The 71,420-nt window shown below is 44.4% G+C and overlaps 2 protein-coding genes across 2 annotated transcripts; one reads left to right on the forward strand and one right to left on the reverse strand.

Moving 5' to 3' along the window:
* Window positions 1–10,289: 10,289 nt before the first annotated feature.
* On the reverse strand, window positions 10,290–37,402 carry CUNH14orf39 (chromosome unknown C14orf39 homolog). Its single transcript, XM_050336261.1, has 17 exons — window positions 37,354–37,402; window positions 36,956–37,012; window positions 34,027–34,153; window positions 29,530–29,619; window positions 25,600–25,787; window positions 25,093–25,135; window positions 24,564–24,684; window positions 23,271–23,365; window positions 18,355–18,494; window positions 17,821–17,900; window positions 16,122–16,207; window positions 15,969–16,033; window positions 14,851–14,918; window positions 13,612–13,751; window positions 12,975–13,110; window positions 11,560–11,617; window positions 10,290–10,492 (listed from the first exon to the last, which is right to left on the reverse strand). The coding sequence occupies exons 1-17, from the start codon at window positions 37,400–37,402 to the stop codon at window positions 10,290–10,292; spliced, it is 1,746 nt and encodes a 581-aa protein (XP_050192218.1).
* A 10,774-nt stretch (window positions 37,403–48,176) lies between these two features.
* Window positions 48,177–50,630, forward strand: SIX6 (SIX homeobox 6). Its single transcript, XM_050336276.1, has 2 exons — window positions 48,177–48,915; window positions 50,004–50,630. Exons 1-2 carry the CDS (start codon window positions 48,344–48,346, stop codon window positions 50,170–50,172), a joined length of 741 nt encoding a protein of 246 aa, XP_050192233.1. The 5' UTR covers window positions 48,177–48,343; the 3' UTR covers window positions 50,173–50,630.
* The last annotated feature ends 20,790 nt before the right edge of the window (window positions 50,631–71,420 follow it).

Below are 71,420 nucleotides of genomic sequence, written 5' to 3' on the forward strand. Positions count from 1 at the left end.
TCCAAGAAGCTGGCCAGACACAAGTCCTGCTCTAGCAGCGTGCAAGCAGCTCGGCTGCAGCCATCCACTTTCCCGGAGCCTGCGGGGCTGGAGCGGTGCCTGGATTTAGTGCAGCCCACTTCACAAACGAGGAGCTTTGGCATGCCCAGGTCAGCCCTGCAGAACAAGGGGGCACGTTGTGAGCAAGCGCCCCGTGAGCAGATGCTTTATGCCGTGGTGAGGCCAGGCCAGCGTGGCAGCGCCCGGTGCCAGGGCTGGCGCTTTGCACGGCGGGGCAGTTACGTAAGTGGGAGCACACAGACACTCGGGCATCTCTGCACCAGGAGCCCCAAATTTCTTTGCTGCTGGCCGCCTCAGCAATGGTTTTACTAGCTGTGCCTTTACCTCAGCGTCTCCTCAGATCACTGCCCGTCTAAGCTGATGTAATCAGCCATTGAGGTCCTCACAATGAGCTGTAAAAGTGGGAAGAAAGCAGAGGTCCCTGCCTGGCAGGAGCTGGCCACGTCCTCAGAGCAGAGCCCAGCGCTCGCTGGAGCCAGCGCACAGCAGGGAGGAGACACTGAGGAGATAAAGCATTTGGGTCAAAGAACAGTGACTCAGCTGGAATTAACAGGACCCATTTGGGCATCTATTTTCCCAGACAGTATTCCTTCTTTACGCTTCATGATCCTGTTCTTTTTCTCATATCCTGCTTTCTTGCTTATTTTCTGGTTTCCCACTCGTCCTCCCCTGCTTGAACCTCTGTCTCAAAGCCCTCCCTTTCACTTTGTGTCTGTCATTCTGCTCCAGATCTTACAACACATGCAGTAACTAACGTTGCATCTGGCCAAGCGATACTCTCAGCATCCTGAGAGCTCACCAGCAGTGAGACTGGAGGTGGCATCAAGTAGTTTTGAGAGTCACACCTACTTCCCCAAAACTTATTTTCTCTCACAGGGGATGGAGAAAATGAAACTGGTGGCCCGAAACAGTGGCCCAATCCTGCCTGTCTGCAGGTCCACCCTGGCCTGGGTCCCATTGTTTTGGGAGAGCAGGTGACAGCAGCACATGACCCCCTGTTTTCCACAGGGCACTGCACACATCTGTGACACTCCGTGCATATAATGTAATACAAACAGAATTACCAGGGATTAAGGTTTTGTTTCTGCTCCTACTAATAAACGCCAAAATCCCCGTTGCCTCTGCTTGAAATAAAATCAGGCCTTAAGTGACCCTCCGCTGACATCTGCAAGGATCTTCCCAAACGCAGGGCACCTTTGGTGGGATGCGCAGGCACCATATGTTCGGCCTCCTTTCTGCCTCCCACAGCAGCTGCCAGGAGCTGCAATGCTGACTGTAGAAATGACGATAAAAACAGCCCCAGCAGAGTCAGTATTTAGCACAGGGAAAAGAAAAGGCCAGTTTCCCAGGCCACTGACCTGGCATCTTGCTGCTGACTGGAGTCCTCTGTGCTGAACGACACCGCCCTGCACAGGGGTTGTTGATGCTCCCTGTGACATAAGAGACCATTCCAAAGGCTGGGGACGTTCACCTGTGCTGCAGACCCACGTTACTCTGCTTGAACCCGTCTCTGAAACTCGCAGGCATTGATTAATCTACCGACAGTCTCACTACAGTCTCGGGGTAAGCAGCAGTAAATGTGTTACATCTCAGGTACTAATTGTCAGTTGTCTCTTTTTCCCCGGTGACTTTTTCCTTCTTGCCATTTGCCTCTCTATCCCTCATCAGATTTGTTCTTTCATCATCTTTCTAGACTGACAAGCACTTGAAAGGACATTCAACACTTGGAAAGCTGTTGTTTTTCAGATTTTATAAATTTCTCCCAGCTTAAGTTCCTCATGACAATTCTGCTTAGAGCACGGCTTGTCAGGAACATTGATCTAGTGGAAATGGCCTGCTCAGAATCTGGTGCATGATGCCTTCCTGAGATATCCTAACAAAATATGGCCAAGGAGAGGAATTCCATTATGTTTCCAACTAGCACATTTTCCAAAGGCCTAGGATTTACTCTGAGGCTCTTTGCCTTCTGCAATGGCTATGGAACCAGTGGGACTTGTTTATTCTTTATTATTTTAGTGGATACTTTCTTTTTAATGAGTCCTACAGGCTTGATGGCTCAGGCTGACTGGTGCTGAGAGGTGCTGATCACGTTTGGTTTTCAGTCAAGTTGCTTAACACCTCTGGGAAATACTCAGTATTTTATCATCCAGCCCATCATTGGCTGCCCAGTCTTTAAAGTATAAAATCTTTAAGGTCTGTACTCTCTTTTTGTGCATAACCAATGAGGCCCTAAATAAAGCTGTACCCTGTGGGCACTGTAATATAAATGATCACCTTGCTGTGTAGGTCTCCCAGCTGTAACTACAAAGTAATTCAGACACATCCTTGCTTTCACTGATGGGGAATGGGAATGATTGCTCCCAAAACAGTCTTTGAAGTTGTAACAGCAGCGATGTTTTCCCAACTAGGAATATTTACAGAATGGTTTGGATTGGAAGGGACCTTAAACATCATCTTGTTCCAAGCCCCTGCCATGAGCAAGGACATCTTCCACTGGACCAGGTTGCTCCAAGTCCTATCCCACCTGGCTTTGAACACCTCCAAGGATGTGGAGTCCACAGCTGCTGTGGGCAGCCTGTGCCAGTGATAATATCCTAATATCTAATTTAAATCTACCTTCCTTCAGCTTAAGGCCATCCCTCCTTGCCCTATCACTAAATACCCCTGTAACATCCTGGTACAGTAATTAAACTGTATTCATATTACAACCTTCAATAATAGAACCTTGCCTATAAGGACTAGAGTTTCAGTGAGGAAAATTTAATGGGAAAGTTACCTGTGTAGATCCTCAGGTTATAAAACCACAGTGGTAATAGAGCCACTGCACTGTTACACACGACAAAACCAGATAATAGTAGCATGCACCTGTTCTAATAAAAACTTCCACTCAGGAACTTGCAGAGACCTAAATATTTCCATAACACTACAAGCCTTCGGAGGCACACTCAGCATAGAAATTTTATCTTCCCTGCCTAAAAAAAAAATAAGACCACAACAAAAAACCAAACCAAACCAAAGGACTCCACCAAATCCAAACAAAACATTATCTGGAGTTGTTCTCCACAACTCAGCTAGTGCTGAGAATTTCACCAAGTCTGAACACAAGGAGATGACAAATAATCCCACAGAATTAACTTTTTAAAAGTGGAGAGATGCAGTTGCTGCTCCTTTGTTTTATAATTTACAAAGACAATATATAAGCGTTGACCGTCAACTGTCAGTCTTGATATGATGATAATAACAGATAACTTAACTATTTCTGATGCTCTGGAAGAAATCACTAACCCAGCAGCACTCCCTTGTCAAAAGCATCACCACAGCTGACAGAGTAAGCCACAAAAGACAGAAAACAGAAATTCAAATCATTATTTTACTTTATGCCAATACTTGCAAATGATAAAACCACTCTGCCCAGCCTTTGACAATCTACTTTATTCCTGTAGTGTCAGCTCAGATAAAACTCAGCAGGGGAAACTGAAACACATACAGTATTCACTGGAGCACCCTTTTTTTTATTTGTTTTGGTTTGTTCTTGTGATGTTTTCTGTTAAAACATTGACACTGCAGTATGTGAGTGAGCTGTGACAAGACTGTAGGGTGGCATATGCTGCTACCAGCCCCACACTGCTGTGAGCGTGGCATTTGCAGACCAAAAACAGCCTTCTGTCTCAACCCTCTGCTTCTGCTGCAGATCACAGAGATGCACAAATGAAACACAAAAAACCCTCTTTTAACTCTTTAACCATTAAAACTTTTAACTCTTTTATGTGAATGCACAGATGATGGAAATATTGCTATTGGCAGTCTTGAAGATAAATGTGCTTCACCTACCCGGGGATGGTTCAGGCAGCAGCAAGAGCTTCAGAAGATCTGAGCTCATATTCCTGCTTGTAGACCTGAGGGAAGCCTACAATAATCCAATGTCCCTCAACAGTCTGACCCCAAACTCAGTTCCTTGTTACATTACTGAGGGTTGTGAGATACTCAATGACTGATAATGTGTCAACACTCACCCAAGGCTGGTCTGTAGTTCCAGTGCAACAAGTGATCCAAGTGTCCTCTTGATAAGCAACAAGAACATCTCAGGGTTGTTTAAAACAACAATCTGGAAAAAACTGATCTCTTCTGGCCATCAATTATTTGCTTTAACAGTTCTTCAAAAAATTGTCACTACAATGGGTAATTTTGATGCCACTCTATATACGAATGATAACAACACTACACCCTTACAATAGGTGGCACCAAATATTTATTAATTCTCATTTGACCAACAAGAATGACAAACCTGTGCATCAACACAACAGAAAGGAAAAACAAAACAACAAAAAGGAAAAAAAAAGAAGACAAAACAAAAAACCATAATAACAACAACAAAAAAGTCCATATTTTGGATACCAGTGAAGAGCACAACCTAAGGTAAAGTGGAAGTTTACATGAAGTCATGACCTACTTCAAAGAACCAGCTTCTTTTAAGTGCTCTGGCTGGCTGGCCAACCTGGGTTTAAAAGCACCTCTGAAGTTCAGTGTTAGTTTCCACATAATTTATCATTTATACCTTTTTTTTTTGGCAGAAGTCTTCTGCCCTTTGGCCTCTGATGATGAGTCACAAGTATTGGGTCAAGATAAAAACAAAACAGCAGCAGTGGCAGCAATGGCTGTGCAATGAGCAGAGGTGGTCAGGGCTTTGGTTTAACTTCTCACCACTCAGAGCACGCTGGTAACAACTGGCAGATTATCCAAGAGCCTCTTCCAACTGTAAGGGAGAAAAACATACAGGCAGCTGCCTATGATAACTCCTTCAGTGTATGTAGCAGTGACTGGTGAAGTATTCAGGCAAAGATTCCCAAGGGGGAAAAAAAAAGATCACCTTGAAGTGCTGTGTCCAGTGACCCCTGTAAACACACGAGGCGTGATTTAAAACCGTGGTGCTCACCAGTCCTGCCTGGGTAACACCCGCAGCGCTCCAGAGGCTTGGTGATTCTTGTAATTGTTAAGAAACATTTAAAACCACTTCTGGTACCCATAACTTCGGGTCATAAGCCCTTTGCAGCTGTGGCAGTGAGAGCTACCCCTGATCACAGCATCATGCATTTTGTTGCCACGCATGTGCCTCGAGAAACAGAGAAGAGCAGCGAGAGCTTAGCCCGGGGCAGTCCTGCTCTGGCAGAAGGGAGCAGACCAGAGCTGCAAGCTCCAAACTGAGTTTCAGTGTGGACTGTCAGCTTCCCAGCTTCCCACCAGTCAGAACAGCTGGTTTCCCCACGAGCAAGAACTTTTTTTCCCATTAGTTCTTCTTTCCCTGATTTTCCCCAGCCCAAGTCTCAAAGGATTGTTAAGTACTGTGCTGTGTGAAATAATTTTGTGGCTGCTTTGTGGGCTGTGGTATGATAGAGAAAACTAAGTTCATGCTGTTAAAACATTTGACACTGTTTCTCCTGGGGAGTCATAGCAGTTTTTTCTTTGCAAAAAGCATCATTGCCTTTTGCAAATGTCTAAACATTCTGTTACGTGGGAATGTCCATCCTTTGATATTTCCTTCACACCCTGGCGGCAGCTTCGCTTGATTTGAATGAAACAAAACGCAAGCTACCCATTGTTCCTGAATTCAAGTGATTCTTGGAAAGAAGAAAATGTGGGATGCAGCAAGGTTTGGGGGAAAAAAATTTACCTTTCCAACAGTAACGTGTTGCAAGTGCTAAAAAGAGCAGCATCTTCACATCAAATCAAGCAAGGTACAGGATTCAAGAAACAACGTGCCAAGAGGCAATTTCTCAGCAAGATGTTGGCATCAGAACACAAAGTGATGTGTCTGGAAGCAGAACTGCTGAGCTGCAAACAACCTGGGTGTGAGTCAGAGGATATTAGGACAGTGCCTGTCCACCAGGAATACAGACTTGATTGCATGTGACTTGTGTCAACTCCGGAGACATCAAGAGCAGAACATAAAAGCAAGGCAACAGAGATATTTCTAAATGAGCCATTCAGCCTCTAAGGCAATGAATCTGGCAACAACTCGAGTTTCAGGAGAAAAAAAAGTCAACATTCCAGGTTTCTGTTCCATGGTTATATCCTTAATTCATTTTTTTTTTCAGGTAAAAGGTCACCTAAACATCATGTTTTAAATCATTGGAAAGACACAATCAATCCCCTTTGAAACTAGCCCATAACTTTGAAACCAGAATCCAATTGCCTGTTCAGGCTCATTAGTGTCTTTGGATCCTAATGACCCACTCAGTTGCAGTAAATGAAAAACTAATCCTTGTTTTATGCCATTGGCCGAAAAGGATTAGCCAACTCTTGCTACCCTTGCAATCAGCCTTGCACTGGGGGGGATTACAACCATCTAATACTGTAAGTCTACACATTCCAATCTGTTGCAATATGTAGCACTTAAAGCTTATTTCCTTGAAATGCTTAAACGTATTAATGCCAGAGTGGAAGGTTGTTTTCTTGGGAGGCAGGGATTCTTCTACCCTGTCACGGCCCCCAAAAGCATGCATGTCACCCATGCACAGGCAGAGATGCACTCCCAACGTGGAGTTTTAATCACGTTCATCGCCTTGAAATGAAAAATTAAATTGATTTTTTCTTTTCTTTGCACAGGGCCCAGACTGGGGAGGCACAATTGTACAGTGAGGTTCAAGAAACTAAATATCTTGAACTGTGTGGGAAGGCTGCAACTAGGGCTGTAAACCACTGAAACTTTTTTTTTTTTTAATTAAATTTTTTGTTTGATGTTTAAAATACAGGTGGTATTTTTTTTGCATCCTACTAATAATCTGAACACTGAAACAGAGCCATTACTTACTTTTAACGTGACCGAATCAACCCTGTGGGTTGTAACTCCAGGTCTGTACCACTTTTATCACTGCAGTTTTCCCAACCCAGAATTCTGGTTGTCTTTGCTATATTACAAATAAAATCATTGAGCAATGAGACGAGTCTACAGTGTCATGCCATATGCCTTTTTTTCTCCTTAAAGTATTCGGACAAGGTGTCATTGAAAATTTAGTATGGTAAAAAGTCAATTTTAACACTCTCATACTCGAATACTGAGCAATTTTTCTGGTATAAAATATAAATAACTCTTGTGGTTTTATGACCTTGAGTATTACATATAACAGCACAGCAAAAATTGTCCTACAGGGTGCTATGCTGGCCATATGCTCTTCATACTGATAGACTTGGACTGAAGTTACAGAAAATTCATAAATTCCTCTTAACATGAAATTTGATTTTTGAGTGTGAACAGTTTCCTGAATGTCTGAATTTCCTGTCAAAAGTGGTGCATGAAGCCATAAAACAACATTCCATGAAAATAAATCTTGTATCCCAAAACTGTGGGAAGTCATCACATCAGTCACAGTTTCTACATGAGTTTTGAGCATCAAACTTATCCAACTGTTGCTTATTTGTTAGCCAAATACCCCCAACTGTTTATAAAAATGTTTTACCTTAATGCACCAGCAAAACTAACAGTAAAATAGTAGATGGTTCTCCAGTCAAGGTGTTATGTTACTTTACAAATTATATTTTTTTTTTTTTTTTTTACTGGAAGACCACTTTGCACAACAAAGTTTATTTGGAGGTATGCTGTCTGTGTTATTTCTGATCAGCAAAATGTCATCTCCTTATAACTCCTATTTCTGAGGGAGAAACAAAACTGAGGTATGATTGTCTCATCACAGCAGCAGGTAGGAGTGTGAATTTCATTAGTCACTCTTCAAACATTTTACTCAACAAATTCAAAACCCCATTTATTCAAATATCATTATACTTCCTCAGAATTTGGGGACATAAAATGCTTGTTATAGATATTTATTTAACTAGCACTGACCTAATGCAGGGTGGTACACTACCTCTTGACAAGGAATTTTTCAAGCAAAGTAGTTTTATGTCAAAAACTTCATGAAAACTTTAAGTGGAACAGTAAATATATCAGGGCCCTGAGTAAACATTTCCCTTCTGAGGAGGATACTCATATGAGATTCAAAGGCAAATCCCTCCTCTGCTCATTTAAGAGGTGTTTTTTTTTGCTGTTAGTACCTCAGGGCTGGGTTGTGAGCCTGAGCTCTGTCTCGTGAGGTGCAGCACAAGGACGGAACAAAAAGGCAACCCCCACTCCAAGGACTCACAGCACAAGGGCACAGCACAGCCCCACTGCCACCTTGCTGGCAGCTGCACTGCTCTCAGGAGATTACAGCTCCCTCCCAGCTGCCACGGCCACCGCGCTGCTGGAGGTTCCTGCTCTCCAGCTCAGCTGGAGTCACGTGTGGAATACCTGGAATGTACCTGGAATTTTGCTCTCGAGCAGCTCTCACTGCACAGACAGGAGAATCTCTGCCTGCACAACTTTCAGACCAGAGGTGGATGCTGCCAGGTGTGTGGGTAAGGGACAAATCAAAATGACACTGGTCAGTGAGATACTGTGTCAGCAATCCAGCAATGTGACTGCTGTTGATTTTGTAGGCACAACAAGGGACCGTTTTAAGACAAAATTTGACAGATACTGAAGAAAAAAAATCTCAGTGTGTGTTTATAAGCAGCTCATGCTCTTAGACCTCAGTAAAGTGTCCCAAATGCTGAGTGGTTGCCTCTTTCAGAGCTCTTTTTCAGCAGCTTTCTCTTTTGTGTTATTAATCAGCCTGTCCAATTTGTGTCAGTAAGCATCCACCAAGACCTAGAACTATGGTTTGTGCCACTTCAGCCTGCAGCCTTGGCTTCTGGAGTTCAATGTCAGAGACATGGGTGACAGAACCCATCAGGGTGCCCCACATAACACAGCCTCAAACTTGCCTCTCCCTTATGCTTTTCATATTGCCAGGTATGCAGCAGACTAGAAAAGCTGTGTCTCACTTCTTATTTGCTGGACCTCAGCAGGATTTCACTAAAAAATTCTGATTCATCCCCATTAAAAAAAAAAAAATTCCAACTTTCACAAATCTCTAGGCACTAGTACTTAAGAAAATCTGGGTGATACAAATACAGTCCTGAGGAATTTAGGAGTTTGGCAGAAAAGAAATAGTGGCATAGATAACCAGGCTTCTGGTCATTTAGGGCTTTGCAGGCGAGGGGAAAGGGACTCTCCTCCCCTTTGGACATTGCTGATGTTTTTTTGGTAGACTGTGCAGATTCTATGGGTAGGATGCTTTTTGTCCACTTGTTCCACTCAGCCTATGTGCCCTCCTAAATAGTTTGTGCATTTACAATGTTTTCTGTGAAATCTGCTGAATTTGCTTGCCTGCTGTCAGGCAAGGTGTTTGCTTCGTAGTAAATGACTGAGAAACCCAATTCCCTCATAAATTTGTAAAGAACATCAGAAATTAGTAACCTGTGCTTCATGTGTAACAGGAAAAAAATAACTCCAGAGTGATCTGGCATTTCCTTCAAGGGCCATAAATGTAAAAGTTGTGGTTCTAGAGCAGGTGGTTCTGAGGGATTCACAGGGCACAGGGCTGTGCTGGCTCAGAACAGTCAGAATTCCTTGCTGAGTAACCCTGATATTGTCTTAAAAGCCATTCTTTCCATAAGGAAAGGCATTTGTGGAGAGCTGAGGGGTACATTTGTACTGATCACAGTTAGACTTTGGGAACTGTCTCTGTCTCTTTTTTGAAAGACATTAGATAAGGAGTATGTCGAGTTGAAAGACAGAATTTGAAATGTTAAGTATTACAATTGCAACATTGTTTCACTCCAGATGTTAAGAAATACCTACAAAACTTCACATAAAATTAACAAGAACGTTTATTTCAAAAACTTTATAAATCAAGTGTTACACACAGAATACTTAAAACAGTGTCTTTAACTCAAATTCAGCTCTTACTGCTACAATAGTCACTCTTACTAACACAAGTAATTTAGTTTATATCAGAGGCTGAAAGTACTCATCCAGATGTTTAGATGCTCTCACACAGATATTTAATTAACTCAACACACTGCTGTAAAATGATATTTCTGCTACTTCTAAGTGCCAATTTGGCAAGAGCATATCATAACATTTTATGAAAAAAACACCTTTAGAAAATAAATAAGAAAAATAAAAGCTGCATCTCAAAATGTGTGTGGTTGATGAACACACACATTCTTGCAGCAACTGCAATAATGTATCCTTACATTATTTCTTACAGAAATGAAAGGAGGAGATTAAATGCTTTGTACTTTAACTTCAGAAACTGAAAACATTTGTCAAGGCTAAGTAGGAAAAGAATTTATAAGGAAGTCAAAGGTATTCAAAAGAGTGTAAATTGCTTTGTATTTTGTGAGGAAGAATGAAAACCTTTCATAGCAGGAGAATGTGATGATCTCTGATCCTGTCCAAATGCAAATGGAAAACTAAAGTCATCTTTTCCATCTCCAAACGCATGAGAAGTCGATTCTGAGGCGAAGGGGAAGGCAAATGCATCCTCACTTTCAGGTTTCCCAAAGAAGCTCCCTAAATGGAATACACATTATATTAATTATTAGATTAAATCTTACTGAGAGAGTACTGCATTCAGCATATGTTTCTTTAATAACATATTATACCCAACACCCTGCTGAGCATCAGCCTACAGTTTTGTGTTCACTTCTGCACTAGAAATGGTGTTTCCAGGAGATCCTTGTTAGAATCTACATCGAGGGAAGTGTGAAGTACTGGAATGGTTTAGAACAACAAAACACTTGTGCATGATATGTTTTGCAACGGAGGTCTTTGCAAACAGAATCTACGAAAGTGTTTCTTTGGAGAACAATGGGATCCGTCACTGAAATACTTGGAAAAACAAAGCTGCTGACAGAGAAACACCTGAATTTTTATTTAGTAGAACAGAATTCACACTCTTAAAAGCAACTACATATGCATGAAACCCTATATTCTGTATTCATCTACTTTAAAAAAAAAAAAAAAAAGCTTTGCATTTCCAGCACCTCAAAAGAGAAAGATTAGATTACAGTTCCCTTCAGGCAAGTGTTTGATCAGAAGTTTTGATCGTATTGATATAACAAAAGATTGGCTTTTCCTTTCAGAAAATCCAGGATTTCACACAGATCATGCAAATGTCTGTGGCTCACTCATACTGAGTGAAAGATACTGTGTATTTTCTGATTCTGCTCTCTTGTGCCATTTTTACATTGTGTACTTTCAACAGTTTACACCAATGCAAGGTAGTTTACTATTGAGATTTCTTTAATCAAATGGAAACCTTATTTTCATTTTAGTTGAGGGAGGAAACAAAACCCAAGCAGATGTACTCTTTCCAACTCTAAGCTGGTATCTTTAAGTTAAAGAAGTATTTACCAAGTTTTACAGCTGTTTTACATTAAAATAATGTAAAATAATGTTCTTTTTCTCTGTGAAAATGCTTTGAGAGTTGAATATTTCTTCTTCCTTGCAGGTCCTCTCTGTTTGCCTTTCAGGCAAACACAGGTGCTCTGCTAAGCAGGACCATGAGCTTGTCAGTCGTATAAACACCAGCAGAAGACAAGCTGGTCTACACAAGCACATCTGGGTTCCAGACTTACCAATATCTTTGTGTGGGGACAGAGTGTTCATGTTTTCCACAGGGAAATTTTCTTCTGTCTGAAAACGTAAACAAATATTTTATTTAACAGATGAGAAAGGCAACAGAGAAGCTCAAACGCAGATAGGTAATATGGTCTTTCATTTTTGATGAGAAAGACACTGTCTCAGTGTTAGGAGCCTTCACAAAATCTGTATTCAAAGGTGATTATCACTCCCTAAAGTTGCAAGAGAAACTCTTTGACCAGATAGATTTCATTATAGTTGCACACACCTGCAAACACACTCCTTCCATTCTCCTAGAAAAAAACCTGTTGCTGTTTAAACTGAAAAAAAATCAAAATTATTTAATTCTGTGACACTTCAGGAAACCTCTAATCAACAACACAATTAGTTCCTACTGAGTAGGACCTGCCATTGCCAGAAAGAGTAGCAGGGTAATCACTTGTCACTCTTGAGGAGAGTTCTTAGGTTACATTTAAAATAGATACTGAAGTCCTTCAAAACTCCCATCTAACTTCAGAGAATCCCACCTCTGGTACAGCCTGATAATTCTTAGTTTCTGTCACTAAAGAGGCACAAAATAACATGGGTTCTGACAGCACTACATGACTTAATATCCAGCTCATTCCTCAACAATTCACAAACTACTCACCTGTGTGTTCTCTCCTTACACACAGCTCATGCTACAAGATACCAACAACACGTATCTTGCCAAACACAAAATAAAATGGTGCTTTCCCTCACCCCTCTTTCAGCTTCCACCCACTGAAAGAGAATATACCTGAGCTCAGATCCCTTATTTGCATAATGGGGTTTGGATCTCCATTGCCAAGTGGTACCTAAGCCCTGTCCTAGGCACTGACACACACCCATCCTGGATCCCAAATTATCTCCCCATTAACCCAGGAGAGGAAAATTGTCCCTACAGCACTGCAGTTAGGGAATCTGCAAGGCCAAGGAAGACCTAGATTCCATTCCCTGTTTCAAATACTTGCCTACAAAGCTCCTCCATTAAAGTCTAGCTATTCCATATTTGCTGTTCAATACCCTCAACGGTTTGTGCTTTCTTCACTTCATCAAGACAAAACCGCACAGGATGTGCATGAGAGCTGGGAATTCTGCTAGAGAACCTAAATTTTGCACTGCAACACTGAACCAGGAGCCTTTTGGTGAATCAAGTCATCTTAACATTTGCACGAGATCCACCCGAGAAAGATTCGTACTTGGTCAGAATTCATCATAGGGGGAATTGCCAGGAAAGCAGTTAAACATTTTCAAAGGACAACAAAGTAAAATCAAGCAAGATATTAAAAAAAAAGATAACCAGTCTGAAAAATCTCATTCACTATCAGTGCTGTTTTCTTCACTTACTTTGCTTTGTGCAAATTTAGGGCTCACAAGTAATCATTTTTACCTCATCAGATGAGTTTTGTGCCCCAAACACAGAAGAACCAAAGAAGTTAAAGCCAGGTGACTTCTGGGAGAAGTTCATGAGAGAAAAGAAAGCAGGAGACTTTGATGTTCCTTCTTCACAACCTAAATTTTGAATGCTGTAAATACAGAAAAGAATAAACTATATTAATAGTTTTTAAAGTAATGATGGCTTTTTTTTGTTCTATTTTTTCCTTTTTCTGTTTTTTTTTTTCTTTTTAGATCCCCATAGCTTCCATCAGTAATTTCTTTTTGCATCATAGAACAGGTAACACAATTCTTTAAAGCAAAGGTGTTGTTCTTACCAATTCTCTACCCTTTTAACAAAATCAACCTGTTTAAAGATAGAAATCAGAGGTACAAATATTACTGCAAGGAAAGACAATGTGTCTCATATGTCTAATCAGAGTCTTGCTCTTTCAAACAGCTGCAAGTGGAAAGAATATGAAAACCTAATAAATGCCTAGAATAATTGGGGGAAAAAACCCAACTGAAATATTTTCAGATGAGTTTTCTAGACAATTCTTTCTATAGTGTCTTCCAAAAACAGCAGAAAGGCTTATACAATAAACATCAGTACAACTTTTTGCTCAAGATCACAATAAAAGCTGAAATCCTACAAGTCAAATGGAGGTGTTTCATAGAAATGCATCTTCTTCCCCTTTAAGTCAGGTGTTTTAGGTGCTCTTAAAAATGGTTCAGCACTTTCTTCTACTGTGCCAGGATTATCTTCATTTGGATTAAAACTTGTGTGTACATCCTATTAAAAAGAAATATACAATAATGTTTATAACATACAAAATTTCCCAAAACATCATTAGTCCACTTACCTATAAATATGTTCATTGTATGCTCTAGGTCTAGTTATGTCTCATGAAAAATAAAAGGATTTTAATAGAGTGCTCACACTGACATATTCATCATCCTTAAAGCTGTAACCTTAATTTACCCAATTTAAAATTGACTTCCTGTGAGTCAAAAATTTCATCCAAAAAATAAAGAGACTTGTGAAGTAACATTTTCAATAAAAGATGTCATTCTAAAGGGTGTCTCAGCATCATGTTTAAGGTCCTTCTGGGATCCTCTTGATACTCCCTACTGAGATAAAGGGACATCACCATCAGAACAGATTTTGGTTGACTGAGGTATTTCATCTCCCTCAGAAAAAGTTAAATGAGAACCTACACTTGGATTCTGTGCAGCAATTTCCACCAGAATCAATCTTATTTTAAAGGCTTTCTTCTCCACCACTTGGTTTCAGGCACCATTTTTACCCTTCTGACTCTGCTCCCCATCCCACTGAGGGGGGCAGGCAGCAAGTGGCTGTGTGGTGCTCAGCTGCTGGTGAGTGTTAAACCACATCTGGATACCACCCACATGTGCAGCACAACTGGCTTGAACTGGCTTGATGTGAGCTTGACCTCACATCCAGGCACAGCTGGTAAAAGCAGTGCCAGTGGAGCCAGCACTGAGCCTGTTCATAACAGTGTCTGTGCGAGAAATAAGTTTCAAATGCAGTTTTTTGTTGTTTTTTTTTTTAATGTTTCATCAGCTCACACTGATGAAAATGTTGTGCACCAATTGATACAAAAACTCTGATGTGCACAGGATAGTCATCCTAAATGGGCTCTTACTAAGGCAGCAAAAAAACCCTCAGAACCCTGATGTGATCAAGAGCAATGATCGCTGTATTACCAGTCAGGGGGGATTGGTTGGCTCCTCACCTGGTGTGTGCCTTATAAAGAGTCACTTTGCCAGTTTCTGAGACTCACCTCGTGCCAACCAATTCCAGTAGGTCAAAATACTTTGACTATTGTAAATAAATTAATTACTTATGACATAAGAAATGCTTTGCCTACTTGAGATACCTGCGAAGATTCCTTTGGCTCCTCTGCTTCTTTATCACCACGTTTGGCCTCTCGGTGTGCTGTACAAAAAAAAAAAAAAAAAAAAAAAAGACAGGGCTGCCTGTATTAGAGCAACTTTTTAAATAGGTACCTAAAAATTACCTTGTGGGAAAGAATCCCCGAGGAAGGTTTGCCAAGTTGGCATTGCTATTGCCTAGAGAGTGTTCTGACTGCGGTTTTCATAACAACCCGCTCTGTGGCTACGTCCATAACAATCACCTCTCGTTCTGCCACTTACTCGCTCTTGTCAGAGCGTTACTCAGGCTGCTTCACGTGGTTTGGTGTGTTCTTCAAACCTGCCCATTGTTCCCTGAGAGCGCTGTGTTTGTCTAATCCAGCTATTGCCCTCTGAGAGTGCTAATGCCAGTCAATAGAAACCAGGTGGGAACAATGTGAAAAGCACATCCGTGTGACGGGGATGAAGTGTTTAAAGGAGGACGAGAAACGAGAGGGAATGTTATCAGACTTTCTGCTCCGAGCTTCAGGTCGTGCAACATCTCAGGCGCTGCAGGTTAAGGACATTGTGTTTCAAGACACAGAAGTAGCGTCTTATTTATAAAAAAATGTTGACTGTAAGCTTTTACATGCATCTAAATTGGCAGTATAATTAGAAAAAAAAATATTTAAACTGAAGTTCAGCGCCTTGTGATCTCAAAAACTGTAGATGTGTTTCTAACTACCCTGTTTTGTTTCTGCAAACATTCTGTATGTTTTTCTCCAGTTAATTTTCATGATTAATAATCTTAATGTGGTGATTCCAGATTCCTAAATGACTGGGTTTATTCTCTTTGCATTTTCTCATGCCTCCCGGGCAGATTTTGAGACTGGATTTCATTTTACCCAAGTAATTTGAAACTAGAGTATGAATTTACAGGAGATGTTGGAAGCTTCCTTTCACTGACAGTGGTCAATGCAGAATGAATCTGCCTGTCTGCTCTACTCAAAGTTTGAACTAAACAGTCAAGGTGGGGAAGGAATACAAATGGTGGCCCTCTTAATACCAGAATGAAAATTTTGTCCATAGAATAATATGATCCAGCCTTATCAAAAAAATTGCAGTGGTACCTTACCCATTGCTGCATTTTCACTCTCAAACTGCTGACTGGAAGTCAACTGCTTTGGAGGATTTGTCAGTCTAAAAGACAAAAATTATTGTTTGTCTAAAGATGAACTATCTCCATAAACCCCAGCCTTAAGAATGAAAATTAATTTATTAAAGTTACCTGAATTTCATTGGGGTTTGTATGCTTGTTATTGATGGAACTTGGGCAATTTGTTGGTTATTAGTCCCTGCAGTGTCAATAACCATCTAAAAGACAGAAGAAAAATTCAAATGAGGCAGCAAACAAAATTGTCACATCAACAGTATCACTTCGATTTCTTCTTAGACTGTGGAAATCCCTTCTTTTAACCAGGAATTAAGGATCAGGCAGTGTTAAAAAACCTTTTTTTTGCCTATATTTCCTATACCTACATTTTGACAGCATGATACCGAAACCGACTTTTATAATTTTTTATTAAGTCTTAGTCACAGCACTGATAACTAGATGTGAATAATTAACTTCTCTGTGACACAAATAAGGTTATGTAGTTTACAAACTCTATCCAGGTTTGCTGCTGCTCTTCAACACAAAAAGGGCTGGGCCAGCCCTGTCTGTGCCTCTGAGGCCAATGTGAGCATGGACATCAGTCTCAGTCAGCACAGATCTCACATGTGGATTGAGAAATCACAGAAAACATGGAAATACTCCCACCTCACAGATTTCCACCAGATCAAAAGCCCTAACTCTTATATCTAGGGTGTCTTTATGCCTTAAGGGCAGAGTGGCACCAGGATTCTATGCCTCTGCATCAGATAACATATTATTTCACAGGGAGCATCTAGTTCTGGTTTATTTTTAATTTACAAAATGTATCAAACTGAATTCAGTTCAGGGTAGGGGACAAAAGGGCTGGTTCTGCATTATCTATCTGCCACTCAACTCCTGAAGTTTACAGCACACCTTCTCTGAAGCACAGCAACCTTTCTTCCAATCTTATTTTTCCTCAGACTCCATCTTCTTTTCCTTCACCCTTTCTGAAAGTTCTCTTAACCTTGACTTACTGTTTCTCAGTATTGTCTAAGTGCAATTCTAGGTCCCAGATTCCCAGCCTCATCTCTAGATTACCCTGGCAACAGCCCCTTCCATCATCCTTGTCATGTCCAACTCCCTCAGCCAGCCACAAATCAGAATTGCTCAGCCTGGTCACTGCCCTTCATGTTGTCTTACCTGAAGACTTTTCTGGGTTGGTTCATTGTGTTTGAATATTTAAGATACAAATACACTTCACCATTTCATGAAAGTGCCATATGAGCTCTGTGCTTATGGGTGGGAGACAGAAAATGGATTTGTGGACTCCTGCAGTGTACAAAGCAATGTTTTATTCCTGTCAACCCAGATTTTTGTCTCTAGTTAAACCTCAGAACTGAGCTGGTAACTGTAGGCACACCTGTACAGCATCCTGCACATTTAGTCCTTTAGGAAATCCTTCAGTATGGAGTAGATGGCTGACAAGTCATCAGCAATACAAGATCATGTCTCTCCTTTAGAGTTCCAAAAATTTGCTCCATAAAACCAAGTGAATCTGCAAAGGTTATGCTAAATTTTAAAAACTATTACAGAGAACTAGTTGGAAAGATGGACCACCTCAAGTTTGACATGAGAATGCTTTGCAAGAACGCGCATATTTTCAGGATGAAAAGGCACCAAAGGAAGATTTTTGCTGTCATTACCAAGTAACAGCAGATTACCGAAATTAGTGCCCTGTTTATAGAGCTGGCAGGTTTCATATAAGATGTTATAGCATGAGGCATATTTGAAGTGTTTTAAATTTAAGCCACCACATAAACCTCACGTTTTCACCAGTGGGAGAGCTGCATACCTCTGACAAATTTTCTGCAAGGCTGGAGGAACTGCTAGTGGCAACTGAAAGTTCCATTGGTTTTTCTTTTTCTTCTCTCCCTAAATGAACAAATATTATGTAATGTTGTCAATAGGATTAAGTATTCAAAGCGTGGCATTGTTAGGCAGAACTTGGGAACAAAGATTATAAATTTTCCTTTCAATATAGAGCGAAAAGAAAATTATCACAAAATATGAAAGCATCAATCAAATAATAGTCAGTTAATGTTTCCTGTACTAATGCAAACAGTTTTAAAGGTGTGTTTCAGATTTTTCTGGCACCATGCATAAGGTGTATCTGTCATGTTACTTTACTCATTGCAGAGGTAGGAGAGGAACCAGACATAGAAGATTTCCTGAACATAAAGACAGGTAGGTACCCAACTTGCACTGAAAACCTAGGTTTGACTGTCACAGTAGGAGCAGTTCACTAGATTTGTTCTTGTGCATTATCCATTCATTTACACAGAAATAATCCAAAATCCTCACTGAGAAATCATTAAGCACACTGCACCTGTTTCTGGTTGTTGATCTGAGAATCTAATACTCTGTACAGACTGGACCAGTTTCTGAGGAATGTGTAGGACCTGTAATGGTTTACACTGCTGATGTTTCTCTTTTGGCAAAGGTGAGGGTTCAGGCTCTTCAAACATCCTAAACAGAATTAAATTTAAAATCATTAAGTTGCAATAGAAAAGGAACCATAAAATATAACTGCTTCAAATAAGTGTAATTTTCAAGGGAGTTGGATGTTGTCAGCGAGGTTCTACCATTCTCAGCACCAGTAGCTGATAAAAATTGAGGTTTTCTTTAAATAATATCAGAGAATATCACTGAAAAAAAGAAACCACCAAGTAGTAACAAGCCAATCATAAGAACATTGATGACTTAAATTTTGTCAGTATCAAAGAAAAGAATTAGCAGTTTGCAGTTTTACACTTTGAATAAAGTACATCATTATTGTAGTTCTGAAATCACATTTTCACATTTAAAAACACTTTTTCTCTCTCTCTCTCTTTCTCTCTGAGATTGTCTGGAATACTCACACTACACACATACAAAAGAGAAAACTGCAGCAAGTGTTTTCACTTATGGGGTAATTATCTGTGTAGGGTAAATAGTTCTTTACAGTGGAGAAAGACAGAGGTTAGCAGAACAATGAAGGGTAAAGTGGCTATTTGGCACAGGAACGTTTACCATTTTTTAAAATAATGAGTTCTATTCTATTTTCTCTCTGGCATTCCTGCTTAGCGCCTCTGTGCTTCCAGCTACAACATCTGGTCTGTAACTGGCTGAACAATGCTGGCCAGAACAAAGAAAGAACTGAGTCCGGCTGTCGGTTCTTCTTGAAATTTTCAGTAAACAAAAATAAGATAAAATGTAGGATGCACTCTATCTTATAGAGTGGAGTAAAATTAGCAGCACTAATTAAAAACGCCAGCTAGAAGCACTGGTTAAGATAGATGGACCTAAAAACACATTAAACTCATATCCATACACAACTGTGCTCACATAAAACTGTGAATGCCCCTCAGTCAAGTAACTCTGAAGAAAAGGACCATTTTCACGTGTAGTTACATACGCACCTGGTGCTGTGCTGGAATGAGACCTAACCAGCTATACAAACCAGATACCACCTGACATAATAATAATAAAAAAAACTCCTATGAATATTAAAGATTTTTTTTTTAAATTGTATAATTTAGTTACACTGATTATAGATAAACCTGTGTCGAGAATGAATATCACAGGAAATAAGATGTCTATATGGCTGGTGCATCTTTAAATTAAGATGCAGGGAGCACAAAATCAAAGGGAAATCAAAATAGCCAAGCACAGAACTCTGGCTGAAACTGCCTCACTTTGTTCAAAGTGGCTTATTTGGCCACTTCACCACAATCATCATTCAAAGATCAGTGGAATGAGGCTGCAGTAGTTGAGGTCATCAGCTAGACTGCCAGAGACAGTCTAATAAAGGCGGGTTGTTTGGGGTGGTTTTTTTTTGGAGGGGGGTGATATTTTGTTTGTTTTTTCACAGAACTGAGGATGCCGAGTTGTGGTTTTAAAAGTTCTTGCAGTCACTTTCCATGTGCTCCTGTAAAGCCTAGCAGAGAACTCTACCTTTCTAAAGATTTACTCTCCATTAAATATATTCTCCATGTTCTCAATAAAAAATATCCTTTTACAATGCATATCTATTCAGAATAATGTATCAAAGGCAGCTACAAACCAGACTCAGAAACTCTTAAATATGCACTTTTTAAGTAACAGAGCCTGCAGTTAAACTTTATGCTCCCTTCCCTCCCCAAAAACACTGTTGACAAATAAACCATGGGCATCTTCTCTGACATAATTAATAACCACTGGAAGAAAAATCAAAGTGCAAACTGAAGCTCAAAGCAGTCCAAATTGCAGTAACAAGAAAGAGCATTTGTCTTCTTTCTCTGCTTCATTGTTAGGAGACATCTGAGTAGATAAAAAAATCTTTATCTTGATCCATACTGCAAAACAGGGAACCTTTTTTAAAGTGTAAAGAAAAAAATAGATGTTCTTAAGTCAAAATAAAGTGGCATTTCCTTAGTAGTATTTCTTCACTGTAGCACAACGAAGCCCAGAAATTAATATTACTTCATTTTCACTCTAGGAATGGAGTGTATTTGATTGAAGAATCACACCTGGTTCCTGTGGTATTTACAGGACTCTCCTGAAGCCATTTTCAGTATTCTCATGAGCCGCATGGCAGCAATTCCTTTGGGAAGCAGGACTTTTAATGGCTAGTAACTAAATAACTGCCTATGAAGTTTGGTGAGCATAGGGTTGCCTCTTCAGGTATGTTTACATTAGAAGTCCTGAAACAACTTTTTAAGTACTTTTCCAAGAATTATATTACCAAGTTTTTTCTTTGGTCAGTAAAAGTTAATCTCTTGTAATGCAAAGATACTGAAAGAGCAGCAATAATCTGCCATGGAATATCTTTTCTTTGAAGTTTTAGCAAAAAGCTCTATCTCGGAATGTAAGAAGTAGAATTAATATATGACCAAATTGGAAAAAGAATAAATACAGAATTACAGAATAACTAAATTAAAGCTCTCTCAAACATTTTAGAAAAGCAGAGAGAATGGGCATGATTTATGCTGTAGCACAGTTCAAGATATCAGCCTTTCTATGTAATAAATACAATCTCTAATTGAGAAATCAAGACTTGGGCTTCAGAAGAGTTGAGTCCTATTTGGTGGCTGACAAGAACTCTAGATTTGCAAATTTTCCCTATGATGATTGTCAGGGTAACTGGTGAATTATGAAAGCCCCCAAATCAGAGAAAAGCTGGTATGAGCAGAGGAGCCTGTGTTTTGCCCTCAGCCTTATCAACAACTGACTGGCCAGCAAAGGGTGAGCCCAACTAAAATGTTCCAGGCCTTTTAAAAGAACATTTACCACTTTCACTCTCCTGCCTAAGGGAGAACATATAAATCAGCACCTATTAATTGACTTGCAAGTTGGTTTCTTGTCTTGTAGCCCTCTAAAGCATTTCATGGGTATTAATTTGTACATTGTTCTGCTCAGTGCTTTCACTGCTCTCTTTGCTTCTTTTCCGCTGGTGCTGCTGGTTTCATGCTGGTCTGGATCAGTTCATGGAGACTCACAGTACAATTCCCTTTTTTTCTCTGCTTATTTTGTGGCAGAAGATGAAGATATCTCCTCCATACAAAGATTTCTTTGCTCAGTAGTATCTTTGTAGTGACTGCAGGACAGCTCACAAGAAGCTATGGCCTTTGGTACCCACGTTCTGCTGTTGTATTTTTGTACATTGCCTTGAGTCTGCAAAGGTTTTATTTCACATGTCTCATTTTCTCAATACATTTTCTATTTGGTTTTTTTTCCCTCACATTGTTTATGATCACAGCTTCATAATACACCTGTTTTTAATATCAGTAGTTACTTAAACAGTTGCTTCAATGCTTTCTAGTGAAGACTTCTTTTAATAAACTAACGTCAAATAGGGGTTTTAAAAATGGTTTTATGCCCCTTTTTTACAGGGCTCAAACTCCTTTAAAATTTACTCTAGGAAAAACTTATTAATTAATAATCAGGCTCTGGTCTGATAACACTTGCTGTATCACATAAGTGCATACACGGAGATTAAAAGGCACTGTGAGTTAGGGCAGTGTAAAAGGTTTACAACTCCTTCTCTCCATGATGCAGCCCATGGAATTATTGCTTCAGTAAGAGCACCAAAAAGATCTGCCTGTGTGCAGCCCAGACACAGCTCCAGGTGGAGGTACAAGCACCTGAAGGGTCCTTGACAGGGAGATAAACGCAGAGGGATTCTTACACCTCCATACCCAGAGCACAGACCTCTGTCTCTTATAATAGGTCTCTAATTGGCTTTTTTTTTGTTCTGCAGACTGAAGACACAATAATTTCTGTGAAAATTCAAAGGGAATGCTTCCCATCTTCCTTTTTTTTTTTTTGCCTTGTCCTGCAGCTAAGGGGGTTTCTTGCTTCCCCATGTTTCTGTTCTTGCCAATTACAAAAAGCTTACATAAGGAGGTAGAACAGGTGTAAAGGCTTAAGCCAAAAAAAAAAAAATCATCTGAATGATTCATGGGTAAGAAGGTATTAAAGAACTAAAAAAATCCCTTTGGAAAGGATCTCAAGGATGATACATTTCTATAGATGTATTCCACTAAATCCCTGCTTAAAGTCCAAAAAAGATTCTTTTTCCAGTGCCCCATAATACAAAATCACACTTTGGCAAACCTTCTGGACATATTTTAACTTTAAAATGGGTTTCAGTCTAAAAGTGTCAGCTCAACAGGAGATGTTTCAGCATTCACAAGGACTCCAGATGAGTATAAGGTAGTCCTGATGGTGATTTTCAGTCATTGTAATTAAGCTCAAATTAAAGTGAGTCCCAGCTGTAAATGATCGCTGACTAATTTACTAAGCCATTAATCCTGTCCATGAAACTTTCACTCATGCTTGTTTTTAAGAACTAAATTAAGAGTTAAATTTCTTAAGTAGTTCAGAGGTGAAGACAACTGACATGTGGAACCCTGACTCTTTTCCCCAAATATGCATTTAGCAGAGTTAATGTATTTTATCTCTGCACAGTCAGCGTGGTTGCATTCAGAACTCACAACACTACTCACACAGATTTCTCAGCAGTAGCTGAGGAGCAAAGGTTTCCACAAAATACTTTAGAATAGTATTCTTTGGATACATTGAGCTTCCAAGAATCAAAATTTGCCACCATCTTAATCCCCAGAAATATAAAACTTTTAAAATTGCATCATTAAATCACATGATCAGGGTTAGACAAGCTTGCCACTCCATTTTTAGCAACAGTTTGTGTTTTGTAGCACTCTTTGTGTAATGTTGAGATACTATGAATAAAAACAAGGAAAATAAAACCATTTTGAAGTGTACCTTTCTTTAAAGTCCTCTGACCTCTGAAGACTTTTTTGATTTTTTCCTTCAATCATTTCAGAACCATTTTGATCTTCTGTAGCCACTTCAAGTGTCTTAAAAGATAAAGAACAAATGGTATAAAAATTGACAAAATTTTAAATCTTATAGCTGTGTTCTTCAGAAGTTTTCTAAACCCGAGGAATCACTGCACAGTAGTAGAGTTATTGCAGGCAAGACATTCTGAAGAAATAAGCAGAACAAGGTTAAAGAGAGGAGATATTTTTTGTTGGACAGACTGCAAAAACTGGAACAAACATAGAAGTTTTGGATCACAGGCTCTGCACATCTGTTCAGGACCTGGAGCTCCTTACATGGTCTCCTTCAAAGCTATAAGCAAATTCACCTCATCCCTTCTCACTGTGTGTTTACACAGCACACATCACTTTAGGAACTTCAGGCTAGAACTGTGAGTGTCAAACAGGATCACTAAATATTAAATATAAAGCCAGAAAACACCACCTGTGCTCAACATGCTTCTATCAGCACGAGACAGTAAATGGAGTGAATTGATCAGCTGGTCCAGAGAGGTAAAAGCATCCAGATGCAATGCTATAAAAAATTACTAAACCTTTACAAGATTGGCCTAGTGGGCTACTCAGGCTTAGAACAGACCTTTTACAGAGGACTGGGTGCAACTTCTGCACTGAAAAAATCCCTTTTATTTTTTGAAGACCATCCCTTTGGAATCAGTGTTTCTTCTAGTCAGTGGGACTGTATTGATCAGACAGTTTTACCTCTGAGGGTTATCTACCCACACATTTATTTTGAAAAAGAAAAAAGAGAAAAAAAAAAAAAAAGAAAAAAAAAAAGAAGGAAAGCAGGAATTTCCATATTTCCATTATTCTTATTGTAAATCATATTTAGTTAAACACAAACCCTTAAAAACCAGTAGGGCCTGTGAAAGCTGCACAGTCAAGCCCTGGGGCTCACTGAGGAGTGTCCCTGCTCTGCTTTCAAGTGACTTCTCTTGAGATGACACCAAAGTCCTCCTGACACGGTGCCCTGACAGGAACTCTGGCATAGGCTGAGGTCAACAGAAAGCAAGCTTTGAGAGCCTTTACATTCATGGACCCCTTTTCTCTAAGGAAACATATATGATGCTACAGAAACATGAGACTGGAATCATCCTCTTGGTCTGTGTGCTTGAAAAAACACTGCTTTTTTTTTTTATTATGTTTCAGAAAATACAATGGCAGGATGTATAACTGCATGACGTGTATTTCTCAGAAAATAAAATTAAAATACGGTTACCTTTTTGAAAGAATCAATCTTCCTTTCTAATTCTTCTGCTTCTGTTTTCAGTTTGATGGATTCTTGTGCAGCAACTGTGGCAAGATGTAACATTTCCTGTGTTTTTCGCTTCGAAGATGCACTTCCATGTTATGGAATAAGTATTTCAACAACGTGTATTTCTTTTTCAAGCAAGGGAAACCATCAGATCCCTGACCCCTCTGTGCCATAAGAGCAAATGCCAGAGGTGAAGAAAGCTCTGACAAATCTACATTGCCTTGCCACACCTTCGAACCTAACTTCAGTTAAGCTTCCCTAAATGAAGAATTTTGATGGATATGTTATTAAATGATTTTTTTAATTCTCTCTCTGGAAAGTGCTGCCATAAATTTAAACTGAAGAGACCTTCAATTTTCTCACCAAGAAATGCTGATGCTGTCACTCAAAAGATATATATATAAATAATTGGTCTTTTCTAATAGAAAGTTGTGAAAGGTAAATATAAACTTTTTTCCCTGCTAACTGCATAAACATTACAAATAAAGGATACATGTGTACAGCCCAATCATTTACAGATTTAAAAGGAACAGCCTCTGCAGAAACAAAATTCAATTTCAGAACAGTAATTAACAAACCTAATTTTCTTAACAAATACAATATAAATTAACAGATCAGGAGCACTTATGTTTACTTAGTATAGATAACAGAAATTGCAGTGTAACAATTATGCCATTAACGTGCACTAAAAAGATACTAAAATTAAATTTAAAACTCTGAGGGCCTCGATCTAAAGGATTCTTAGAACATTTTTACCCCAAGAAGCCCAACAGCAAACCTCTCCCCATTACATTTAGGGGTTGGAGGAAGGAATATTACTGTATATACTCTAAATTTTTATTTGCTACAGATTTTTTTCCCTAAAAATGGTGTAACACAAAGACTATATTTTATTAGCTTAAAGGAAACTGTGGAAAACGAGAGGATTTCTGTATGGCACCTTTCATGTGCAGTGCCCTGCCAAGAGGCTTTACTGTAAAAGCATTTAGAAGAGCAGTACCCAGAATATCTAAGCAAGCATCTTCTTTCCATTTGTATTTTTCACAGCATTTCAAAACCCTCCTTTGGATTTCTTCAACTTCCTCCTTTTTCCTGTAATATTTCTGGGCAAGAGGAGTCTCTGCATATTTTTTGCGGTGTTCCTCCAAAACCTTCTTGTACTGGGTTATGTAATCCTCATACATTTTCCTATAAAAATAAACATGTAATTTAATTTTTTTTTCAAGTGAAGCCATTGTTCATAAGGAAAAATCTATTAGTTTGCAGCATCAGTTCTGGTGTCCTAGAGAAGAAAATTCGGATTATATTTAATATGCCACTCTTTGGTTTTATTGTTTATTTTCTGGCTATTTTTAAGGAATGCTATGCTGTATGTAACAAAGGACACAGTCACGATGTAAAAACCAGTCAAACCTCACTGTTCTGAAAGGAATGGAGACCACACCACGTTCAAAGCCAGCCTGGCAGATGACAAACATCTTTTTTCCTGTGTAATTGTCATGAAACTCACTTCAGGCCAAAGTCTCTGCTGGTGTTCACTGGCACAACTCCATCAGCTGCAGTGGAACTGTGTCAAACTTACAGTAAGAGAGGATTTGGCCAAACACCCCACATTTGGAGCAGCCTGATGCACCACTGGACTAAGAGCTGCCTCCAAGGAGATGCTGAGTAATCTCTGTCTGACTCAGGGAAGCCTTAAAACACACACACGAGTCACACTAAAACAACAGGACTATTCACACTTAAGGTTAAGCAAACACGTCAATGTTTAAATGGCAAAGAGCCAGAATGCTCAGCTTCTTGCAGGGCTGCCCTGTAAATTAATGTTACACTAATATGATTTCACTGGCACCCTGTGAGCACACAGCTATGAGTTACTAAGGTAGGTGACATCAATTAATGTTCATGGCATTTTTAAAACTCTCAATCAGCTTTTGAAAAAAAGTTATGCTGTGAAAACTAACAAATACCACAAGTAATAGGGTGCAACTCATCACATAGAGCAGAAAAATTTAGGCATGTGCAAAATAGATAATAAGAGTGTGATGGTGAGTGTTTCTGCAGATGGAAGATGTTAATAAAAAGGTATCACAGCTACAGACTGGATGTAAATTACTTAGGAAAAATGTTTAAAATAGTGACAATTTCTTAACACCACTACACTATATGTGGCCATAAATATTGATTTGTGAAAAACAGATTTTGGGAAAAGAATATAAAGTTAGTAAAGAGGTTAATAAATGAGGTATGTTAATAAAGAGGTATCACAGCTACAGACATCCAGCATATACCGTTAACAATAAATAATCATTTAATTGGGAAAGAAATGATACACAGAGATCCTTGTTATCACAATATGCCAGTATAAAGTCACAGAAGGTAAAGGAAATGCCATCCTGGAGGAAAAGGTTAGGCTAGCAATAGAGAGGGACAAATTTAAAAATATGAAGTTATTAGTACGCCTATAGATTAGCGAGGAATTCCTTTATGGAGAAAATTTCGGTGCAAAACAACAACTAAACCCGGAGAGCACCTCTTTACCTGCCCCACGAATCAAGGCTGCGTTAAGGAGCAGCCCTCTCTGCTAGCAAAGCAGACGCTGTTCCTCTCTAAGGAACACATTTTATCTCAAACTGCTGTTAATCACTTAATTGCAGCAGGACTGAAAGGCTGCGCTTGTCAGTCCTGGCTGCCCGTTGGCAACCCCAGACAATGGAAGAGAGAAAAACTTGTGTGCAAACTCAGCACTAGAAAATTCTGCTCTTACAAGAGGAGAACAAAAGTCACGGGAAGCAAAAAAACAGGAAGATTTTAATTTTCAAACAAAACTACACTCCAGGCACTAATTCCTGTTAAACTGACTGAAGTTCAATACACTTTAAGGAAAGAAGTGGCAGGTCAGCACTGTGAAACCTAGGAACTGACACTTCCCAAAATTCACACAGAAAATTACACCAATCTGTTTCTCTACACAGGTGGTCTCAGGAACCCAAGTTCCTTCATTTACTTGACATTTCTGTATACTGCACAAAATTTCCCAGGAATGAAAGATGAAAAATATTCAATTCTATTTAATTAAATAGATGCTACAAAAATGACAGAGAGGGAAAAAAAGAAAGAAATATACAATTTAGAATGCCTTACAAGTAAATTTAAACAATACAAGTAAGTAAAATAATTTGTTGCAGCAGGTAGCATTTCAAGCTTCTGAATATAATCCTAAAATTTCATATTCTTTTCCCAAAATCTATTCCTCTCAGATTAATATTTATGGCCATACATAGCGTAGTAGTCTTAAGAAATTGTCACTGTTTTTAATATTTTTCCTAAGTTTGTGCAGATAACACAGAGTATTTAGAATTCAGCACTGTTCACACTAAAGTCATTAGAAAAAGTTTTAATCTAATTGCAATGGGAAAAGGGTAGTGCTCACAACCTCCCTAAACATTATGTGGATGGCAATTTATTCCTCTTTCTTTCTTCATATCACTTTTTTCAGGATAAACTTCCAGTTCCTATGAGCATTCTTATATCTTCTTGAAATCAACAACAATGAAAAAATGTGGGATGTTTTAAAACCTCCATAATTGCCTAATTAAACACAAACTGATCTGCCCATCTTTTAAAAACATCTTTCCATCTAAAGCAGCACGTCCTCAGTGCCCACAAATCCCAGGCTGAAAAGCACATTCAGCTCATAAAGTTCTAAATATACTGATTTTTCTTCCTAATTTAAATACTTAGAGTTTACTGAATGCACATCCAGCTGACTTGAGCATATCATCGAATGCTTCAGTGCAGGAGGATTATATTTGAGGCACAGTTCTGAAAAATATATGAATTAAATTTATTTCCTGATGTCTTATAATTAAGCTTAGGAAAACAGATCAAACACTTTCATGTTGGAATTGAAACTAGTTATCTAAAGAAGCAATTTAAAAGTAATGCTTCTTTGGCTTGTCAGCTCAAATTAGTGAAAGCCAAGATGGCTTAATCATATACTCATAGAAAGCCAATTTAGCCTTATTTTTCACCAAATTTAGAGCTCTGAACAGGAAGAAGACAGATAAGCTACTAACTGAGTTAATTAAAGGCTATCAGGCATGCTATTTCTGCTGCCTTGGACAACTGGCAAAAAGAACACTTACAAAAGACCCAAAGCCAACCTTTTAAATCACCTAAATTTAGGACTCTAAACTGGGTTTTAGGTATCTGGAGGGGTCTGCTGTGACTTTTGCACTGCAGGGCTGAGCAGCCTCTTCCCTCTCACATGCAGATCAGTGAAGGTGAGCAGCAGCCTCTTTAAAATGAAGGTTTGTTTCAGTCTTTTAAACAGAACTTTGGAGGGTTACTTTGGCACAGCACATTTGGAACCTTTCAGTGAAAATCTTCAGGGACTGCTCTGGATTTCACTGAATGCAGGCAGCTACATTGCACAGTTAATAATTTCTTTTGAATGCAGGATCTAATTCATGAAGATGAAACACCTGAGATGACACTTGCTGAACAGAACTGCAGCTGCATGCTTTGTGTTTATTTTGAAAAATATACAGCAGTATATAAAAACTTGGTTTTGTACATTCTAATAATCATATACAATTCATATTCCAAAATAAAGAAAAGCATGAAGCCATCTGAATACTTCTAATTGTTAGCTGAAAAAAATTGTCTTTAGTTCTTGAGCTTTTCTTGAAGCAGTAGGCAATTGAACAATGTTCTGAAAAATTGTAATAGGGCAATTGAAGAATCCATATTTTATCCCATTCCATTGGTAACTACAAAATAAGATATGACCTTGTGATAATGTAAGCCAAAAATCCTCCTAGTTATTCAGTCACTTATATTTTTTCCTTTAAAGTTTACAACAAGTTTTGATGCAGATTGATGGGTCAGGTGAACAAGAAACCTCCTCTCATGTGACCACAGGTACCTCTCATTTTCTGTAGCTTCCTCTAAAGCTTCGAGTTCATTTTTCAAATATTCTTCATGTTTGCTAAGAATTTCATAGGTGGGCTTCCAGCTGTGGAGAAAGCCAAAAAAAGAAAAGAAAGTATATTAGTGGTCTTTCTTAAGAAAAGCCATTCAGAAAAAAAAGACATCAAGTTACTTTAGTAGCTTACTAGAACAAATAATTTATTAATGTTTCGATACTCAAAAGTAAATGGGTTTAGTACAGAAGTCTTTCACGTGCGTACTTTTATTTGTTAAGATTTTAAAGCCACAAATTCATGAAAATAGTTATATAAAAACGATTGAGGAAGATTACAAAGCAGTTTTTGAGGAATTAATGGAATAGGTTTCACACTTTTTTTTTTTTGGAGCCTGGTGCTAAGCAATGAGGCATCTAAATCCACTAATTAGTTAGTCAAAAGAGTAAATCCTTTAGATATGTACAATCTTCTTGTTGGAGATGCCCAGAACTTCATTCTCATGAGTATCACCAGCACCCATCCCATACCTAAATGCAAGCAGCAGCCACAAACAGAATTTCCTGCATTTTTTAAGCAAGTGCTGCTCAGAAAACACCAAAGTGATTTTCCTGGAACAGGATCATGCTGTGGATGGTATTGAAAGCACAGCAGCTTCATGGAATACTTATGGCTACTAAGCTAACAGGACTTTCTCAACACGCAGGTATTAGAGGTACCTCTTCCTTGGATGTGGGAATATTAGAAAGAGAGACAGAGAGACTTTCTGATTCGAGTGAAATTCAGATGTGAACTTTAGGAGAGGTACATAAAAAGGCTTTTGAAAAGAAAGCATCCTGCCTGAGAAAAAAATAAAAAATAGCGTAAGAAGCATCTGAACAGGCTGGGCTGGAGTGTGGCAGAGATCCTACTGCCAATGAAAAAAAATTACATGGAATCTACTACAGAAAAAATTAGCACACCCTCTCTCTAGCCAGGACTTGAAGGATCTATATATTCATGCTTAGTCCAGAATGCAAGCTGCCCCAAACAGCACTAACACCTACAATGAAGTTTGAGACATCTATCTGTCCTAGGAGATGCACACAAAAAAACCCCATTTTTAGGAACACATGCACGGATAGTATCAAAGCTTAATGTTGAAGAAATGGAAAGCAAAATCCATTAGGACTGAAGAGACTAAGTGAATCTGGAACAGCAGAGATACAGTTACATCAACCAAGAGGAGGGGAGAAATGGCGATACAGAACAAGGCTGCAATTGAACAAATAATTCAGAGAGCAGCTGAGGACATACAGCTCACTGTGCACTGCACAGCCATGAGTAGGGTAAATAGAGGGCATTTTTGGATATAAGTATACCCAATGGTTCAAAGTTGGAGGGTTTGTGGCATCCAATCACACAAAGTGTGAACATCCATTTGAATAATCACTCCAAAGGTAAAATAAAACAGAGGCTTCAGTAACAGCTGAGTTACTGCAATTTCCATCAAGGAAATAAATAAACAGCAAAGATCTGGCAATTAATTTGCTGAACTGAAGTCAAGTAATCTTGAACTGCAGGTGGTGAGACAACACAAAACACAACCAGCATTTGTAACAGCAGTAAAGTTTGTCAACAAAACAGCTCATTGAGGAATTGCAGCCTCCTTCAGGAAATTCAGCACCGTCAGCACAAATTGTGTGACACCACCGGTGATTAAAAATATAATTACAAAAATTTTACTTCACCATATCTACTGCAAATGCAGCAGAAGGCTGGATTTCTAAAAGGTCAGATTTTTTAAAAAGCAGAAAACAGACATACTTATATACTTATGTACTGGCACACCAATGCAGTGATCTTCTTCTTCTACTCAAAAACCCCCATGCCTTTCTTTGGAGGAAAAAGCATCCAAGAGATACAAAAGTCCTAAAGCTTTTATTAATCAGAGTATGAATCATGTTTACATGTGTAAACACATGTTGCATTTTGTGTTCATGTCTATTCTGTGGACATGTAAAAAACCCGTAGTACAAGGACACTGGTTTGTAGGATTCAAGGAGCTCATCTACCAGTTTGCTAAATGCATCACTGTTTCAGGGATCACATCACATTTATGTGACCTTCCTTTCATCAGACAGGGTATTAAAAAAACCAACTTGTTCACACTAATCTGCAAGCAATAAAATTGTCCTGTCATTTGGGAGTTTGGCTAGCAGGACAAGACAATTCCTTTTCCAAACTAACAACATTCTGAGTTCATCTGGTTTTTTTTCTTCTTATCTTTTTTTTTCTGTTTCCATGAGATCTCACCATCCTTGCACCCAAATTTAAAAACTGTAAGAGAAACACTAAAATTGGAATGAGTTCCACCAGTGGTATTTCAGTACTTCTTGCTGCTCTGGGATCAACATTTACAGTTTGAATCATTCAAGAAAATAGATATTAGCAAAACGTCATCACTTGTCTAAAAACATATTACATTTGGCTCATTTTATGCCAGTTCTTTGCTACATAGACCAACATGGATTTCTTTAGAAAACACATTATTATTCCAATCCATCTGTCTCACATATCATATTTTTTATAGACTTCCTGAATATAAGAATCCTTTATTTTGTTCAAAGTCTTCAAATCTGCTTCAATACACTCATGATCATGTCTAGTAACCCAGACAAAACACTGTTTCTTTGAGAGCTCTATTGAGCATCACTGGCAATTAGTCAGCTGAGAGGGTGATTGTGACTCCAAAACAATATTTGAATTTGCAAAACCAACATTAGAATCATGTCCAGTATAGATGGAGTGTCAACTAGAATAAATTTTAGAAGTTTAGGATGATTCTACTATGTAAGTGCTCTAATTGTCTGATCTTACAACTGGGGCTTGTTTATTGCAGTTTTCAGTGTGTCGTTAAATGACATTTCCAATAATTTAAGACACAAAGTCTCTACTCTTCTGCAAGCATTGTCCTTCTATGAATACATTTATTCATTAATGAGTCACTTCTCATTTTCAGTCTCTTTACACTAATGCCATTAATTATTCTTTGTAGGACTTGAGCCAAAACCCATTCAATTCAACGATTAAAATTTAGATCAGATCCTTAATTCTGCCCTTAATTTTTTAAACTTTTTTTTTCATTTCATTTGCATCATTCAACAGTTTGTGATTTGCAAAAAAATCACAAAAAAAAAAAAAATCAAAGGAAGTGGTGTGAGTAGTTTCATAAGCTTACATAAGTGTTCATTTTGTCCTGCATTGGAGGCAAGAATTTAATGTAATGGAAAAATGGAATTTTCTTGCCAAGGTCAAATGTTTTCCTAACCCTTTTTATGATAAAGCTACAAACTAGTATGGTATGGCTATCCATTCAAACAGCCAGCCACATACCCACTTCATTCACTAATGATTTCATTCTTTCTTCTGTTTTCTGAGGGTTCAAAATAAAACCAGAAAGGATCCTGATTCCATCTTTACTTCCCTCTTTATTTAGGAAACACAGTCTCCATTCACATCCCCAAACAACAAACAAAAAATTCAAATCTATGTTATAGATATTTTTATTGCATACTTACCTCTATATAGAGAATTGCAAGAAAACAAAACAGAATTTGCCAAGAAATCATCACTTCAGCTGCTGAGGAACTATAAAGGTTGTGGAGAGATGAACACTGTGATGGATTGTATCACCTGGGCCAAACCCTCTGTAGTGTCAAATACAGATTTGCCTTTTTGGCTACCCCTACAAACACCTGAGATTTCCAGTTTTGAAAATAAAACATTGTGTGTCAGGAAGAAAACACTCCTTGCAGCCAAACTGCTTCTTGAAAAGCTTCTAATTGCTAAGATCCGAAAGTGATCTGCATCTAAAACTGGCACTAATAACCTGAGACAAAAATTTATGTGAAGAAAAGTGTGAACATTGCATTCACCAGAAGAGTGTGCCTGGGAGAACAATTCTGCAGCCTGGAGCAAAAATCATGCTAAAATCTGCCAGTAGAAGCACACACATCTGTGTCGTAGAGACATAACCCTAACCCTTCTGGGAGAATATGTGCAGAACAAAAAGTAACATGAGACATGTTGCAAACAAAGAATAGAAAGATGTTCAATTTCAGGAAGGGTTTTTTTTAAAAGAGTATTATTACTGTTGCTCAAAGTTAACAGAACTCAGATGCATCCAAATATACAAAAATTATATTTCTATTACCTTACTACTTGAATAATTTAGCATGCCACAAAGACCTGCGATCTCTGAAAACTGTTGATTCTAATAAAAAACTAATCCAAAATTAAATGTAGTCTGATTTTCCATAATTAACTTTCTCAGGGGATGGGTAACACTGTAATTTTTTTTACTAAAGATTTACAGTTTGAAGAAAAGAGGGGAATCCTAAAGTTTTCTTTAACATCACCCCTAGCAGAACACACAGACACACACATTTTTCCATTGCTTCCCCACTGACTTCCTTGTTGCCAGGCATAACTCAGGGTCCAGCCTCAACTGTACTTACACATCGCAGTTCTTCTTACTGCTCTCATTTTGCTTTTTCAAATCAGCAATTTCGTCGTTGCTCCTATTTATGTTCTCCTCCAACCTAGCAATTTTATTCTTTTTTTCTGCGATTTTTGCAGTATATGCTAAAATTTTAAAAAAAAAAATAAAAAAATAAACATTCGACAGATCCATGAAATAAAAAGTCTACACTCAGAATTATTAAAAATTTCTTCCAAAATACTTAAATCTCTTTTAAGGTGAGTGGACGCTCTGTAATTAAGCAAAGCAATACCAAAGTGAGTCAAAACTCAGGGAGTTTCAGCTGCATAGTGAGTACCTTTGTTACCATCTAATATCATGAGATTGACTTTGGAAGAAAAAGTAATTATTTGTGATGCTCCTGAATCCCACTGTGTATAAAACTGAAGTAATTATTAGTGGTAGAAAGCAAAGCATTTTTAACAGTTCGAGCTGAGTTCTTGCAGTCCTCACTATCTGCAGACACTGTAAGTAGCACACAGGAAAACCAGGGTAAAGCCACTTTGCCCTCACTGATGTTTCCAACTGGGGAGACTGATTGAAACACAAAAGTTGCTAAAGATAAATGTCCCTTGGTTGTGTTTTAGGAATGGTATTGCCCAATTTAGTGTTCCCTCTGAAACGCTCCAAACCACCAAGCTCTCCCTACAGAAAGGTATAAAATGACCTCCGAGTCCTGGCCAGGCCCCTCCTGATTACGGCAAAAATTAACCCTGTCCTGGCTGGAACCAGGACACTCTTCCAAACCTTTGTTTTCTTTTACAGAAGTCCAGAAACCCAAATATTTTAAATGGGACAGCTGACTACAAGAAAGGAAAAATAAAAAGATCACTAAAGGCATAGAAGTAGTTAGTGGAAAACAGAAACAGATAAAATAAAATAAAAAAGAATTTTACTCAAGGTGGGAATGTGTAATGTATGATAAATTAATACAGGGCATGGGTTAATTAATGAAAAAAAGCTTTGTAATGACAAATTCTCAAGGACTTGATATTTGTGGAGATGATTAAAGCAAGCTCTTAATTCTGCCTTTTCTGACAGCAGGCAGCTGATAACACTTTCTGAGTGAGTGGTTAGGAGGGAATCCATGTTGTTGAAGATGATCAGTTGTCTTTCACAAGTAAGAGCTGTGAGAGCCATTGTGCCTGCTCACCTTGCAATGCAACGAGCACAGCTTGGTGCACTTCATTTTTCTCTGTGTTTTTTACTTTCTTTTTTTTTTTTTCTATACAAGGTTTCAGATTTGTCAGTGCCAAATTGTCCCTTGCTATCACTGCCACCCTGAAGCACTAAATGCCAGAGTAGGTGACCCTGCATGGAATTCGATCACGCACGTGTATGTGGCAGTATCTACCAAGACATAACGTAACTGTATTAACAAAATATACGCTTAACATTTCGTTTAGTGTTCTCTAGAGAATGAGCACCTCTGTGATTTGTTCAGCTCACGCTTTGCTTTCACAGGGACCTGGTGGGTGAGATGCATCTCACCCAACTTTACAGTGCAGGCACCTACTTCAGAACTAGACACCCATGGCTGCAGCTACGCTCCGCAGAGACAAGCTGACATTTTTAAAGCTTACTTTACCTAACCTGCTTTAAACTCTTCCTTCAGGATAAGTTAAATGACACCCTAAAAGGGACGGTTTCCCTCCACTGGTAATAAAGGGACTGTAGCCAAACAGCCTGATGAATCTCACACCAAAAGTCCGAGGCTGAATGCTACAGCTGTTCTTCTGCCAAGTCATACTCACACGGAGACAAAATTACATCAGTGTCACTATTTTTTTGGTAAGTTTTTGAAAGACTTAACCCAAACTAATAAAAGCCTGAGTGTTGCCTGTGAGTTTACAGATATTTAGGCGTCTCTGAACTGAACACAAGCAGCTATGCCATGTTACCACACAGCCTTTCGATTTTCCCTAAGAACTGCATAAATGTTAAGAAAAACCTCAAGTTTACAGTTCAATTACATGACTGAAGAGTTAAAGCAGACCTCTAGATGTGCCAGATTTAGTGTTCTAGGTGTTTTTATGTTTAAGATGCTTCAATTTAATACTGATGATCTTCTTAATGAGTAAGCACTTGCTCGGACATATCAGTGAAGATCGTTAGAAATGTTATAACCAAAAAGAACACTCATTAGACAGGAATTCTCTCTTGTTCTTTTTCTTGGAGGTTATGAGCTTCAATATCTGTACCAGTGGTGAGCACAGACTGGTTGTGGTAGAGAAACTATTCTCCAGACATTAATGTGAGTTAGTACATAGTAGCATGGTTCAAAAAAAAGCCAGTGTGTAAGTCCTGGGGGCGGGGAGGGGGGTGAAATTTGATGTGGAGCAAGATTTTCTCTTTGGGTTTACTGTTTTGAATTTCAAATAAAATAACCAGCTGCTTAATTGGAGGGGGGAGGGGGAAGAAAAAAAAAAAAAAAGAAGAAGAACCAGGCTTGAGTAGGTAGTAGCAACTGAGAGAACTTTCATTATTTTAAGCAAACAGAAAGAGAGAAGAGGCAGTGAGGCAGAGGTCCAAATCTGGAAAGAACAAAAAACATGCAGAAAGAAAGGGAGGCAAGTGGCAGATGTATTGAGCAAGCACAGCTGAATCAAAGAGCTGCCAGTGACTGTGAGGAGCTGCAGAGTCGGAGCAGGAAATGGCGCAGCATGAAACTGGCTGTCCATGAGGCAGCTGAACGGCGTCAGCTAAAAGTCGTGAGCAAAAGCAAAGTCTGCTGGGGAGAATGAGCAAGTATTGATGGCAAAAGATGAGGCAGGGTGAGAGCAGGACACGGGACAGCTCTCATTGTTCAGCTTGCTTCCGTCGCCGAGACACAGAACATGTCCCAAGACTAGTGAAACAAAATCAGTGTTCAGAATCTAATAAAATGATAATTTGTCACTACTCACAATTTATCTGTTGATTCACATGTTCCTTAGCAAAAGAAATCTGTTCTACCTGGAAAGCTTAAGAAGAAAAATAACTCATATATATGTATATATATGAATGTACATACATATATATGTTAGTTGAGTTGTGAAACAAATACATGCTGTTCAGCAGGAATTGCACAAACTCTGATTAACAATTATTTTAACAAAATATCTAAATAGCAATTTTACTATTAAATAGCTGTTACTACTACTCTCTGTAACCCCAAGAGCCAGCAAAACGTTATGTAGGCAAAGAGCAAAACCTTAATATTATATATTTATTTGAACTTAATATAACTGTTTAAAGCAGAAAACATCATTGCATGCACTGCATTAGTAATGATTAACAAAAAATGTATGATATAATGACCTACCAAGCTCGACCAGAAGTTTGTCCAAGTTGGTCAAAAGTTTGTCACTCATCGCGTAAACTACAAAAGAAAAATGCAGCTCAGGGATTTACACAGTCAAAAGCTTTACTGATACAATAAACAGGTCAAAATTGCAAGACAATACCACACATTTTAACATAAAAGAGAGAAAAAACAGTTTTAACTGCATTTGAATTACTGCCTAAACCATGTCAGTGGAACCAAATTTCTCACTGATAGTGGTAAGGGACTCAATGAAAGTCTAAACCACAGTTAGGAAAAAAGCAGGTTTACAATTTAGGGGAAGGGCTGCTCCTGGAGCAGTTCTACGTTTAAGAGGCTTAATGTTCTTAGAAGGCATGAAGGATGCAAGAAAAGATGCTTGTGTGCAAAATGTGTAGCCTCTGCTCCAGCTGGTTACTAAGCCTATGGACTGCAGTGCTGGTGATGGAAAAGCTCCTTAACCCTCCTGCACACTCCTCCCGTATAATCGCAGAGTATATTTGAATCAGAAGGTGCAAATACGTTCAGTGTGATTAAAGGCAGAGCTCTCACACAACGGAAAACAGACTGTTTACAAATTCACTGTTCTGTTTGCACAGCGCTGCTGGGAGCAGAAATTCAGTGATGGGTTTTTAAACAGACGGGGAATAACGAGTTTTCTAAACAGGGTGCAAACCGGGTTTATCAGAACGCGCTGGATACAGCTCGTCAGCTCAGGTACATTAACGTTAGCCAAGTTATGTGATACTTAACTGTCCCACAGAGGCTTCCCCACAGCACAGGGAAAGAAGTAAAGCCACGACAAATCGGTGATGAGGATGAGATCCTAATCCAGGATAAAGCAGAATAGAAAACAACTGCAGAATTTAACTAAAGTGGCATTAAGGCTACATCCTGCAGCACTGAGACTGTGGAAGCGGGAGGGGGCGGGGGGAGCGTTTAAAATGCTGGATGTTTGACAGAAATGAATTTATCTAATAGTTAAGGGAGGATCAGAACACCTAATCCAAGTGACCGGATTAGCACAGGCTGCGATAAAAACTCCGAGAAAGAGATAATAGTTTTACCAAATGTATTTAGAAGATTGAAACCCTAGTTCCTAGTGCCTGGAAACATTTGGGATAACAAATTAAAAAAATCTGAAAATACTAAGAAAAATGCTAAGAAATACTACCTCAAACCACAAGTCAATGCAGAATATTTTTGCTTTTACACGATGTGAAAGAAAATCTGAAGTAATTCCTTTGGATTAAAAAAAAAAAAAATTAAAAATAGTTTGGATCATTTATTAAAAATCTGTTCTCTAGAAACAGTTTAATAATGTTTGTTAGTTGTTTTTCTGATCCTTCCCATAAAAACTGCAAGATATTGGGGCAAAGAAATTCTATTCATTTGTTTATGAACTGAACACAAAGTTCATCAATAGAGCAGATTCTATAGCTGTGTATAATTAAAATAGAGGCTTATTTCATCTCTAAGACGATTACAAATAATTTTATCTTTTGAATATTTTTGTATTTTGTATAGAAACAGACGCGCTTGTAGCAAGCAGTCGCGCTTGTAGCAAGCGTGGGTAGAGCCCTTTCAAATCTTCGTTCGCGAAGCCTAGCCATGATGATGATAGAAACAGAACTACAGTGATTGTTCAAAAATTTTTACTGTAATTTTATAATACAATTTATGAAAAGCGTAAGAAGTTGAAGAAAGTAGTGCTTCTGAAAACATGTATATATAAAACACTTGTTGTTCTATTATTAACTTGTTATTTTTAAAATGAAGTAACATACCTGCAAATGACAAATGTTATTCAGTGCTGTGAATTAAGAGGATACAGGTGTCACTAGTAGAAAGGGTTGAGAGGTTCAGTGGCACTGGTGATACAAACGATGTTTGCAGGTTTTAAAAACACTAGTTAACACCAGCCTGAAACAAATTTTGGACAATTGATGTCTTCCAGGATTTGACTGGAGCACAGATTGATCCTTGGACCTACTGCAAAAAATTAGCATCAAACCATTATTCAGTTTAGGATGACAAATTCAGAGGGAATTCTCGTATATGGCTGATATTTTTGTAGAAGATAAAACATGTAACCCACAGGACTGGGTAAAAAAGCTTCAAATCGCATCTCTTATTTCTAATGGGGCTACTCAGAACGCTGCCAGGTGAAAAATATTATTATTATGCATCTCGCATTTTTGCACCGCATTAATGTAGTCATAGGGAATTCAATTGCGGCAATAAAGTTTCTTATATTACAGGATTGTATTGGGTGAAGAACCCACAAGCGAAGTGCCTGATGGAGTCTGTAGCCATTACAGCACTAATATTAATGCCACTTCTCAGTAAACCCATCTGGCAACAGCCCTTTCTGGGTTCTTCATTGAAAGGTGGAAAATGACCCCAAGCTGTGAGGTAAATATCTTCCTTAAAATCCAAGGCTCAGTTCTACCAGTTGTAGGCTGTGAAACGGTATTAATTCCTGTTGTCTTTATATAAATAATTTTCATTCCAGCGAGGCTCCTTTGAGATCAAACCGTAGTTCTCCTGTGCTATTCATTACTGTTTACGTCTGTAAAGAGACTGGTTATTTGATTCTTCATGAAATTTAGGGGAGCTCACATTTCTAGACTAACTTTTCACCTCAGTTGAAAAAAATAAAATTGAAATGTACTTCATTTTATTGTATGTACTCCTCTGCCCCTCTTTTGCCACAGCGTTTTTCGGAACCCCTTGAGGAGACCCGAACCCCGTGAGAAGACCTGAACCAAACATCCACTGGATTGCCACATTTCACTTAGTCCGGCACATACCAAACAAAAGGCTGTTGCTGCAGGTTATTCCCTAAAGTCCTGGAATTTGAAAATTAGAAGTATTTTTTTGTAAAAAACAAAAGTTGGGGGGAAACCCCTACCCTGTGGGATACCACCGGGGCTGCGGAGCAGCGCCACAAAATGGCGGCGAGAGAAGCGGGGAGCCCTTCACGGCGGAGGGGGAAGACGGGGAGGGGGCGGTCAGGGATCCCCTCTGTATTTTGTGGGCCAACAGCACTGGGGAAGTGCCCAGAACGTGGTGGCCCCTTCCCTCGCCACAAGGGAAAGGGCGAGGAGCCGTCCAGAGCCTCACTCAAGGCCGCCAGGCGAAGGGGTCGGAGCACCCCACGCCGCACCCCTCGGAAAACTGGGAGGATTTCGCCACACATCTGGGCCACCTCAGCCCCGTCAAAGGGTGCGGAGAGGGCGGCAGGTATCACCTTGTCACCTCCCCGCCGCCGCCCTCCGTACCGGGGGTGGTGGGAGCCAGGGCTGAGGGGTAAGCCCGGAGCAGGTTCAGCCGCAGGGAGAAGGGGCCCAGGCCGTTCACCCAGCAGCTCCCGGAGGGGCTCAGGGGCCGCAGCGCTGCGCTCCCTCAGGGACACATCAGCGGGGAGCCTGTGCCCCAGAAACCACCCACTTGCTTTAACAGCGGGAGTTATGAGGGAAAGACCAACATTTCTGAGGGCTCCGGGCGAAAAGCGATGAGGATGCTCCATCTACCGGGAGCAGTGCGCAGGAGGGGCGGGAGGCGAGCGGGAAGAGGAGGCAGCGCCGCTGGAACGGGGCATCGCCTGGAAACCTACTGGGGAGGGTTAATTACACGCGTACACCCTCCGGCATGTGGCACAAAAATAAGAAGGTGCAGAATGTAACGTGCTTTACCCACCCTCCAGGTCCCACGCGTGCTGCTGACCCAGCTGTGGGAGATCAGCCCAAATCTTCCTTCACGGGCCCGGCCCTCGGACAGCTTAAAAGGGCACTGAAAACCATTTAAAAACAGTTTAAATAGCACTAAAGGCATCTTCCTTCTCCTCCCTGAGCAGCTTCACACTGAGGATGCTGTGGAATGTCGCCCCTCGCCTCAGTACAAGTTGCGGTCACAAAATTGTGGGTGTTTGTTTATTTATTTATCGATGTGCAGCATTACAAGGCAAAAACGCACAGCCCGGGCACGGAAGAAACTAGAACATGATGTTTCCTTCCACACTGCGGTAGCCACGGGTGTTTTTCGCCCTCCCTGTTGAGATTACTGAGGCAGAGGATGGATTTAAAATTATCAATAAGCAAGGGGAAATAAATTGGAAGGGGGGTACAAGGCGGAGGGGAGACAATGAAACTGATGAAACAAGGGAGGACAGGAAAATTGAACAGGACTGAAGAGACGAACAGAAAAGTCTCTGCCACCCGCAGCCCCGGTGTCGGTCAGATGCAATGCTGCTTTCAGAACAGTCAGTTCAACCAAGAAGAAATGCAGCTTCAAAGGCAAATAGCTGACCTACCCGGCTTCAGGGCAGAGATGAGGAGGGGAATGAAAAGAGAGAGAGAGAGAGAAAGAGGAGGAAATAGAAAGAGGCATGTTCTTTTGGAAGCCAGATGTCTGCGGCCTCTGCTCCGTGCACACTGCTGGTGGTGAGGCTCCATCCTTTCCAGGACCATCTCCCACCTTATCTTCTTGCCGGTCCCGGAGGGCTAGAGCCACCTCCTTGTCCTGCTCCCCAGAGACACTCTAATTCCTAGTTGCCCCTTGGGCTCTGCAGCTGCTGCTTTGCAACCGGTCTTCCCAAATCAATAAATGTTCTTCCAAGGAGAAATTGCTTTAAAGCTTTGTCCTTCCTTAAAGACTCTTAGAGACCCCTCCCCTCCCCAACCTTCTAGAAATGGGAATCTAACAGCATAGTAGCAGGTAACTTCACTGATGGTCATTAACACCTCCCGGTGTCCCGGTAATTTAAGTAGCGGTGCCAAGGAGGGCTGAGGTTCCCACAGATCCAGGGACCCCAGTTCACCCGGAAGGTGGTCAGTCAGTTCAGCAGGCTTTGGATAAAGCCGGCGGGGACTTCCTGGTTAATTCCCCCTAAGGACTGTCCCCACCGGGACTTGTCAGTGCCCAGGAGCTCCTTTACCCATTTCTTTATTACAAGGACTCCCGTTCGAAGTTATCGCTCTGCACCCACCCGCTGCGTCCTGCTCGTTCTGCCGCCTTTGTTTTTTTCTTTCTTCCCAACAGAAATAAACCTCAACCAAGCCCAAAGCCGCAAACAAACATTTTCATTACCGACGGCAAGCAGGAAGGACTCTTTCATAGTACTATCTCTAATCAGTGATGAATGGGTTGCACCACTCTGAGAAGAGATCTGGTCAATTCGGGGCTCAAAAAGGGCTCCCAAACCCGCTCCCTCTCGCTGTCAGACCCCCGGGCCCATCGCTCCGCTAGCGGAGGGTCCCGGCACTGCCTCTCGGTGGGTTCCAGGCCTCTCCCCCAGTCCCGATTACCGCTCCTCCAGCTGATGGAGAGGGCAAAGAAACCCTCAGAGAGGACAAGGCACCCCAGTGCACTCAGCAGCACCTATTATCGAGTTTGGGAAGGTCTCTGGAGACACCCCACCAAATCCCCCCAAGAAGAAAGCAGGGAAGCTTCGCTGCCTAATTTACCGGGATAAGGGGTGGAAAGTTCTTGTCCTCATGAAGCTACTCGGGGATAAACTTGCTCCTTGAAGCAGCTCTGTAATGCCGGAGCCCAGACCAGTGCCCACCTTCAGCCATGGCCCCAGTCCTGTTCCCGAGCCCGGGTGGTGCCTGACTCCCACACTGTACCCAAATCTAAGAAGGAGCTCACTCACAAAAATAGAGGGGCCCTATTTCCCTAGCAGCCTTCATCCACAGCCAGTCACCTCCAGGAAGGGCTGGAGTCCAGCTCAGTGCCAGCGCCCAGCCCAGCCGGGGCACGATATTTGTCCTGGACTCAGCCCCAGGAGCATTTAGATACGACACTTCCTCAGGGTATCTAACCCTGATTCTTCACCTCCCCCAAACACGTGAATTGTCCCCATTCCTGCTCTCTGCTAAATAAGTGCTTTTGTGACAACCCTCATGCCCACCCTGGGAGAAGATGTAATATTTGAAGGACTTGAACAGGGAAGGGGAAGGGGAAGAGGAAGAGGAAGGGGAAGGGAAAGGGAAGGGAAAGGGAAGGAAGAGGAAAGGAAAAAAATTTAATGAAAACCCAGATAGAAACTGATAGAACAGTGTAAAAGGAGAATTTTTTGGTGTTGTGTATTTACTTGCAGGTAAAGGTAGAAGCCAAACAAATGCCTGGTGCGTTTTAGACTTTTAAACCAGGTTCACGGTACAACCTAAAGGGAACTAAAGATAAATTTTGGGCGATAGATCCTTTCCATCTGCAGCCATGGCCTTGACCAGAGCCCTGTACAAGGAACATCTTTCCTTACCCATCTCGAAATAATTCGAGGTTTTTGAGTTTTCATTGTCTCTTTATTCTAACATCAGATATACCAGCCATGGCCTGATATTTCATATTAAAACTAGCCTAAATAATAAGCCAAAGGACAGAGATTTAATTATTATGCTGTGTGTGACTGGAAAGTGGGTGAACATTTTTCTCTGTCCGACAGCATTTTATGGTCCCTTCGGTGCTTTCAACAGGTGTCAGTAACTTAAGCGAGGATCCAACCTGCTCACTCTTGCTAATATCAAGCAGATTACAGCTTTAAACGTAACTTTATTTGTAGGAAGAAAATGAGTGATTGATGGGCGTTATTTCAACAATTGTGGCACTCTTAAAAAGAATAAGGTAAATGTGTGAAACACGTCGAAACACGGGTCGTTTCCCTACCAAACACCCCGCAGCACAGCATCCTGAGCTTGAGGTCCTCCTTCCACCAAAGCTCCCGGATATCTCGGTGGGAAACGCTCCCGAATACCCCGTCCCCGCTTTCCCGATGGGCTGACATTTCCAGGAACCTTTTCTATGGGCGACAGCGAGCAATGTCCTCGGGCTGAGCATCCCTCCCGCCTGCTCCGGGAGAGCGGGGTACGAGCCATCGGCGGGGAGAGCAGGGATCAGAGCGATTTCCCGGTGCCCTCTCCAGCCCTGCCTGCCCCGCAGCGCTCCACGGCACCAGGCCGGGTCCTGCCCACACCCATCCAAGGCCACAAAATCCCAGGTTTTCCAGGTACTCCTCCGAGGGACTGCGTGCGCTCCGGCTCCCCCAGCCAGCGTCCCTTAATGAACTCCCAAATCTCCGACAATCCTACCGAGACTTTAAAGTGGGGCTTCTCCTTCCCGAGGCTATTTTTTAACGCAATTACTTAACGCCAATCAAACGTTTTAAAGTGTATTCGCACCTCTGCTGCGTTTGGAAGCTTCATCTAGATAACTAATCCCCAGGGACCCAGATTCTTGGACCCAGGATAGCTGATAACTGCTGATACGCCGGTGTTTAGGTATGTTGCTCATATTTTTGCTTTGCCAAAGGGAGAATATGCCCTGTCCTGAGGCCAGAGAGCACACTGTGTCCATGCAGGCCATCGGGATGCTGTGGATGGCTGGCAGTATTTTTGATATATTTTTTTTTCATGTGCAATTCTCTTCCTTGTTCTCCAGTGGGTTCATCTATGCAGGATAAACTCTACCTGTAGCAAGGGTCAGAGCCGTGACCTAAATTAAAGTAGTTGTCACTGCCGGCTGTTAATGTCACGAGTGGTGTCTCTATTATATGGGGCGGGGAGGGGAGGAAGAATAAACTGAGGGGAAAGGGCCGAAACTAAGCAGACACGCCCGAGTGCACCCCCAGGCTCACAGGCAGCTCTAACAAGGCACGGGGGCTGAGCCAGGAACTTGGGCACCGCAGGAGAGTCGGCTTTCCCGGACACTGCACCGTGTCCTATGGGAATGGGGTCGATCCTGTGGGTCGCTGCGGGTCGCGCTCCGGAGGGAAATACCAGCTCTGCCCGGCCCGGCCGTAGAGCTCCTGCGGAGCAGCGGGCTGGCGAGGAATCTACCGGGGTCCCGACCGTGAATAAAATTCCCAGAGGGGTGGGAAGGGAATGGAAAGGCCCCGTTGGAGCTGATCTCTCTCTGCGCTGGTGGCACAGAGCAAGGAGCCCCCAGGACCTTCCCCAGACAGGGACAAACCAGTCCCACGGGATTGTGCCATTTCCCAAATACAGACCCCAGCGTTCCCAGCTGGAGAGGGTGCAAAACTGCTGGAGCTGGGCTGGCTTCCCCTTTCCCCTTTCAGGTCACCCTTTAAGTGGTTAATACAAGGTTCCTGGTTCCATTTCGGTGTCGCCTTTTCTTTCTCTCCCTCTCCCCTCCCAGCATCGCCCCATCCGGGCCGGTTTCTGGGGAACAAAGGCTGGGGAACCGGGGGGCAGCCCCTCGCCCCTGCGAGCTGCTCTTAATGAGGATTCATTTCTTTAGCCTACAGTCCTGGCTTTCATTATGGAGCCTGTCTCGCTCTGTTCATGGTCATTAGGCTGCAGCCCAGTAACTCCCTCGCCAGATCATGTGCATGCTTTAAAAAAAAAAAAAAAAAAAAAAAAAAAAAAAAAAAGAGGGAAAAAAAAGGAAAAAAAGAAAGACCCCTTCAGTAATATTAGTAACCATCATCATCATCTGGCCGTTCTAAATTAGCTATGCATTAACACAGGCTTTCTCCCCTTCCACCTCTCCCGCAGCAGAGGTTTTCCCGCACCATTCCGGTCCCGGGACGCTGCCGCGGGCTCGGAAGGCGAGCTGGGGGACGGCGGAGCAGCTTCTGCCCGCGGGGACGCGCCCGGCGCCGCCGGGGTCGCCGCCTTCTCACCCGCTCGACGGGGAAGCCCGATGCTCATACCGAGGAGATCTGGGGTGCTTTTAAAACTCCTGTCCTAAAAGGTTATTTGGGATCTTTCGTTAAGCTGGTCAAATTCCTGTTTTTCCCTGGTGGACTGGACAGTGATGGGACGGAAAGGTGGAAGGAGATTTTACCCAGCAATATTTACAGATTATATTATCCTCTTGTTTATTAAAAAAAAATATTATATTTATGTATTTTCTCCGACGTAGATAGGCAAATCAAACCTGGGTGAAGGTGAAGCCGAAAAGTCTCCCCTTTAGTTGTTTGGGGTTTTTTTTTTTAAGTTTCTGTGGAGTGTCTCTGAACTCGTGAGTTTTGTGTGTGCTTTTATGTCTCCCCAGCTCTGTCGGGTTTTATGAAAATGAGCAGTATTGAAAGCTTTTCCATCCCGCTAGCTGTGAGCCTCACATAAATGATGTAAATGGCTCGAAGGGTTTTTTTCAAGTGAACTGTGTAGATCTGTGAAAATAATATCAGGGTTTTCCGTCAGAATGAGCTTAGCACTGTACTGAGGCGTACCATAATCTGACCCGACACCTCCGACCATCTGCGCTATCTATCTGCCTTCTGATTTACCAAATCTTCACAAGCAAAAGACAAATTGTACTTGATACTAAAGAAAAGACGGCGAGCCTCAGTCCAGCTCCATTTCTGCGGAGAAATGATTGGAGAAAATGGAAATCTGTTTAATTTCGGTCTACGGGCAACTAGCAAAGGAGGTTTCTTAAAGAAGGGAAGAAAGGAAAACAAAAACAATAAGGAAAAAGAAGAAGGGGGGAAGAGACAATAACAAGATATCAAATTAAGAAGGGATTTTTTTGACAAGCATTCTAGAAAAAAAAACTGCATTGCAAAGAGCAGAGGGGAGAACATATTGAGCTTAATTCAAAATATATGCTGCCTTTCCGAGCATGGTCCCTAATGTTCCCGGGAAGAAATTGCCACTGAGCAGCTATATTTAAAATAAAGTGTGGCTTCTTGATTATCCCCCGATTTTCTATTAAAATAAAAAGTATCCTTGCAGCTCAGAAAGTGATTTCATCCCACCCCGAGACGACTGGAGCTGGCCCCGCTCCTCCGAAGAGGCGGCCGGGTCTCACCTCGCACCCAGCCCCGCAGTCGCTTTCTCGGGGCTCGGGGGGAAAAAAGCCCTCGGGGAATGATTACTACGAGGTGATCAATATTTCAAAAGATTCCCGAAATCTGCTTTAAGTCGCTTTCCTGACCTACAAATGACTTCTCACTCCTCGCGACTATTCTCGGCGTCTATTCAGGACCATTGAGCCGAAAACAATAAGGTTTTAAATGTTAACAAAATAAAATAAGTAAAGCTTTAGTTGAACGGGGAAGGGCACTGGGCTCTTTGCAGATAATTCCTCGTCATAACAAAGATAGGAAGTCACTTAAAAGGGGGAAAGGAGAGAGTTTTTTCCTAAATATTGGCTCTCCCTGCGGTCCTCCCGCTGCATCCATTGTCACTGACACTCCCAGAATCACTGTCACTGTTATGCAGCCAGATTTTTTTTATCTGATCTCCCAGCTCTGCCTTTATCCCACTCTCCGCCCGCAGGTGCGCCGAGCTCTCTGTGAGCATCACCGGGCCGGACCCCGCAGCTTTACCGGGGCGGGTGGAGGGGGTCCCGGCCGTCCTACCCCTGAACCTGCCGACAGCACCCCGCGGCGAGAGCCCCCTCTCCCGGCCCGCATCCCGCCGCTCCCGGGGCGGCCGGGCGGCCGTGCCCTGCCCGGGTCGGCGGGGCAGGGCGGCGGGGTCGCGGTGCCCGAGGGGAGCGGGGCGGGGAGCGGGGCGGGGAGTGGGGCGGTGCGGGGCCTCCGTCGTGATTGGCAGCGGCTGGCAGTGAGTGGCAGCCCCGCCATGGAAACCCGGGAGCCAATCTGCCGAGCCCGCAGCGAATCAGCCGCTCCCGCAGCAGCGCGGCGGCGGCGCGGAGCTGCGCTTGTGCCTTTTCTGGTTTCCTTTTTTTTTTTCCTCTGTTTCTTCATCTTTTTTTCCGCCTTTTTTTTTCCTCCATTCCCTCCCTCCCCTCCCCCCCGCGCGCCCTCCCTCCCCCTTCCCGCTCCATCCTCCTCCGCCTCGCCCCTGCCCACCGCCCCCAGTCTCCGGAGCCGCCGAGCGCTGCCCATCGCCTCTCCGCCCTCCGCCGTCCCTCCCGCGGCAGCTCCGCCGGCGCCGGCGGAGGCAGCAGCGGAGCGAGGGGCGGCCCCGGGGCCGCTGCCCCCTTCCCCGCCGCGGGGGTGTGCGGGCATCGTCGGGGGTGCGCGGAGCGCGGAGCGGAGCCCGGCGCCGCCTCCATGTTCCAGCTGCCCATCCTCAATTTCAGCCCGCAGCAGGTGGCCGGGGTATGCGAGACCCTGGAGGAGAGCGGGGACATCGAGCGCCTGGGGCGCTTCCTCTGGTCCCTGCCCGTGGCTCCCGCGGCCTGCGAGGCGCTCAACAAGAACGAGTCGGTGCTGAGAGCCCGGGCCATCGTGGCCTTCCACACGGGGAACTACCGGGAGCTCTACCACATCCTGGAGAACCACAAGTTCACCAAGGAGTCCCACGCCAAACTGCAAGCCCTCTGGCTGGAAGCGCACTACCAGGAGGCGGAGAAGCTGCGGGGCCGACCCCTGGGGCCGGTGGACAAGTACCGGGTGAGGAAGAAGTTCCCGCTGCCCCGCACCATCTGGGACGGCGAGCAGAAGACACATTGCTTCAAGGAGCGGACGAGGCATTTGCTGCGGGAGTGGTACCTGCAGGACCCTTACCCCAACCCCAGCAAAAAGCGGGAACTGGCTCAGGCCACGGGACTTACTCCCACGCAAGTGGGCAACTGGTTCAAAAACCGCAGGCAAAGGGACAGGGCAGCAGCCGCTAAGAACAGGTAAGGTGCTGCCCGTCCCGTCGGGGCACAGGAACCCCCCTTAGCGAGCCTTCGAGGGGGGGGCGGTGCGAGACCGCCGGCAGAGCACGGGCGAAACGAGCCTGGGAGGTTTCTCCCCGGGAAATGCAGCGAGATAAAGCAGGAGCAGCGGGAAAACTCTAGGGCTTTTAAATGACCTGGTTTAAATAGGGAGGGTCCCCACCTGGGCTTCCCTTGGTCGCTCTGGAGGGAGCGGGGCGAGGGAGCGGGAGGGGGGCCGCCCGGAGCCCCCGTGACCCCGGCAGGAGCTGGTGTGTTCAGGGCCGTGTTCAGGGGCTGAGCAGAGAGAAACACCCTTCAAAGTTTTGCCTGGACATACAGATACCTATCTGAGGTATGTCCATCCTGAGTAGAGCCGGCCATGCCCTCATTGGGCCCTGCCAGAGCCGCCGTGCCCTGTTCCTCCGCTGGGGCCAGCTGGGAACATTATTCGGGATATTGCTCTTATTTCTAGTCTTTTAAAATATATTAAAGAATAAAATTGCAGCTCTAAATGGGCAGTGTTATCCCAATACTAGTGACACAAGCAGACTCCCCGGGAAGCGTGGAAGGGAGCAGAGTCTCCCCGTTATCTCCTCTCCAGAATCCCTGGGAAATCCCCCTTGTCTCCCCCTCAGCCGGGCTGCCGCAAGTGAGGGACGTGTGTGCCATCACCTGCAGCCCCTTTTTGTAGGCTGAGGGAAGATGTAAGGCCTGCTGGAGGGGAGCCTCCGCCCGGGAGATACTGCAAGGAATTACCGTCCGCTGGGACGAGGCCCTGTCTGGGGACAGGCTGCGGAGGAGGGGAACAGCCTTCCTCCGGTTGTGCCAGCCGAGGAGCGGGGTTGACCCTGAGGTGGGCACCCACTTCCTCAGGTAGAGCTGAGCTGAGAAACTGGGGGTGTCCGCCCAGCTTCTCCTGTCTCCTATCGCTGGTGTAAACTGGTGTGAGCTGGAGGCTGGGGGCAGCGGCGCGGGAGTGCAGATCGGGGGAGGTCGCGGGGGGCTGCCGGCGGGTCCCGGGGGTGCGGAGGGCGGGCGGTGATGCTGTGTGTGCCGGTTCCTTGCAGGCTACAGCAGCAGGTCCTAACGCAGGGCTCGGTGCGCTCGCTGCAAGCGGAGGAGGAGAGCGGCGGGGAGGCGGTGGGGGCCGCCTCCAGCCCCGCAGCCAGCCTCTCCAGCAAAGCGGCCACCTCCGCCATCTCCATCACATCCAGCGACAGTGAATGTGACATCTGACACCACCGCCATGGCAATCCGGGGGCAGCGGGAGGCCCGGCTCACCGGTGCCTGCCCGCACGGCCGGAGCAGCGGGGCTGGCAGTGCCCGGCCGCGGGAGCCAAACCCGGGGTGCGGGGCGCTCCCCCGCCGCCCGCCCGCGCCTCCCTCACAGTCCCGCAGCAGACTGCATTAAAAACACGTCATTGAAATCGTTGTCACCTTTACTTCGAAGGATTTGCAGAAGTTATGCCTAAAAAACAAATACAAAACAAGTAATTAAAGAAAGCCCAGAAAACGTTTTAAAAAATTAATAATCAGCAAAAAAAACCCGAATGCCGAGTTGGAAAATGTCTGAGCGCCTGCCCTTATCCCGCGGGGGTGTTTCATGTTGAAAAGACGCTGTTCTTTTGGTTGGGTTTTGCTTTACTTTAAAGGGGTTTTTTTATATATATATATATAATGTTTATTTACTTATTTAAGGGATTGCTATGGTAGATTTTTTCTATTATTATTATTATTAATTATTATTATTTTTGGCTTGTTCTCTATGTGCACAGGTGACTTGTAGAGCATGTGCAGGACGAAACTGTATGAAGCAGCCTAAAACCATAATAAAATATTTGGTGAACGACCCTCGCATCTGCTTTGAAATGACGGTGTCGGTCTCAAGCTCGCCAGTTTACGCAGAGCAGATCTCCGAGGCCACGGGTATTTCAGCATCAGCTCGGCAGGAACCGAACTAGTGGGTCCCCACTAGGACCGAGGGTGATGTTTTTACCAGGCAGGGAGAGGGGGGCAGCCGGGATGAGGCGAGGGGTGAGGGGAAGGGTCTGGTGGGGGATGCGGGTGCCCTGGGAAGGGAAGGAGGCGGCATCGCCGCGGCTTCTCCTCTCCCGAGGGCTGAAGCTTTGCGGATTATCGCGGCGAATGTTTGGACAGGGACGAGGAAAAAAAAGGGGGAAAAAATTAAAAGGAAGAGATATGGTTGGGGCACAGCCCAGCCGGGAAAACTAAGCCTCCTCCTTCACCTGGCAAAGGCAAGGAGAAGATGAGGAATTAACCATGCCAAGGAAGGGTCGGATTAGGGGCGAAATAGCCCCAAATCGCGGCCCCTGAAATGTGCCAGGGGTTGTCCCCACCATCCGCCTCCCTCGCTTTGTTTTGCGGCGGTTTTGCTGGAGGAAACCAAACGCCAGGTTCAAGGAGCGTGCTAAGCTTTTTCCCCCAGCAGAAGGATTTTATATTATACAATTTGACATTGATCTTTAAATCGCCTGAGCTGTGCTTTTTTTGTCTTCTCGGTCTCATCGCGTTTACTTCCCTGTCCTCAGAGAGATGCCTCCCCGGTAAGCTGATTGCTCGGCTCGTTTTATTTAGCAGCCGAAGCCTGGCACCGGGCAGCGCTGGGAGCAGGAGATGCCCCGGTTCCCTGCAAGGCCAGCGGCCGAGGAGGCAGAGGGGCATTTATTTCAACTCCTTGATAGTTTAATTCAGTCCTGATGCCTTTTATCGGGAGGTATATTTCCGCCTCGGCAGTGGCTTTCGCCCCTCTGCCTAAATTTGGATTTAAAGCCCGGATTCAAGGCGTTCACGTCGCCTATGCCTGAATCTGCGTTCCACCCCCAAATGCATGTGCCTTGGCTTGATTTTCCTTATAGGTTGTTTCAGGGATGGGGCAGGTAGCAGGAATTTATGAGCTGTTTTTCAAGCCGATTTACAAGCAGCGATTTCCTTGGTGGGTTGTAATTCAAGGTGTCGGAAGGGGCAGATGAGCTGTATTTTGGACGTGCGGGAGGAGCGAATCGCAGGGCGAGGAGCGGGGCCAGTGCGGGGGTTTCCACCTGCCTTTAGGGTACCCACCTGCGGGAGCATCCGGACCAGCACACCTTGCACCCCAAACCCTGAGGGGTTTTTTGCCTCTTCAACCCCACCGGATTTAAGCCGTGCAAGAGCAGTCCGGCTTTGCTGTTTTAACCTCAAACAAGGTGTGAGTTTTACCTGGGGTTTGGGCTTCACTGGCGGGCAGCGCTTCTCACCCACGAGGCTGTTTTGAGAGCAAACTCGGTATTCGCTCTCAAAACGGAATCTGCTGAAACACGTCGCGTTTTTCCTTTCCTTTCTTCCCCGGGAGTCGGTGAAGCGGATTGCAATTTCTCCATCGGCTGCTGCGGGCAGAGTAGTAGCGGTTATTGTGGGGAATTAAAGCTTTCAAAGAGATATAAAGAGAGTGGAGAATTATATAAGCACATGCGCTCAGCGTCTGGTAACGTGGAATTTCTCTCCAATTAAAAACAAACAAACAAACAAACAAACAAAACCACAAAAAACAAAACTGGGATTTGGACAATAGGCAGTGGAGATAATATTGTCTCTTTCGACAAAGGGTTTGAGTGTCGTGAATGATGCGGGATCTCCCGATTGGGCTGTGGAGGGACCTTCCCGCGGAAGCTCGTGGCGAGACCACGAACCAACCCCCTTCCCAAACACTGTCCTGGGCGGGAATCGGAACACGGAGCCCACCTGGGAAGGGCAGCCCCGCTTCCCGGCCTTGTTTGCTGTGGGAGATCGGGAGAACGGAACGTGTCCCAGCGCTTATTCCCCGACGGAGCTCTGCAGGGGCCCGAATCTTGGGGCTGCACCGACGCCTTTAGTTCGACCCATAAGACTCAAAAAAGAAAAACACTCCCCCCCCCCGCCCCCTTCTTTTTTTTTCTTCTGCCCTTTCCCTTCCCTTGTTGAAAGTGCATGCCCTTCCCGTGGCATTTTCAGCATTTTTTTCCCTAAAGATCAGCCCAAGCTGTCGCCCTCCTGAGCCTTCGGTTGTTTTAAAAATAATAATAATTATAAACGGGGAAGAGTGGAGGAGCTTGTATTTACATTAAACAAAACGCTCCGAAAAGGGTCACTAAAAAGTCTGCCTTGACCCCTCTCTCTCCGGTTTAACAAAGAAGGAAAATATTGTATCAAAAGTGAACTGAATGGGTAAGGCGGGGAAGAGAAACAGCTTTTCCTCTCTTCAGCTGGGAAGGGGGGGAGAAATGTTTGAATATTTCCGTTTCTTTTGAGAAGCGGGGCAGCCCCGGGCTGGGCTGAATGGGAAAGTCTTGTAAGCGGGCTGGGAGGCTGTCAAACTGCTCAGAGTAATCACTGCTAATGAAGGGGTCTCCAGCCCTCCCTGGGACAAAGGATGCTTACGAGTGCTCGCCGGGGCTGAATACCTAATAAGATTGCAAGGGGGAAAAATGAGTGAGCTGTCTGTAAATTGATTTTGCAAGAGCAAAAACAAAACAAAACAAAACAAAAAACCCTCAACAACAACAACAAAAAAGGAGAGCAAAAGGCTCGCAGGTTGGGGAGAGCCTGGCCCCAGTGCAGCTGGGGACAGAAGGCCCACTTATCCGGGGTGTATTGTCCCAGCCCCACAGAAGGGAGCTGCTGCTGTTTGCAGTGGAGACTGGGGTGGAGAGAGGGTTGGGGGTTGCAGGAGCCTTGGAAAAGCCTCTCCAGGCCGGGAGCACTGCCCCAGCTGCTGCCTGGCACACGCGGGTGCTCCCCGCACGCCCGTCTTCGCGCTCCAGTTTGCACAAGCCCTGCAGAGTGTTCATCCCATCCCCATCCCACAGCCCAGTCCCACAGAAGGGGCTCTTCCCTATTTGTTCCCTATTTGCCACTACCCTTTGTCCCTCCTCTGACTATGGCGTTTTCTTTGCAGAACAGAAGAAAAGGGGGTGTCTGGAAAGCTGTCAAACATTGCAACACCACCAGCACCCCGCTCGCCTGGGAGGGCTCCTGTATGAAGGAGCTCTGGCTCTGGCCCCTTGGCCTGGAGCTGGGTGCTGTCAGAGGTTAGAAAGGGGGCTGGGCCCGTGGGTGAGCGTCCTTGGGTGACAAGAAGAGCGTGTGTGTCGTGGCTGTGGGAAGCAGGAGAGTGAGCCGTGTTTTGGACCTTTCCCGCATCCAATTAAAGGCTTGAGAGGATCAGACTATCGCAGATCCAGTTACCCCTGGCTGGTGCAGGGGTAATACCGTGAGAGAGAGCGTAATACTCCCCAGGGATGTCTGCACCCACCTCTCAGCAATGCCAGGCACTGGCTCTTCCATGTCTGTGTTGTTTCTTTTCCAGGAGAAGATCCAAATGTGTTTGCTGGAGGGGAGGATGGAAGTGTGGGAGGCCAAAGGGAAAGGGCACCGTGGAATGCAGAAGCTGCCAAACTTTGAACTGTCCTCTCCCTTGTCACTTCCCCAAGGCCATCCTGCAGCCCCAGCACCCACAAAGGATCCTGAACCCTGGGCTGACCTTGGTGTGCCCCTCCCAAGGGGGGCCCAGAGGGTGAGACCTAGCTAGGAATACAGGAAAGAAAAATTTCATCTTAGTTCCTCTGAGGCTTACAGCACTTCGCACTCCATCAGCATTTATTCTTGGCATCGGGGTGACAGATAAAACCTTTGGATTTCTGCTCCCTTCTGTTTCAGGACAAGCTGCAAGACCCCCAGTAAAAAGCCAAGAAAGGGTTTCCCTTCCTTCATCACTTCCTACATCCATTCTAGGTCCCCCATCTCCTCCCAAAATGCAGAAATTCCCTAGAAAGCTCATTTTAACCCTGCTGCCTTCTGATCTGTGACATGAACCTCTCTGGCACAGACATTCACCTTCAAGAAATATACTTTGGAGGGAAATTCCCAGCTTCAAACCTTACAAAAGCAAAGTTTGTTCACATATTTGTCCCCTCTGCCTCTTCCCAGAGGTGGAGGAGAGGCACTGTTGGCCCATAATCCTGTTAATTGCCTCCCTACACTCAACAGAGCTGGTGCCACTCCATCTTGCTGGAGTCAGCCCTGCAGCATCAGCCCTCACCACTGTTTTCACTATTTCCGTTCCAGAAGTCCTAAAAGTGGTGCCAGTCACCCAGTGCTCTCCTGTCACAGCTCTTCTCCCATTGTGTGGAGTAAAACCCAAGGGACTTGCCCTGTATTTTGGGATTGCCCTGTAATGCTGAGCTAAAGCCACCCCTGTGGGTGACCCTCACACACAGCATGAGTCGGATGGGATCCTCACCCTCCCCACTTACTGCTGAGGGAACAGCACCTCCTCTCCAACAGTGACCAAGGAGGGGCCTGGTGGGACCTCCAGGACTCCAGTGTGCCTATCCCAAGCCAAATAAATGGTGTCACACAAGACTGGGAGCTCGCTATCCTCAAAGTCTGGATTTGCAGCTCATCTTCAGACAACCCGAACAGCCTCGTCAGGAGGGTGTCCCCATTCAGACAACATGCATTGGGCGGTCTCTTGCTCCCCCAGCACGCCTTCATCCACCACCCACTCCTGACTGGAAAACACCTGGCAGGGTTTTAGCTCTTTACTGTCACAGTAGAGACCTGCCACGGATCGGGAAGCTGCTCTGCCGTGACTGGACCATTAAATGACATGTCCTGCCACTGCTGCCCTGCTGATGGGGGGCCCTGCTCCACGCTTCTCAGCCCTCTCACCCTGCAAAGAAGGTGTCTGTGTCCATGGGAAAGCCTCTGCATGCCATGCTGGCTATTGAGCTGTTCCCCAGGGATCATGTGAGACAGCTCTGCCTGGTCTGAGGCAACCCTGAGCCAGGGACTCTTCTAACGTTTTAATAGGATAAGTGATGAACCTCAGTGCCCTCATATGCTTTAATGTACAGATACAGCCAGACTAAATCACTTGAGACATCCCAAACAGCCTAAAGGATTTAGACACATCTCTTTATTTCCATTTAAAGCTGTTCCTCTTGATACCCTTTTTTTTTTTTTTTTTTTTTTTTAGTGGTCTAATTTAAAGCAAAGATGTGAGGTTATAGCAATCTAGAGGTAGCAGCAGAACAGAAGCATCCATTCACCCTGAGCACCCACACAGACTCACAAGTTCAACCCCTTAGAAAACTCCACACAAGCTGGATGCATGTTTGGGAGTGGAGCTTCCAAGAGATAAACAGCCACTGCTGAGATGTGCATGCACAGACAAAGGCATTGATCAGCAGAACAAGCTTCTCAGCCTTTATTCAATAACTCCATAGTAACCCACAACAACACACTAGTTGGGTCTTCTCTTGGACGAGTAGGGATTTTTATCCTAGCACTACCTTCTCTTTTTAAGACCAGTTGAGTTCAACAGAGAGCTCTACATTGGGAGAGCAGGACATGATTTTTTTTCATCTGAAAGTCTTTTGCTGGATTGAATCTTCTTTGATGAGCATTGGTGGTTCCTTTCAGAAAAAAACCCATCCTGTTTCTCCCAATTTTACCTACTGAAATGCATGTGCTTCTTCAGAAAAGACTGTTGGAATGCTTTCATAACAAGTAGCTGTGATACCAAGGTAGCTGAGGACAGAGTGACAGCCCGTCTGGAACTTCATAGGATAGGCTAATTCCCCGTTAGTGAAGTACAGTGAATCCATGCACACGCAGGCACACACAAGCCCAGTGTTTTTCAGGCACTTCAAAGATGAACTGGTACACACAGCCATTCCTCAGGGAGCAAAATGCTGTGTCTATAAGCTGGGAAAAAAAAGCCTTCTCGTAAACATCCCTATCAGGACATTTGTTTGGGAAACTGCTCTTCAGGCCAGGTCGCTTCTTCTGTCAATTTGAAGGCTCTGTGGGTTGTTCTCCAAAAATTACCTCAGCTCCAAATCCTTTTGTCATGTGCCTGCTCCCGTGCGGGTTCGCAGCCGGTCCCTGGAGCCTCCTTGGGGACAGATGTCCCCAAAGCTGGCATGGGGGAGGTTGATCTCACAGGCTGCCAGCACGGTCAGTGGGAGAGAGCAGCTCTCAGGTAGGTGACTCAGGGCACCTAATCCCGCTCTGGTTACGCTGGTGCAGTAATCCAGCCCCGTCACTCTGGATCTGTTGCCCGGGGAGACGGTCCCACCCTCCTCCCACTCCATCCTGAGCAGCAAGGAGATCCAGGCAGTTTTAACCAAGATCAGCTCTCTAATCAAGTTCACCGTCTGCGAGAGCTTGTCTCTGCCCACTGACCGCGGAGGGACAGGAGACTCCTGAGGCCAGGGTTGATTTCTGTGAGTATACTGTTCCCACTCAGCCGGTGATCCTTTTTATCCCTTGGCAGCCCCAAGGGCTGAAGGAGTGGTGATAACCAATTTGGTCGCTAAGCTTAAACTGCTGGAGTGTTTCCCGGCAGACTTGTGTGGCAGGTCACTCGTGGGTCAGAAGGATTTTGGGGCTCTGGTGGTGGGATGTCTTCTGCAGGGAATTGCTCTTGGAGCAGTCCGAGAGCCTCATTGGTGCTTAAGGATACAAAGTTCATGGCTTCCTGGTGGATCTGCTCATCCTTTTCCAACTTTTTAAAGCTATTTTTTTCCACTGGTATTTCAATTTATTGCTGTTCAGTGCCAATAAACATTCCTATTACAGTATTTTAGCTGGTCTCTGCCATTCTTTTTGGGCTTTGCTTTTGACGGAAAATCGCTGTCTCCAGGAGCTGAAAGCTCAACAGATATGTTTCTCTGTTCCAAAAGCTCTTCACTGAAGGGATGAGCCACAGGAACTCTGCTAAAAATCTTCCTTGTGGTGGCATCCTTGGTGTGCACTGGACTTGATGGATATGGTTCTTCACCCTGGGCCCCTCTGCCTTTCACCCATCCTTCATCACCCCTCCCCTTGGCTTTCAAGTGTCTCATCTCAAAACTAAGTGTTTTGAGGACTGGGCCTTTAAACAGGTGAAATATAAAAAAAAATTAAGGTTTGAAATGCAGCCTCAGAGTAAAGTGAACGAGCTGCTCTGCCTGCAGCTTGTTGGTTTAGAGACAAGTATTTGTTCTGTTACTTATTGATGTTGCTAATTGCCCTCTGAGGGTGGGGAGGGGAGGGGGAGCAGTCTGCATTGCTGGATGTGGAGCCCTTCTGAGGTAAATGAGCTCTGAGAGGAAAAGAATTTGCTGCAGCAGTTCCAGAATATGTGTTGCATTTTGCAGAGGCACCCAGTGCTCTGCATCTCCTCGCAGAGAGAAAGAGCTGCTGGTGCTCAGACCTTTTGTTTAGGAAGCCGCAAAACGCAGTTTTTCCTCATTTTAAAATCCTGAATTTGAAAATGCTGAGCCAGGAACTTAGGTTTGGGTCATGCTTGAATGCTTGCATGTTTGCTTTCCTGAATCAAAGAAAAACTCTTCTCCCTCTCTCATGCCCACACACATCACAGACATCTACACACACAGAGGGAGGAGAGAGAGGAGGATGTGACAGAGAGAGCTCTTAGTGTCCTGTCTAAACTAAATGCCCATTATGGAAATAAACATGCTCAAGGAAAAAAAAAACCAAACAAAAACAAACCATTGCATCCACATCAGACATTGAATAGGCTATTTCTTTACATGTACAGTGTACATGTTTTCATATGGCAGATCTCTCTTTTATTGGAGCATGAACATTAACCTCCTACAATTCACCTTGGTTTGCAAACTGTAAGAATCAATTCTCCTAAGATGGATGTTCACATCTAGTTAGCCTTCTGCATTATCTCAGCTGGAGAGGTCACTAAAAATAGTTGTATAGCACTTTAAATTTTCAACAGGGAGACTTTATTATCGTTTAGATCCATCATCGTTGCTTTACCTACCACGGTTCTTCCAGCTGAAGTAATGCACAGAGCTGGTAGTGGCTAAGTGTTTTCAGAGTTCATGCACTGATGAGCAGGACAGCTTGGACAATATCTGAATTGCTAGCAACAGCAAACTGAGCAAGCTGCATGGGCAGCGTAACACTGGTTCAGTAAATCCCCACTGCTTCAACTATTCCATCAAAAATGCTTTTTTTTTTTTTTCCTGCTCTCCTGCACTGCAGAAGCAGGACTGAGTTGTCACTGTGTGCTACCCTGATCCTGCACACAGTTATCTTCATGAACTGCAGTCCTCAGCCCCCTCTCCCATTCCTGCTGAAGTCAGTGGGATATTTGTACCAGGAAGCACTGAGGGGCTGAGGGGGAACATCCACATTGTGTGGTGATTGGGAGATAGAAGAAAGGCTGTTCTTAACGGTGCTGCAGCACGATTTTCACTTGTTGTCTTTATTACTGTTAACAATTTCCTGTGCTTCGTTAGGAACAAGTCCCCTTGCCAAGGCTCTCACAGCTTTCCAGGCATTACCACGTGCTGTTCACCTGTCACCTCTACATGTCACCACATGCATGTGGATGTGGGTGCACCTTTTGTCTGCTCAGGTTCGTTTGTGTTACAGGACTGACTCAGCCATTACAAGGTTTCTGAGTTTCACCTTCCAAGTGTGCACACGTGAGGCCACAGTGCCTTGGCCCCAGCCACTCACACTGGCACTGCTGATCTTGCTTGCACTTAGAGAATATTTATTCAGGCAATGAGAGCAAGGCTCAGAGAAGACAAGAAATGCCTGGCAGCATTAACAAAGTGTCAGAAGGCACAAAGAGCGATGGAACAGACTGACTCCTTCATTACCTTGCAAAGCAGGTGTCACTAAGGAATTACTTCTTTCGTTTCTTTGATAGAGTGGTATTAATTATTTGTTGCATAAATAATTAAACAATCTTTCCTTCAGTCTTTGCATCTCTCTGTCGATTCCAGCCAGAACCAAACACATCTGAAGATCGAGCAGACAGGTTCCCATTGACTTCAGTGGCCATTAGATCAGGTCCTGCTAGAGCATCACGAAACTACAGTTCTCAGGGCTTTAAATACCTGGACATGAAAAATTTTGTAATAAGCCACAAAGCAGAACCCAAAAGAAATCTCTTTCCACCCTTGCAATCCTGCATCATAACTCCAGAGGAGGCTGTGCTAACAGGCATCCAGAAAATCCAGAGAGTACCTCACTGTCTTGGAGCTTGGTGAAATGGGCTACAGCTTTCCTATTGGAGCTAGAAGGAAAATCTCTCATGATGGGTATCAGCATGGATATAAACACAGAATCAATGAATGGTTTGGGTTGGAAGGGACCTTAAAGATCATCTGGTTCCAACCCCCTGCCATGGGCAGGGACACCTTCCACTATCCCAGGTTGCTCCAAGCCCCGTCCAACCTGACCTTGAACACTTCCAGGGATGAGGCAGCCACAGCTTCTCTGGGCAACCTGTGCCAGGGCCAAACCACCCTCACAGGGAAGAATTTTTCATAATGTCTAATATCTAATCTAGCCCTGCCCTCTGTCAGTTTGAAGCCATTCCCCCTTGTCCTGTCACTCCATGCCCTTTTCAAAGTCCCTCTCCAGCTCTCTTGTTGCCTCTTTTGGACTTCAGTTATGCCAAAAAGTGAAGATATTGATTCAGATTTCCCAGTCCAAGTACCATGTAAATTAAACGAAAATCACCACCATGCAGAGGTCTGGGAATATTTTCAACTGCCAACATCTCTGTGAGAGGTGGAAGAAGCACACACCTTTGGGTCTTGGATGGTCTTACTCCTGCCTCAGAGCAGTTTGAGGAAGCAGCCTTAGAAAAATGAGCTACCTGTATTTTTCACCTTGCAAATGCTTGCTCACAAGGAGAGTCCTTCAGTGGATGCTGTTCATACAAGTCAGGACTGATCATATCCAACTGGCATCTGCTAACAACCCAGGATGAAAGCTCTGGGCTCCAAGGAAGTTGGTGGACCTTTAAGTCAGGGATACACCAGATTAACAAAGCTTTTACTAAAAGTCAGCGAACCCAGAAATCTGTGGACTGTGCTGTGCTGGCATGGTGGGCTAATTGTGGTTCTTATGTCCCACAAGGACAAACCACACAGACATCCTGACAGTACCCACAGTCGCAGAACAGCCGTGGCCCTGCTACAGCCCCAGCTCAAGCTGCCACCCAGCCCAGGGCACTGGGATCCCTGTGGCACTGGGACATTAGAGCTGCCAGACCTCACAGACCACGGGATTTGGGGCAAGGCTGAGGCACTTGAAGGAACCACTTGGGTGTTCTCATGGTGGATCCCCTGCCCTGCAGTGTCTGTTTGCTCATACCATGCTCTCCCTCGTCCATGTGCTCTTCACTTTAGCATAGATTCAGCCCTCGTGGTCCCCTTTTTTTCTGCTCCTCCTCTTTCCCAGCCCTCTCCCATCACCCATGGACAGTCCCTGTCCCCATATCTCTCTGGAGTTTATCTAATCCCCACCTAGGCTCACTTAAAGACCTGGCACCAACATGGTGCTGCCTTCTGCTAATGATGCACACCTTTTTCACAGCCCCTGCTTGTCCTCATCCGAAGGAGCCCGAAGTCAGAATGACCTGACCTAAGAAGGAGGTGCCAGGGAAGAGCAGAACACCCTGGTCCTGCAAGGCTCCACCCCAGTGAGGGACTTTCTGAGCTAGAAGAGGATTTTTCTCCCACAAACCTCCCTTTGAATGGTGAAACCTTTTACCACCCACAGCATCTTGTGTCCCAGCACGCCTAAACGTGGTGCTGACTGTCACAGCATCACACTGCTGCTGTGATCACCTTTTTTCTACATCACATGTAAGAAGGAAAACAGACAAACAAAGCATTGTTTATCTCCTGCTGTAACCATCACCCACTTCTTAGAACCATATAAACCCCACGAATTCTTGAGTATTAATTCAAGATTTTTCCCATTTGATTATCAACCATGAAAGCATTGATTGCTTTCAGTATGGGTGTCTTCTGGATGCAAAAAATGTACAAGCAAAAACAAAGGTCACCACACATGGGAGGGATTGAGTCATGGTTAAAATGTGTTATCCACAGAGTTTACGGGCACACTGGGACACTCTATGGATAATGCATTTTAATTTTATGGGTTATGGGCTGCAGGTGAAAGTTTTAGCTAGCTGGAGAAGAGCCCAGGAGCCCTGAAAGAAATAGGGAGGATTTCAAAGGAAAGGAGACACTGTCCTAATGGATTTTCAGTCTCTCTGCCCTCGCTCTACAGAAAGACTCCAATTTTTTTGTCTTATCTCAGAAGAACATTTCCACATCGAATTGCCAGCTGAGTGGTGGGCAAGTGACCGTGGGACTGCAGATGCCCCAGTCCATGCTTAGTGCAGGGCACAGCAGAGCCCTCAGGATGGTCTTGGTGGCACAGAGGAACATACATGATGGTGAGCAAGACTTGGAGGAGCCAGTGTCTGGTGAACAGACTCTGCTGGGCACCACGACACATTTGGGTGTATTTGCACCCCACTTTTCATCCCCTGGGAGCCTCTCTGAGTGTGGGCAGGAGAGGTTGGCACTGACCCCCACTCCTGTGCAGCTGATTTCAGAGCCCAAAGCCAAGGGTGCCATTTTTCCACTGGCATGGGCGGGTCCCCTGGTGCTGCCTCTGGGCTAAAAATGGGTAAATTCAGGCTGAGGAGAGGAGGTGGTGCCAGAGCACACAAAAAACAGCCACCAGGGACTGTTCCTTTGCCTTTTGGGAAGGGGCAGCAGCCTGGATTAGGGTTAAACGGATTTGTGCTTGCAGGACCCTGGGTCTCTAATTGGGTTTTTTTTTAATTCCTGTAATCCTGGATGATTTGGAGCAGATGCTTTGAGATTACTGCCAGGGCCCAAAGGTGACTGCAGGAAGAAAACAGTTGCCTGGTTGGTAGCAGTGCCATGGGCTGGGGGTGTTGCTGTCCCTGGGGGGCTTCTTCACTGCTTAGAAGGCTGCAGCACCAGCAGAAGTTGGCCTGAGATGGGTTTTGGCCCTGCATCAAGATTTGGGGTGACTTGAAGTCACCTTTACCCTCCCAGCAGCCTGCAGGTGGCAGGGGACAAAGCCCATTCCCCAGGAGATGGCTGATGGGAAAGAGAGTTGCCAGAGAGCGTTTCTTTTTCCCGCCTGCTCCTGAGCAAGTGTGAAAATCCCCTGGGTGCTGGCAGAAACCCTCACACCTGAAGCCCCAACGTGAAGCTGTGAAGGTGCTCCATCAGCCAGCCATGGCCTCAGTGCATTCCCTGAGTGAGATCTGCCTGTGAAACCCACCAAAGGATGAGGCTTCAACTGCTGTTGGATATCATACACAAATATCGATGGGGACAGACTTTTTAAAAGGCAATAGGACAAGGGATAATGGTTTTAAACCAAAGAGGATATATTCAGTCTGGATATAAGGAAGAAATTCTTTATAATGAGAGTGGTGATCTGAGTCACTGACACAGGTTGCCCTCAGAGGTGGTGGATGATCCATCCCTGGAAACCTTCAAGGTTGAGTTTGACAGGACTCAGAGAAACCTGGTCTAGTTGAAGGTACCCCTGCTCACTGCAGAGGGGTTGGACTTTAGAGGTCACTTCCAACCCAAACTACTCTATGATTCTGTGATTCCATGAAAACCTTTTAAACATAGGCTTGATCTTGGCTTAGCATCATCCTCCAGAACTTTTCCCAGGCCCTGCTGGAGTTGAATGGCTCCTGCCTGGCTTTTGCAGGAAAGACCAAGGGACAGCATTGACCAGAGAGAGAGCAAGAAGGATGGCAGAGGAGGGCAATGAGTTTGACCCAGGGGGAAAAGCAAAGAGGTTGTTCAGCCTGGAGAAAAGAAGGCTCAGGGGGGGACCTTATTGGTCTTTACAACTACCTAAAAGAAGGTTGTAGCCAGGTGGGAGTTTGTCTCTTCTCCCAGGTAACAAGGGACAGAACAAGAGGGAATGGCCTCAGGTTACACCAGGGTAGGTTTAGATTGGATATTAAGAAAAATTTCTTCACTTAAAGGGTGGTCAGGCATTGGAACAGGCTGCCCAGGGCAGTGGTGGAGTCACCATCCCCGAAGCGCTTGAAAGGAGCGTGGATGTGACACTTTGGGACGTGGTGCTGGGTTATTGGTCGGACTGGATGATTTAGGGGTCTTTTCCAACCTTAACAGTTCTGTGATTCCATGAAAATGAAGTTTCCTCTATACCAACTCTGAGAATTCTGAGCATATTTAAAAAAAAAAAAAAACACAACCAGCCTATAACCAGGTGCTGCACAATGTAAGAATTCATTTAAGATGATGTACAAGAATACTTGGGTTTTCTTGGCCCAACAGGACTCTTTACTGTCCACTCACCAGTTCTTCCTCCCTCTGTCTCTTCGCAACTCCAGGCAGGATGAGCTGTAAGCTGTATTCAATCTACAGGAAACTGCCTAACCTGGTACAAAATAGCGGGAGGCCAAAAGCAAACCCGTGTTTGTCTGTGGGCTCCAGCAACAACTTCGCAAATCTCTAATGCCGCAACTTCAAGCGGCCATTCAGGCTAAAACCTCTTCCCTGGTCTTAAATATTTAACAAATACCATACAAAGGCGTGTAATATCTGCAATATTCATAGCCTTGGCGGCAGGCTGAAAACACTTGGATTTGAGTGGGGTTATCCGAGGTTTTCCTTTGAAGACCAGTAGATTTCCATTGCTGAACGTTGCCATACAACATTAATAGCACGTAACTGATTATTCATAGGCCATTTGTGATAATGTGATGGCTCAGAGGTGGTTGCAGTAAACAAAAGCGCATCTTAAAAAGCTTAAACGAGATGTGTGTACAGGCTGACTCTTAGGAGGCACAGATTAACTACGATTATTAGTAAATACAAGCCCCAAGCCAGGAAAGCACTTAAGCTCAATCTTATGCCCCATTGGCTTCCCAGTGCAGCCTCTCCATCAGTGCCTGGGAGACTTCAGCGTGTACCAATGCTCAGTGCTGGCCCATGGCGTGCAGGAGCTGGGATGTGATGCCAGGGCTGCAAAGACCCTCTCACATGAAAGCTGTCATGTGGGTGGATACTGGTGGTGTCTTCCTCATGGAAAAGGCATTGTCTTCCTCCTTCACTGGGAAAGGAAGAGAAGAGTTTATCTGACAACACTAACATTAAATGTTTGTGTAGAAAAGCTTACAGCCAGGCAGTGTTATTGCTGCTTGGCAGAGCTCAGCTGCTTAGAGAGGCATTAGGTTGGGCTGTTCAAAGGTGCCACTGATCCCCAGCCCATTCACTGCGTCCATGAATCTCCATCCCTGGAAAGGACTGAGACCTCAGACCTGATGAGGGTGGCAAGGAAAAAGAGGGTCCAGGACCCCCCCAGTTTGGGAAAGCGTGAACATGTGAGTGAGGACCACAGAAGTGGGTGGTGGTGGTGGCCACAGGAAGGAAACACAGATGGGCAAAACTGTGTCTGTGTCCTCACCTGCAGTGTCAGGGCCTGGAGCTGTCTCAGGGTCGAGGCAATGCTCACCAACCCTCACTGCAGGGATCAGCCACAGAAACACCCTCCTCACCCATCCTGAGCCACAGCAGGGCTGGGCCAGGAGAGGTGGCAGCAGGAGCAGTGGGTCACTGTGCTCAGGCAGGGGGGGAACCACGGCCAGGGCAGCCACCAGTGGAGGAGATGGAACTGTTTGGGTTTTTCAAATTTTATTTCCCCCCTAGACAGGTATGGAAGTATCATAGAATGGCAGAAGGGTTAGGGTTGGAAGACACATTAATGACCATCTTGTGCCAACCCCCTGCCATGGGCAGGGACACCTTCCCTAGACCAGGTTGCTCCAAGCCCCGTCCAGCCTGGCCTTGAACACTTCCAGGGATGGGGCAGCCACAGCTTCTCTGGGCACTCCATTCCAGGTCCTCACCACCCTCACAGTGAAGAATTCCTTCCTGATATCTAATCTAAACCTGTCCTCTGACAGTTTGAAGCCATTCCTCCTTGTCCTGTCACCTTGTCAAAAGCCCCTCCCCAGCTCTCCTGTAGCCCCTTAGGTGCTAGAAGGTCCTCTAAAATCTCCCCAGAGTCTTGTCTTCTGCAGGCTGAACAATCCCATGTCTCTCAGCCTGTATTCACAGGAGAGGTGCCCTAGTCCTCTGAGCATCTTCTTGGCTTCCTCTGGAGTCACTCTAACAGCTCCACCTATACCTGAAGTAAAGTTCTGGGTAAGGACCTGGCCTCCAGTTCCCACTCCAGCCTGCCCCTGCCTAATTAAAGCTGCTCCACTTCACTCAGCCCCTGGCTCCTGGCCCCAGTAAGGAGAAAAAAGCCCTTAAATTTGGGTGAGGGGCTGAGTGCAGCCGTGCTTGGTGCCTCTCAGCCACCACTCAGCCAAAAACCAAGGCTCTGAGAGAAAAGCAAATTCCTGTCTGTCCGGGGCCAGTCCCGGCGCTGCTGCGGAGCAACAGCTCCACCGTGTGAGAGCCGGGAACCACCGGCCCTCGGAGCGGGGGAGCCGCGGGCACCGACGGGCTCAGCTCCCGGCAGCCACAGCTGTGACTTCTTTTACTATTTAATTGTTATTCCCTTTTTTTTTTTTTTTTTTTTAAGGTTTAAAAACATTTATACAAAACAAACCAACCAAGACCCCCTGCTGATCCACAGGGCGGCTTCTTCCCGGATCTCAGGGAAGAACAAGGTCATTATGGCAAGGCTGGACAACCCAGTGTGTAATACTGCCCTGTATTGCACCTCGTCAGAGCCTGCAGTAATTCCGCGTGGGCCCCGCAAATTGCTTTACCCCAGGTCTGACCGCTGGCTGTGGGACATGGATTCCCGCTGATTCCCCTTTCCTGCTTCTTCTGAAAGGACAGGGTCACCATTTCGTCATTCTTTTGGTTTGACTTGTAATTTCTCCAAGGGCTGCGATCGTTTATCAGCCCCACTGGAGTTCGCCTCTTGCCAAAACAGCCCAAGCACAACAAACCACAAAGCCCTGGACTGTTTTGTGCTCACTCAAATTTGCTTGCTCAGGGTCCCATCCCATCCTCCTGATGGACTTCTCAGCTCAGTGCCAAGCACGGCCGGGTCAGGGCTCTCCCAGGGCATCCTCAGAGCAGTGTAGGACTGGGAGTCACATCCACAAATCTTAGCAGGGACTGGGACAGACGGTCCAGCCAAAGCATGTCCGTATGATACCGGGGTATTGCTCTCTGGAAGGGGCAGCATTTGATGCCACAGCTCCTGCTAGGGTGGGACTTGCTCCAGGCATCCCCCAGGGATGATATCTGTGGAATAAGGGCTGGCAAACCTCATCTTCCAGCCTGGTGAATCAAACCATGGGGCTGTGCTGGAGCCATATAAGAAGAAGGACCTTTGGAGCCACATGGGTTGTGTTCAGTTTTCCCCACTCCCTGAGGTTTTCTCTCTGTCTGTCTGTCTGTAAAAGAAAAATCTGCCTCCTCTGGATACATCAGTTCTGCTTCCAGCTAGGAGGTTATTCCTTCCTAGTGTTTTTGGTACCTGCTGCCATTCCCCGCTGCCCACACTCCCTCCCTGCCCTTTGCTGCTGTTGCTCACATGGAGAGGAGCACAATTGTTCCTTCAGGGATTCCCACTAGCATTTGCTGTCCGTGTCTGCCCTTCCCTGATGAGATTTGGTGCTCAAACACCCCTACAACCCCCAGGAGGGCAGTGGTGGTTGCCCCTCCGGGACAAATCCCTGACAAAAATCTCACCGCAGAGTCTCCCATCCTCCCTTTCGCAAAAGCCCTAAATCCTGTGGGTTTGGAGCTCTGGGAGAGGAAGCCAGGGTCTTTTGATGCCACCTTGTGGAAACGTCGCTATCCTGCCGTCACCAGTGCCAATGTGTCACCTCAGGGACAGGGTTGTGGGAGGCCAGGTTGGAGTGCTGATGATGGCTGGGGAATATTTCGGGATGAAAAACAGATCGGCTGTGGGGCATGTGAGCGTGTGCTCAGGCTTGTGCTCCTGGTACCCGTCGATCCTCCTGTGGCAAGTGGTGTGGCAAGAAGAGCAGCTGTTCTCAAAAGGATGGAGAGAGCTGGAGTGAGCCTTGGACAAGCTTTAGGCACGTGAATTGCACATCCAAAATTGCAGTGCAAACCCGTGTGAGCTCAACAGCCTTTCAGTAAGGTCCAGTTTCCTGCACTCTCTGCTTGGAACTGCTGTCCACACCTGCCCTGGCCAAGTCCTCTCCCATGGGAACAGGGTAACCAGGTAATTCACACGTCACCAGGTGTGCCATTGGCATTTTAATATCTGGACAGGATCAATGTCCTCATTAAACACAATTACAGGAGTTTTACGTTCATAAAAGACCACCCAAAAAAAAAAAAAAAAAAAAAAAAAAAAAAAAAAAAAAAAAAAAGAGGAGCTATGCATACCACTATCCACTGCAATCCTAAGAACTTCAAATGCATCCCTCCCAGGAAAGCATCCTTACCAGCAGTCTACAAGCTGTAGGTAGTGGATTTTTTGGAGGAGAGGAGGGGAATATCTTCCCTCCTGTTGAAGGTGGACAACAGCAAAGTCAGGAATTTTCCTCTACTCTTGGTTTACCAGGCTCATTCTTTGCTGTCTCCAGCAGGAAGGGATTTTGGCTAACCTGACAGATATGTTGTTGCCTGAGTGGCACTTCTCTGAAACACAGGCTGAGCTCTTCCCACTCACCACACAGCATCAGATGTCCTTCAGGCTACAAATTTTTACACAATCTGTGCCTGAAATCTTTCTGAGTGTCTTGTTTCAAGCTTATATATCCCTTGCAGCCCCTACTAGTATTTTATGATATCAAATACAAACATCTTGTGTGGGTTTTTTTTGATTTGGAAAGTATGAGCAATGAACGAGTATCTTGAAATCTGAACATAAATAGGTAGATGAAGTATTTTTGTGTGTTTTCCTGTATTTAACTTTGTCTTCCTTTTACACTGGCATGGTCTGTCTGACAGTTTAGAAGCTGCAATAATTCGGTAACAGTAAAAGCTGCAAATTAAATGACCGTAAATCAGGTCACATCAACACCTCACAGTCAGTGGGGCCTGGCTGACTTACATCCAAGTTGTACTTCAGGAGATTGGCACTTTGAAGGTGTTCTTGCAAACTTGTTTTACCACCTGAGGTGCTTTGGAGGAGTAAAACCTCCATAAGAGGTCAGAATCAAAATAGACCTTGTTTTCCAGATGCAAAACTGGAAAACTCACAACACCATCACTGCTTTGGGAAGGGAGTCCTGGAGATGCTGCTCTGCCACTTTACATGGTTGAAAAAAGGGGATTTATTGAGAGAATGAGGAAATATTTGCTAAATACTATCCTGTAGCATGAAACTGCCACTGGATATGAACAAGTGTGAGATTCCAGGGCAGAAGTCATAACTAATGTCAAGCCAAAAACTATGAAGATATGGCTTTCTGAAAAGTCAGGTTAGGAATCCTTTCTTAGCAGAAGTTTTCAGCTTGATATAAATGTTATCACTTGAGCATTCCTTGTTTTGTACCATTGGGATTGCCTTTGGAAAGGCACAACATGTTTTCATGTTTTCTTTTCCTTTAAAAACCTTTAGGATTGAACCACAAATGGTGTTTTCACATGAAATCCAGCTCCTCTGCCTGAGAGACCACAGAGATGGGCAGCAATATAACATTCCTTCCCAGATCTGACGGAAATGTGTCTGCATCCATAAATTTAAACATCTGGCTCCACTGCAAAGTAGGTCAGAGCTCATCTGTCAAAGAAGGATTTGTCAGAGATACAGGGAATTGTGTTTTCTCCCTCCTGTGTCATTTATACGGCTGCAAAATCAGAGCAGCCATTCCCTCCATAGGTGCTGGGAGGAGGTGGCTGTGCCCCCAGGGTGTAAATTTAATTCCTCTGCAGTAGAATTAAACTGTAACTGGTTCCCCTCCTGTGTCTCCTGTACAGTTCCCTTCCAGGTGAAGCTCCTCAGACTGGTCTGTGATGCCACACCAGTCTGCACCAGTCTGACCCAGCACACAGACCTGCTGCCCTAAGCCTTGGCAGGCCCACAGGAAGGAGAGAATGCGGGATGAAGTTTGTGTCTTGGCTGGTGATGTGGCTGCTGCTGAGTGCTTGCAGATGTGCTGCAGGCAAAGCTGTCACCCCGTGGTTTAGGTGCCATCAGGTATGACTGTGGCTGAGTGTCTCTGGGACTCCTCTCTCTTTAACCTGAGCATCACTCCAGCATTGAAAAAAACAGGCTTTCCAGAACAGTGCGTATCTACTGAAAATCACAAAAGAACAGTTTCTTAAAACAACAGAAGGTGTCTCTGTCAGCCTGCTCTGAGGGCAAAACCCCCAGGTGTGGGTGTCACCTCCTCAGTGTGGTCCCTGGCACCTGGTCAGCACTGTGGCATCAGCCTGGCCACATCCAGCCCCCACAGCACGTGCCCTTCCTGCTGCTGTCAGCGGAGCCCCCCTCCCCAAGATGCTGCCCGTGGGCTCTCCTGCCCAGAAAGCTGCAGAGGGAGCATTTCAGGCCTGTCATGGGGTGTCTCATCCCAGCTGCACTCCCCACCCCACCTCCAGCCGCTGGTCCTGCCCTGCGCGTTTCTACCCATGCCCCGTGCTGGGAACAGGTCCCAGAAACCCTCCAGGCACGTCCCAGCCTAAGGAAATGCCCGAAGCACATGCTCCAGCCCGGAGGTAGCACAGCGGGGCCGCTGTTGTCTCCCAGGCTTGCCAAAACCCCCGGTAATTAAAATCATTTCCCCGCAGTCAGCAAAGGACGCTGCGGTTCCCGGCACCAGCAGCGGGAGCTGACTCAGGGGTAGATGAGTGCATCGGGCTGAGCCCCCCGGGACGGGGGGACTGCTGATGGGACACGGCAGGGAAACAGCCCGGACTCCCCCAGGGGTGACCACGCCGGCTGGCAGCTGCTTCCCTCTGCAAACAGCCGGTCAGGGAAGGGATAATCCCCGTCCCCTTCTGGGAAAGCCGGGGCCGTCCCCGCAAGGGCCTCCCAAGATAAGGGTCAATCCAGCTTTGCATCCCTGGGCTGGAGCTGGTGCTGGGCTCGGGCAGGGTGGGGAGTGGGGTTAGCCCTGATTGGGACCCTGAGCAAAGCCTGAGCCAGCGGTTTGGCCTTAATTTGCTGCAGAGTTAAAGAAAATTGGCAGGAATGAGTTCCAGTGCCAGCTTTCCAGGAAGGGTTATCCAGGCAAAACTGGAGCAAAGGGGTGTGAACGATCCTGGGGAATCTCAGCAAAAAGTTACTGAGGGAAGAAGAAATGGGGGAATGTTGAATGGGGCAGGGAAAGCATCAGCCAGGACATGGAAGGGGCTGATAAGGAGCAATTTTTCTTTCTCTCTATAATCAAGAGGGGTCAAAATGAAAGTGTGGAGCAGAGCCTGGGTGTAACACCATCCATCTCACCCCTACCACAAACAGCATGGGCTGCCAGGCCCCCCTCCAGCACATCACTCCTCCTAGAAACTTCATTTGCATTTTTTCCAAGGAGCCTGGCACTGCCTCCATGCTCCCTGTGAGAGCAGAGCCCCACTGTGCCTGCAGGAAGAGACAGTCCCTGCCCCATTGCTTCCCCAGCCTCTGCAAACACGGCTGGCACGGGGCTCCAGGAACTGCTTCCTTTGGTTTGTTTCCATTTAGTGAAA

Source organism: Myiozetetes cayanensis, unplaced genomic scaffold, assembly GCF_022539395.1.
Source record: "Myiozetetes cayanensis isolate MyiCay16 unplaced genomic scaffold, myiCay2020 scf6-25, whole genome shotgun sequence".
Taxonomy (NCBI): Eukaryota; Metazoa; Chordata; class Aves; order Passeriformes; family Tyrannidae; genus Myiozetetes; species Myiozetetes cayanensis.

Bases quoted from the DNA above. Each gene is read 5' to 3' on its own strand.
- SIX6 (XM_050336276.1), top strand. From the start codon at position 48,344: ATGTTCCAGCTGCCCATCCTCAATTTCAGCCCGCAGCAGGTGGCCGGG. The intron at 48,916-50,003 runs GTAAGGTGCTGC...GGTTCCTTGCAG, and splicing joins GCAGCAGCCGCTAAGAACAG to GCTACAGCAGCAGGTCCTAA.
- CUNH14orf39 (XM_050336261.1), bottom strand. From the start codon at position 37,402: ATGAGTGACAAACTTTTGACCAACTTGGACAAACTTCTGGTCGAGCTT. The intron at 11,618-12,974 runs GTAAAAATGATT...TTACGTTTTCAG, and splicing joins CACAAAACTCATCTGATGAG to ACAGAAGAAAATTTCCCTGT. The intron at 10,493-11,559 runs GTAAGTCTGGAA...TATTCCATTTAG, and splicing joins GTCCCCACACAAAGATATTG to GGAGCTTCTTTGGGAAACCT.